The sequence below is a fragment of the Rattus norvegicus genome, chromosome 18 (genome assembly GCF_036323735.1).
Source record: "Rattus norvegicus strain BN/NHsdMcwi chromosome 18, GRCr8, whole genome shotgun sequence".
NCBI lineage: Eukaryota > Metazoa > Chordata > Mammalia > Rodentia > Muridae > Rattus > Rattus norvegicus.
This window is the reverse complement of record NC_086036.1, coordinates 30,230,551-30,300,971: the sequence shown is the minus strand read 5'-3', so window position 1 is coordinate 30,300,971 and position 70,421 is coordinate 30,230,551. Positions and strand designations below refer to the sequence as shown.

Here is a 70,421-nt window from a genome sequence, read left to right as displayed (position 1 = left end):
CTCCTTGTCTGGCCGATTCTTAGTCATTCTTCAGGTCTGGTCCTGTTTGTGCCTCCCTGGTCGGGGAGGGCAAGTTGTCCCATTGTCCACTCTCAATATTCTCTGTCCTGCCCCCTGGATGAAGCCATTATAATTGTGATTAAATAAATGGTTGTGTGGCTCTAATTTGTTGTAGCTCTTATTCATGTGCCTTGACTAGGTCAGGGGCTGTCTAGCATAATGCTTGCTACAGGGTAGACATTCAATAAACCTAGATGAGGTTGGAGGAGTTGGGAAAAGGAGAATAGAGAAAGAGAGGGGACACGAAAGGTCTGAGGTGGTGACTCTAAACTGTGCTGATCTTACACCTCCTACTATCACATACACACACCTCTCCTCACTACCAGGATGTTGCCATGCCATCCTCCACAGGACAGGCTAAAAGCACAGGGGACTGAACTAGGGATAAAAAAAGAAGACTATTCAGAGAGAGGAAACAGGCTCCAAGAAGCGTCCTCACCTGGCCTGGGTCCCGACTTTTCCAGAAAGTGAGTAAGCATGCACAGAATAAACCTCAGATAAAGAATGTCCTTCTGCAGGTGTTTCCCAGTGATTAATAGAAGAGTTGTTTGTTAGCCATTGCACACAATACTAGCAGACACTCTATCAAAAGTTCAGTATGTGTCAGGGACTGGCCAAGTGTTTTGTATCTGTCACATATCGTTATCCAGCCAATCCCCTTAACCACCTTGTGAGATAAGGACACAATTATGCCCATTTTATAGGTGGAAGAATAAGCCCAGAGAGAAAAAAATAATTGGCCTAAGGTCATACAATGAAGAAATGACAGAGCCGTTACAGCAGAACCGTGAAGCCAGGCATTTTGTTTTGTTTTATTTTTTGAGACAGTATTTCTCTGTGTAGCCCTGGCTGTCCTGGAACTCACTCTGTAGACCAGGCTGGCCTCAAGCTCAGAGAGATCCTCTTGCCTCTGCCTCCTGAGTGCTGGGATTAAAGGCGTGTGTTATTACCACCCAACTAGACCAAACTTTTAGTCCCAGCATATGCTGTCTGCCTTAAGCTCCTTAGGAGCCGGACAGCCAGGCCACCCCTTGTCCTTACTTTCTCATATTCATTCAACAGACACACTCATACGGATGCCATTTAATGGACTCATGACATATTTGGAATGTCTGCAGATGCCATTGTTTCCTTACAACCCCAAGGTCCTGAATCCTGATTCTTGGACTTGAGTGATGCCCAAACATCTGTTACATCAGAAGGAACCAGATGCCAACAGCAGGGAGGCATTAGCTCCATGGTGTTTTCCAGCAAAACATCCCTAGACCCCCCAGCCTTCCTGCTTGAAAGATGAGACTTTGAAAGCACTTTGGGTTTTTTCCTTTACACCTCTCTGGGCAATCCTGGGCCTTGTTTCAAAAGAATGGTCATGAAGTAGGTGGCAAGTGGACTGCAGAGAGCCACACAGACTCACAGCAGTGTGAGAGAGAAGTTGTCTCTCTTCCCTGGGGTCTGTGCTCAGGCCTGAGATTGTTGTATACAACTAGCTCCTTGTGGGGGGTAAGATGGTCATACCTTTGACTTTTAAGGCCACAGTCTTGTCTGTTCCTTTCTCTCCCCAGGACACCGGCTTTTGCTTCAATTTCCCAGACATTCTCAGAGCCTGATCTCTTTAGCTTCAAGTTAGAACTGGGGCCAGTTTGAGATGATTACAGTTCTAGATTTGTGCAGTTGAAACTTGGTCTAAGAGAGATACTTTCTTTCACCTTGCCCCTGTCCTCATCCTAAGACTTCCTTCTCTGGAGTGTGTGTGTGTGTGTGTGTGTGTGTGTGTGTGTGTGTGTGTGTAGATTAAGCTTGGTGTCTTAAGCAAAAATAACAACACCGAAATAGGTCCCCAGATTTCTTTCTACTAAAACATAGAAGACAAATTTGGGACTGGTCTTGAACTCACTCAGGCAAACCTGAATCTCAGAGTCCTTCAACTTAAGCATCCGAGTCACTGAAATCACACACAGGCTCCTGCCTCTGTGCTATGCTCCTGATGTTTTTTCCAATTCGAAGCTTAGAGATCTGGTCTACCTTCCTCTGACCTCTTTAACAGTGGTACACTTCTGTCATCAGATGGCAGGGAGACAGAAGTCTTTCTGTCATCTCCGGCTCTCTGTTTTCACTACACGTCAGTTATTTATGGTATGGGCATACACGCAGGCCACCATGTGAGTTCTGAAAATCAAACTTACACCATCCACATGCTCTTACCCACTGAGCCGTCTCCCTGGCTCTTCACTGATAAGTAGAACCCTAGAGATGCAGCATTCTCTTGTAAGAGCTATTCTAGCTTGTGAATCTCTACTTCCTAATTCCTGGGAAGCAAGTTTCTGATAAAGTGTTTTTTAAATCAATAGTTCCACGGCCGTGGCCTTTTGATTTCTTACCTTGCCAGTCATGGCAAACATACTAGCTCTCCCAGTGCAGCTTCTGGGAGTCCATTCTACAAGTGCTTTCGATTATTTTGGAATCATTAGTTCCCTAAATTAACTCCCTCCAGTTTAAAATACCTAGACTGGTTTCCATTTCCTTGCTGAACTCAACCCTCACATTGTTATAAAGTGAGACAAACGGAAATAAAACAAACAACATTCAGTGTTGGAGAAGAAATGTCTTTTAAATCCATTGCTTAGGCCTATGACTCAGATTGCTATAACTAAAGAGGGAGGGACTGACAGAGGAAAACCATACATAGTTACTTAGTGATTCATCGAACACAGGAGCCTTCATGTGGAGATAAAGACCCAAAGGAACAGGGAAACCAGGCTGGAGAGATGGCTCAGCTGTTAAGAGCAGTCACTGCTGATCCAGAGGTCCTGATTTCAATTCCCAGCAACCACATGGTGGCTCACAACCATCTGTAATGGGATCTGATGCCCTCTTCTGGTGTGTCTGAAGACAGCTACAGTGTACTCCTATAAACAAAATAAATAAATCTTAAAACAAAAAAGAAACAGGGAAACCTGTTTAACAAAATTAAATTTAAATAATTTAAATGTACATTTTATTAGGGCTGGCCATGTAGCTCAGTGAAACTAACTTTAACTCAAACAAACTGTGGCCTACAAAACCAAAAACGGCTCCCATAAACAGCTTCTCCTACTAACATAGTGTAAGCTTTCATGGTCAGAGAAAACTAAGACAACTGAACTCAAATTATATGAACTAAATGTATGCAGTTTGGGCCAGAAAAATGGCTCAGTGGGTAAACGTGCCTGCTGCCAAATTTGATGATTTGAGTTTATTCTCTCAGAACCCACATAGTGGAAGGAAAGAACTGATTCTCCCAAGTTGTCCTCTGACTTCCATATGTACCCCGCGTGTGTGCTCACGCGCACACACACACACACAGACACACACACACACACACACACACCATATACACACAGAGACACAGAGATACAGAGACACAGAGACAAAGAGACAGAGACAGAGAAAGAAAGACAGAGAGAGAAAGGATAGAACAGAATACATTTTTTAAAGAAGTTTTAAGCTGGCCACAGTGGCACATGCTTTTAATCCCAGCACTCAGAAGGCAGAGGTACTCAGCCTGGGCTACAGAGGGAGTTTCAGGACAAAGAAATCCTATCTAGACAAAAAACTAACTAACTAAATATGAGCATTTTAATCTCCGTTATATCTCAATAAAGGTGATTAATATGAGAACAATATGTTCCTAGAAGACAGAGGCAGGGAAAGAGAAGATAGGCAGGTAGCCAAAGAAACATACACATTTCAGAGATTTATGACTCCTATAGGAGATATGCAGACAAATAAGCTTACAGTTCAGATGTTAGCAGCTAAAAGTCTACTATACATTTGCTGTTGAATATATAATACAATACAGACACATACATATACAGACGAACCATGACTTAGAGTTCTCTCTATTCCTTTGAAAATTCAACCTCTACCCCTCTACCCCCTTTTACTTTGATGGCCTCAGTGACTGGAGGAATGGCAGAGAAGACAAAAGAGACATGCATGTTAAGAATCCAGGTGACAGGGGTTGGGGATTTAGCTCAGTGGTAGAGCACTTGCCTAGCAAGCACAAGGCCCTGGGTTCAGTCCCCAGCTCCGAAAAAAAAGAGGGAAAAAAAAAAAAAGAATCCAGGTGACAGTTGAATGTAAACCCAGCAGACAGGCATGCAGATTTCTAAGTTCAAGACTAGCCTGCTTTACGTAGTGAGTTCTAGGACAGCTAGGGCTACACGGAGAAAGCCTGTCTTGAAAAGAAAGAAAGAAAGAAAGAAAGAAAGAAAGAAAGAAAGAAAGAAAGAAAGAGAAAAGAAAAAAGAATCCAGATAACATTAAGAGAAATCGAGAAGGAAGGATAGAATGGGAATCATGATGTCATGGCAGGAAGTAGACAGGATGCAATGGGAGTCAGGACACCACGGGAGTGACATTAAGCCAAAATGAGGCAAGGAGGAGGATAAAGAGGTATTTAAGGGACAGATAGATTGCTTCATGTCTGTTGCATAGTGTCTGGAAAATAGAAGGCATTTTGTAAACACTTACTGAACCAAAGCACAAGCTCAGGGAGTCTCCAAGAGCAGGTGACACAATGTGAGGTATACCATCAACATTTATGGGATTTTGCCATAAGTCAAACATTCTGCCAAACATTTTAAATCTTCACCAACATTCCATGAGTCCATTTAATAGATGAAGAAACTGAGGCTCAGACAGGTTAAGTAACTTAATTACATGGGCAGTAAGTGACAGAGACCAGTTAAGTTCTTACTGGTTCACTGTATGACCCTTTAGAGTCAAAGGTCAGCCTATGCTTCTCACTTCCCTTAGTGCCTTAAACACCCCAAAGTCTAGAGGGGTCCTCAAAAGTCATGGTCCTGAAAAAGGGATTAAGAGAAGAGATGGGGTGCCTTCCCCTACTGAGGACCATATTAAAGCTTCTTCTTCAACAACAGAAAGAAAAACAATTTGAAACTTAATCATCTCCCAGAATTATGATCCCTCCCCTCAGCGGGGAGCACATTAACAGAACTGAGAAATGATAATTCAGCAGCCCCCCACCCAGCAGGGATGGAAAGAGGAGGGGAAGGAGGAGAGAGGGAGGAAAGCAGGCACAGACAGAAAGATGGGGGAGGGGAGGCAAGGCCTGAGCTCGGAGGGTCTTTTTCCTGCTCCGGTCTGAAACAGGGTTTGGGGGAGCAGTCTAGTAACACTCAATTCTTCGAATGTGCTCAGATTGAGTAGAGGGTATGTTGCTTCCCGAGTCAGTTCTAAGTACCGAGGGATCCCCACACCCAAAGCATCCAAGCCAACCTAGGAGAGATGTAGTCTGCGGTCTTAGCTTAGTCTAGGAAGACCTCCTGAGCTACCAGGGCTTGCTCTGGGCGCCCTTGTCTAATGGCACCTAAGCGAATTAGCAGCCTTTCAAACCTGAAGTGCTGGACAGCTCCCGACTTGTGCACTGATTTCCCCGAGTACAGAGAGGTGGGGCCAGACTCCTCCCGCCCCTTCTCTGACACTGCAGTAGTTCCCACCCTCAAGGGATGCGCGAAGGCTTCTGGGAACTACTGGGGACCCAACTTGGGGTCACGAAAGGGTCCGGACTGAGATCTGGTGGGGACCTTGAGACTGGAGCTACCCTGCCCCCCCCGCGGGGGGTGGAGTGGGGGTGGTACGGGCAACTTCTCCAGACGCATTCCTGAGGGAATGACCCCCTCAGTCCCCATACAACATCCCCCTCCCGCGGGAGTGGGGGTGGGGGACAATGGTGCCTTCAGCCCCCAGACATGAATGGGGCCTTTGAGAGCTGCACGCCATGGGGTCAGCAGAGGCCACCGGGTCCCCCCGGGCGGCCCAGCCTTCTGATTCCGGGAGTCACTAGGGTAGAGAGGGTGAGGAGCTGTTGGGGGAGCGAAGGTGTCCCATGGTTCCTGGATTAGACAGGTCCTGGGAAGAAAGTCATTCTTAATCAGGGAGTTTCTGGTAAACAAGGACTTTAAAGAGGTAAAGGGGGATTCCCCTTTCTTTATGCCTGGAGAAGACAGTTTCTGTGGTCCCATTTCAGGAGGCAGCAAGGCAAACTACATACAAGTAGAATCTAGCAGGCATTTCCCACCCCTTCTCTCCCCTCCCAAATCAAGGTACCACTCTAGATGGAGCAGAACCCCATCTTCTCTCAGTTCCCATCCTTCATCTGGGCTGCCCTTGAGACTTGGTCCCTCTTTCCTTCTGTCTCCCCTCCCACTCCTGCGCTGCACAACCTACCAGGTTTCTATGGAAACGGGCTAGGAAGGCTCTGCCAGGAGGCCAAGGCCACCACTGCTCTTGAAGGGAGGGGAGAAAAGAAATTGAAAGTGCAGATCGGGAGACAAGTTCTAACCGTTCCCAGAGGGAATGCAGATGTGTGAGGAGTGAGGCTTTCTGGGGAGGAGGTGGGGGGAACGGGAACAGACAGAGATGTAACTGAATGATTGAGGGGTTCCTTCTTATTCCCCCAGTTCCCAGTGCTCCAGACATTTAGACAAGCTTCCTCAGAGGGAACATTAATGGGCAATAAAGGAAGGGAGGCCCATAATACCAGGAGTTCTGACCCTTCCTCTCTTGCATGAGGCTCTCTTCCTTTTAGAACATGCCCATCTGAGGGGACATCTCCAGGGAGCTACGAAATGGGAGAGGAAATAAGAGTAGACTGAGAATATCTGGAATGTTCACGAGCCTCCTCCCCAAGGCAGGCCATGGTAGAGACCCAGGACTGCCAGGTTCTTTTATGGCCTCCTAACTGACTCAGGCAACTTGCTGAGGAGGTGGGGGTGGGAGGGCTAGTTTGGAGGAAGCAGTTTTCTCTCCTCAGTCCATCCCATCAGGATGAGAGTGGAAAGGAAAAGGGAGATGGCCAAGGGGAGCTAGGAGCAGAAGAGGAGGAATAATTCTAAGACTGGCGAGGGGAGAGGTAGGCAAGGGGAGGGGTGGGATAGGGGAGGGGTAGGTCGAGGTTCTTAGAACTTTCTCCTCATGAAAAATTTGTCTCTTGACCATGGACTACTGAAAAAAAAATCTCAGAGTCCTAGGAAAGTATGCTGTAAGATAGATCTCTTGGGAAGCAGGCTCCCAGGTTACCAGAAGATTCATAAAGCTTCTCTAGAGAAGAGGGGGAGTGGAAGGGCTCCTCTGGGAACCCAGGATTTCCAGGATTTACCTATCAACTCTTCCTTGGCCGTAGCCCCATGTATAGCCATCCTGGTGTTTGCTTATTTTGGTTATTTTTTGATCAGATATTTTGGCACTATGCACACTGCCTCCTGTTGCCATGGCAGCCATGACAGGGGCTGAGGCACCGTGAGAAAAATACCAAAATTAATGAGTGAGCGAAAGTGCAGTGGGGAGAAAAACAAGGTTAAAAAAAGAGTTAAAACAGTAATGAAAACAGGCTTCTGGGCTCCACAGCAGAGCAGCTGCTGAGGCCTCCCCAGAACAGCTGGAACAGCCCGACCCTAGGGTCCTGGCATCTCCCAGACCTCTGGACAGGACTCACCTTCCCTCTCCTGCCCAGCCCATCACAGACCCAGCAATAGCCACGGGAGAACCATTCCGAGCAGATCAGTTCCCATCTTCAGTAGCGAGCTGTATCCCAGAACAGCAACTCAGGGAACACCTTCCCATCTCCTAGGCAACAGAGTCTTAGCTACAGCCCCCACACAACAGTGGTCCAGCTATATTACCAAGAAATGGCGTCCTAGCTACACGGGAGCTTTAGCTGCAGTTGTAACAGCATCCCCGTGAAAGCCTTGCACACAAGAACAGTCCAGCCTCAATCCCAGGCAATAGCATCCTAGCCAATCCTCAATATGCTGTCATCAACGGCTATAGCTTCAGGACCAATAGCATGCTAGCTACAATCCTATATACAACAGTAGCTCTGCTCTCATCCTAGGTAACAGCCTGCTTCTCAGGTACAGGCTCCTAGCAACAGCTCTTTATCTCCTTTAAGACCTACACAGTAGATTCAGCAACAGCCCTAACTACATCAAATTAATACAGAACTGCTCAGCTATATCCAGTCTCAAGTGTACCAGCCACACATCTTCAGCTTCCAGAACAATGGTTTTCAGTTATAGCACTCTTTCAATGCGCGCGCGCGCGCGCGCACACACACACACACACACACACACAACTTCACAATAGGTTCTTGGGTCATCTGATCAACTGGCGACAGTCTAGGCACACTAGCATCACAGCAACCTGAGTCAACAGCCTTTCTATTAGTTTTAGGTTCTACTGCATCCCAGTCCTCTAAGCTACAGCCCATCCCAGGTAAACACACACCAGCCAGCATTGCAGCCATTTTCATACCCAGCATCACCCAGGCTCCATTCTCTGGACACAGTCCCAGATGGACTCTCAGTCACTGTCAGTTTGAGGAGCCTCCCCCAATGCTTCACTTGCCAACCGGTCCTCCTCCCAGTTTGGTACAGAGCCAAGAGCCTGGCTTCTCTTCTTCAGATGCTACCCCCTCTACTCCCCGACTATCCTCCTCGAAGTCTCAGCTCTCTTGCCTGCCTTCCTGGGGCGGGGTGTGGGGGTGTGGAGCAAGCCCCAATACTCATACCTACATTGTCCCAACCCAGGTCCCCACAGAGACAGCCTGGCAGCTGGAGTAGGAAGGGATACAGCAAGGAAGAATAATAAGCATACCCTACTATTGCTGCCTTGGCCCAGTTCTATTCCAACCAGTTGGTGCAGGATTTTGGGTTGATGGTGGTGGAGCAGGGAGGATGGAGGGGAACATCTGGGAGATTAGCATTTCCTGTCCAGCTCTGCGGCTGCTGGTCCTGCTCAGCCCTGAGCAAAGGAGGAGAACAGAGGAGCCTTTGAATGGCTCCCAGCAAGCAGCCTGGGAGGGTTTGCTGCAGTGGGCAACAGGCACATGCTGGGGGCAGGGAAGCTGGGGCAGCTCCTCTGTGGAAGATTTCCTCTCTCCGGCCCACTGATTTGCTTTTTGGTACTGTGTTCAGTGGTGAGGCAGTGTGAGCTTTGCAAGAAGCAGGGAGAAGCCACTTAAAGGACAGGCCCTTTCTGCATCTCCTGTTGAGCGCCCCAATTGGGTTCCTGGGGCTGAGGGGGAGCAGAAGGTCCAGATCAGAAAGTGGGTGAGTGGGGGTGGGGGTGCACTGGAAGATCTCTGACAGTTCTCCGTTTCTCCTTCAGCAAGTTACAGATCTCACTCGTACCTTGAAGAATATCCCATATAAAAAGGCCCAGAGGCTAGGAAGAGGAGAAAGCAAAAGAAAGAAACAGAGATAGAAGAAAGGTGGAGATGGGAAAATGAGGGAGGGACAGGGGTGTGGGTGTGCAGAGGTAATGGCAGAGACCTAGAGAACAATCGTCTCACACGCAGACACTTTCCGTACACAGAACCTGGCCTTGCTACAGCTAACCTTCCTCATTCGTCTGACCTGAAACATGGAGCCTTGGCTTATAAAGCGGAACTAGGCAGGAGGTCCTACTGAATTGGGGCACTTGGCAGCCTGGGTACCAAAACCTGAGCGAGAGGGAGTGCCCACGCTGCTCAAGCACCTCAAGATGGCGCCAGAGAGCCAGAGCTGAGCGCAAGAAACCAAGTATTGGAGTGTGAGACACTGCCTGTGACACGGTGTGTGACTCGCCGAGTGTGTGGCAGGGAGCTTGTGGCACGGTGAGGGCGTGTGACACAGTCGTGACACTGAGCGGCTTCACGGGGTAGATATCCATTTGACTATATGAAGTGTGTTAAGTCACTGCCTGAAGCGCGTGGCAGAAGCTCTACACTGCCCAGAGGGCAGGTGATCAGGGGACTTCAACAGACTGACATTAGGAGCGTCATTTCATCCTCGCACTTGATTTTCTTCCTAGTCCTCACTGTAGAGCTCCAAGATCCCATCCCCTAGTCCTTTCCACAGTTCCTTTTACAATCTCACCCATATTACAGCTCCGGCCGGAGGGGGATGGGCGGACTTCCCCGGGGCGCAAAGAGAAGGGAGGGCCACTCGGGAGAGCAGACTCCGGAGTCTGAGTGGGAAGAGGGTGGGCCTGGAGGGGCAGCTCCGCTGAGAAGATGCTGGAAAGGAAAGAACCAGAAGAGACATTTCCCGTGCTTTGACTTCCCGGGCGGCAGAGTAGGGGACAGGTGTTTAAGGCAGGAGAGAGCAATTCCGAAGGGTCCTAGATGGATCCAGGCTTGGGTGGGATGAGTATAAGGTGAAGAGCGGCAAAGGAAGCCAGTGCAGTCGGCCTTAGGCAAGTGGCCGGGTTGGGGGGGAGGGCGTAAGAGGGGGGGGTGCTGTTTTGGGGGCGCGGTGGTCAGGGTCCCCTCCCAGCGGGACCAGAGCGATCCGGGCTCCACCTCTCGGCCGAAAGGGGGGTGGCGGGAGGAGGGCGGGCAGGCCGGGAGGGAGGGGGAGGGAGGGGGCGGGCCGGCTGTGCGCTCCGCTCTCTGCTGGCTCCGCCGCCGTCGCCGCCGCCGCTGCCGCCTCACACACTAGCGGAGCGGGAGCGCGGTGAGGACGCGAAGCCGCCGGGCTGCTACGCCCACAGCCAGCCGGAGCCGGAGCCTGAACCGCAGCGCCAGCCCCAGCCGTGCAGAGCCGCAGCCCGCGCCGGGGCCGGCGGCGGCTCACGGACAGCGGGGCGGGCGACCGGTGCTGCCCCGAGGCGGGTAAGGAGCTGGCGGCGGCGGCTCGGGGCCCAGAGCGGCCATGGCCGGCAGGAGCTGAGGGAGGGGCGCTCGGTGGAGCGAGGAGACCGGGGCCCAGTCGATGCCCAGCTCACCGGGACTGAGGCGGAGGCCGCTGGGACACCGAGTGGGGGGTTGCGGCCGGGGCTCCCTAGCCTCCAAGGTCCACTGCAAGAAGCGGAGAGAAGGGAGGGGGTGCCGAGTTGGACCCCGGCCCCGGCGTCCGCACTCGGGCGCGCTCCAAGCCGCGGGGATGAGAGACTCCTGGAGCGCGCGGAATGGAGAAGGTTTCGGGGAAGCGCAAGGCCCTCAGCTCAGCCGGGGGCTGCCGGAGGACTAGGGAAGCTAGGAACATTATCCACGACACACACTTGTTGGGCGATTTGCTCAGCTCACTCAGGCGCTTCCAGCTCGTCGCGGACACCTGGAAGAGCCACATCACAGACACATACACACATACATTGATCCGTACATATGTGAGCACAGACATACCTCCCGCACACCAGCGCCCACTGGGGCACAGTCACCAGCTCAGAATCTGCTTCAGCGCCTGCACGATCAGCAGCGGGGACACACAACCCGTGGCCATAGATAGCTACAGCACAATCGGGTATGATATTGAGCAATGCCGGACACACAAACACAACCTCGTGCCTTCCTGTACGAATATAACTGCCTCGGTTCGCCAGATGAACGCTGAACCTAGTTCCCTACACATACCGCTGAAGGAACACACCCTAACACAAATGGGTGCCCACTCCTTGGCCAGGATATAGGTATACAGCACAGGTCTTGCTTGCCCCTCTACTGCACCCACACATACACAACCCAGTGTCTCATAACACGCTTAGATAGCACACTCCTTAGCAGAGAGGTACCTACAGCAGCGCCTCACAAGCAGAATTCACTGCTTCAAGCATCTTAACACTGGTTGTCACACACACCTTACACCAACAGTGTCACATTACACTCTGCAGCGCGCGCGCACACGCACACACACACACATATACACACGCGCGCGCACACACACACACACACCACACCACACTCCACTCTCCCTGGCCAGATTCCCTCGGGAGAAGCCTCCAGGCTCTCCTAGAGAGCACCCAGAGCCCTGTCACCTCAATCGGGACTTTGTTATTGTAAATATCGGCACAACCGGAGCCCCCGGGCCGGCCAGACCGGCTTCTCGGCGACACCTCCCCCCCACTTCCACTCCGGGGCCTGACCAGCTGGGTATTCCGGGAACAAGCTGAACCTGACAGGCCGCGCCGGGCCGCCACCCTGGAGCTGTGTGGCCCTAGATCCCTTTGCACAATACTAGAGGTGTTTGAAACCTTTTTCGGGCCGTTTAGCTGCTTTCTCCGAGCTACCTGGGTCCCTAGCACACCTAGGTCCCGCACACCTGCGTGCCCCTCTACTGGGGCCCGGTCGCAGGCCAGTTCGGTGTACCGACAAAGCCTCGGGGCCAGAATGGAGACCGCAGCATGCGCAGAAGAAAAACTGGTAGGCGAATAGGACTCTCGTTCCTTCCTCCGGCCACTCTCCGGTAGTTGAGGCTTCTAGCCTCAGTTTCCCCAACAGTGAGGGTAACTATTCCTTCAGCAGGAAAAACGAGTGACGCTGAGGCCATCGAGGACTGAGTGCAGGGCAAGTACCCCGTTTCTGCCGCCTTGAGAGGATCGGTTTTATGAGAATGTCCCCGCCCGGCCAGGCTCGCGGCTTTGTGATTCCGGCGCCGGCTTCCTCCCTGCCCCCCTCCCGGCGCCCGCTGCGCTGCTCCCGCCGGCGCCGGCTTGTGGGGGACCTAGGCGGAGGCCGGAGATGCGGGAGAGGAGGGATTCCCCGCGGCGGTCCTGAAGGCGAGGGACGCAAGTGACCGCCTGGCCTAAGAGTTCTTACTATACTGCGCCTCACCTAGTCTCACCTTGGGTTCCAGGAGGCCAGGCGTCACCCTGGTGGGGGCGGGGATGGCGACCAAAGCCTTAGGAGCGGCCGCCGTCCCCCACTACACACAAACACACACGCACACACTAGGCGTCCTCTGGGAGGAGGCGCTCAGGCGTGCTTGGGTGTGTACGGAGAGCGGTCACTGACCGAGAAGGTAAGGACTAGGGCTGCTCCTGCTGGTTAAACCCAGGACTTAGAGCTGGAAGGTGCCGTGCTTCTTCCAGCACCTGCTCTCGGTCGCCTGGACTTGTACAACCCAGAAGGTATTTGTGGCAGCCTTAGAGGTCTAATGTGTGAGAGCGCCTGGGTGCTACTTGCTTGAGTAGGGGCTCCGCGGCGGTGTTGGAACCTGTAATAACCAGACTAGGGTAGAGGATGCGTTCCAGGAGAGAATCTATGAAACCTCAGAAAGGACGAAAAACAGGGATGGGGGAACAGGCCGGGGCTCTGGAACAGCCTCATCTAGTCGTCTCCTTTTCTTCTCCAGCCTCTAGTTCCATATTAGAAAGCACTGGCTGGAAAGGAGTATTTCGCAGTTCTGGGTACTTCTGCAGAGAGCTGGGCAAGAGACCCTGTGTGCAATGGGGCCTGCATGGGTGGGGAGGAGCTAAGAGGGATTGGGGTTCCGGTTCTGATGTGGGGTGAGAGGTGGCCCTGGCAGGAACAAAGGTAGCTGGTGTTGCAGAGATGGATTTTGTGAAACAATGTATTGAGCAGATACTGTTTCCCAGTGCCCACTGTGGGTGCAGTAGTAGAACACACATTATCTATTCTTTCATAGGCTAGCATATTCGTTCATTGATTCATTGAGCCTGAGAGCACCTACTATGTGCCCGGTGGTGGAGTGAAATGCTCTGTCACAGGGTTGGAAGACTTAAATACCGAATCCGTCTTGCAGTGTATCTGATCTCATTTAGTTCTCCCAAATAACTTCAAGAGGCAGATTTTTTTTAATGTATTACATTTATTTATCTAGTTTGTCTGTGTGCACACATACATTTGGAGGTCAGAAAATGACTTTCAGTGGTCAGTTTTCTCCTTCTACTCTGTAGGTCTCGTGAATTAAACTGCCGTCATTAAAAGGGCTTGGGGACAAGCCCTTTTATCCACTGAGCCATCCTGCTTGCCCAAGAGGCAGGATCTCCCTCCCCCCCACAACACCCCATTTTATAATATGGAAATAAGGACACACAACTGGGAAGTGTTGGGGTGAGGGTTTGAACTCAGCAATCTGGTTCAAGAATGCAGGTGCCTGGAAGCCTGCAGAGGCTAATAGCTGGTTCTGGAAGATAGGGAAGAAGAACAGTACTGCTCGCTGTGGGAAGCCCCTGAGCAGCTCCACCCCATGCAGCTCGCCTTGCTTACCCTCCCACCCAGGCTCTCAGATGGTCCCTTTGTACTTTGGTGTTTTGAGCTCGCAGTACCAGAGACTGTTGTGTAATGGTGCTGGAGCAGGTGTGGGGGTCAGGGGCTTCAGAGCTGACCTACTCACTGAACAGAGAAAGCTCTTCACATCCAGCAAGAACTGAACCTTGGTCCCAAAGTGGTGTGGAAATGAAGGTTCCAAGTGAACCCTCATCTGTCCTCATACCTCATGTGTCTCAGATGTTGACATAAGATGGGGTTTCCTTCTACCTTTCAGGACTCTTGTCCCCTTGTCCCTCACTCCCACACTTCTGATGGTTTTTTGGTCTCCTCGATCCTGATTCCTTTCTCTACTTAGGGCCTGTCTTGTCAGTGTCTTGGGCACCTCTGTCACTAGGTGGAGAGGCACCCTCGCCTAGGAAGGCAGCTCAGGCAGATAAGGTACTAATCGCTTCAAAGGCCACCGCCTGAGACTAATGACTCCCTACACTAACCGCCTGGGACAAAGTTCAGTAGTGTTGGGGGTAGGGATGTGGAAAGGCCTCTTTACTGCTTCTCCCAGCCCTTCCTGGCAGGCCACATGACTCTACACCTGCTAGTGGCTGGGAGCTTGGGTTCCTTCCTGGTCAGGCCAGGTTGGCAAGCCAGGGTTGAGTGAGCGGTAATCAATGTAGGGAATGCCATACTTCAGCTTTAGCTTTCTGTCGAGTCTTTCCAGATGCAGTCTTTAAGATGGGAAGAGATGTTCTTTCATAGATCTCGTCCTTTCATACCATTTTCGACCTAGAGTGTTTAACATAGTTTTGTGTCTGGATGGCGCATGGTGGGCACTCCATTTGAATAGAGGAAGGGTTCACCATAGTTGAGGGGTTTTGGGGGGCTAGGGGGTGTGTGAGAGACCAATGACCAGGACTGTACTGACAGGTCTGATAAGATGGGCAGATGGACAGCCTCAGAACAGGGTGATGAAAGAGGAGCTCAGGAGACAGAGGCAGAGGCAGATGAATCTCTGAGTTAGGGATAGCCTGATCTACAGATTGAGTTCCAGGACAACCAGGGCTACACAGAGAAACCTTATCTTGAAAAACAGAAAAAAAAAGATTTGGAGACGTGCTATAATAATAAATAATATCAATTTCAAATGACTGAGAGAATTCACTAAAATGTTTAGCAGTGCACCAGTAGAACCTTAATTTGTTGGTGGTGACGGATGTGATGATCTATAGTTTGCATAGCTAAGGCTGTTTTTCAACTAGTGTCTCTCACCGTTGTTTTCCCAGACCTTTGTATTACAATTGCCTAGGGGTTCTCCAGATCCCACCTTCCAATCAAAATTCCTAAGGGTAGGGCCAGATAATCCTTATTTTGGAAGAATTCCCCAAGTACTTCAAGGACCTAAACCGTCCTTAACCCTTGTCCCCATTCTGGGCAACCCTCTCTTTCCACTCCATCCCCAGAACTTCCTTAGAGTGTGCCTTACCCAGTGAAAAGCCTCACTGGAGGCAAAGTAAGGTCTTAAAAGGGAAGTGGGCCTGGGAGGACTGAAGGTTTTGTGAGGGTTGCGATTCCAAGATAGGAAGAGAGCTTCAAGTGAGAGACATGGTGCTTAGCTATCAAGTTGGCCAAAAATCAAATCACCTGGCTTTGTCAGACCACTGACCCTTCAATTTGCCCCCAGATTTTGTGAACAGACATGTTCCTAGAAAAATCTTGCTTGATGATGTTGTGTAGTTCTCCAAGGCAATGTGGCCTCCGAAACACAAACTCTTCTTGATCAGGGGGTAGGGAACATAAAAGAGGAAGGTTTTAGACAGTCCTCTGGAGATACATTGAAAGATCGTGATATTCCTCCGTCTTTAAAGAGAGTGAACCGTGGCTGAGAAGAGGCATGAACACTTCTTGTCTGGTGAAGGTCTCACAGGTTCAGAAAGGGGTTTACATTTGTGGAAAGCTCCCCAAGGAAGGCAAGGTGCTTGAGTTGTGTAGGGAATCTGTACATTTGGTGAAGGTTTGCTGAACATTTACTACAGAGTTGACTCTGAATGGAGATTTGCATTTTAATCCCAATAGATTCCTAGGGAATTGGCAAGTAGGCAAGTGAGAGAGCTGTTGACCAAGGCCATCGAGATCTAAATCCAGGCAACTAAAATAATCCTCACTACGCAAGAATGGTTTACTTCAGGCCTACTGTGTGTCAGGTCCAATGATAGATGACACAGTAAACAATTAGATGGTTATAATTGTAATCTCAGCTCTCAAGAGACATCAGTTTAAGGCCAGCCTAGACTGCATGTCCTGAATTCCAGGAAAGCCTGGGTTACAGTGTATGAGACCCTGCCTCAGGAGATGCTCTCCCCTCATAGTCCTGTAGGAAAGATTAACATTCGCCAATTTTCCAAATAATCCAGTAACTACAAATGTGCTAAGTGCTTTGAAAGGAAAGACCATTTGTTGAGTGTTTACGTTGTTACAAACATTTAGCCCACATGAATTCAAACCCACTGGGAAATATATGGTATCGTCTCCATTTGACAGAAGGAAAAAACTGAGGCTTTGAATTGTTTGCTCCAGGAAGTAGGCATCTGGGGCTGAAGTCACACACCCAGCTGGAGTTGAAGTCACACCCCAAGTTCTCTGTCTTACATGTGCCAAATGGGTACACAGAGGTAACCCAGCAAACTGACAGTAACTGAGCTAGAACCGGTGTTACAGCAGATGGCCCAACTTCAGTGCTGTGCTCCAGTGTTCAGGACACAGCCTGGCACATTTTAAGTGACCACTATGGTTTGCTGAGTAGGCGCGTGAGAACCTAGCATATACCTAGTTTTACCAAGCACCGAGGCAGTGAGAGCGCGGGATGAGTGAGTCTGTGAACTCTTGCCCTTTGGAAGGAATGTCTGGTGTCTTCCTGGGGAGACAGAAAACACAAGAATAGGTGCCCAATACTGTAGCTGAACAAACAGGGCCGGGCGGTGTCCGGGGCAGCCCAGTGATTCATTGCCTTAGGATCGGAATAGACAATAAGTGGCTGTGAGTTGGAGGAGGAGAGGTCACTGTGGGGTGGAGAGGCTTAGGAAGGCATTGTAGGGTTGCAGGAGGAGGCAGAACCTGTCTTCAGTGGGGTGGGCATGAACAGTGTCAGGCCTGGGATAGAAATTAGAGGGGAGGGGACAAATGGAACATGAGGCCTCCTCCCTCCCTACAGAAATGCTAGGCAGAGACTTGGGATTTGAATAGAGGAAGGGTTCACCATGGTTGAGGGCTTTTTTGGGGGTGTGGGGGTGTGTGACAGACCAATGACCGGGACTGTACTGACAGGTCTGATAACATGGGCAGATGGACAGCCTCAGAACAGGGTGATGAAAGAGAAGCTATTGTAATGGTGGTGCAACTTGTAGGCTAGAGCGTTCACAGCACAGCCCTTCCTGGAAGGCTCTGAGGGTGGCAGAGGAGGGTGTGACATACACTGGACTAGTTAGCGGCGGGGAAGGAGAAGGTTCTGGATGTCTGCAGGGGTAAGGGTCAAGCTGGAGCTAAAGCGAGGTGTGACACTGCACATCTGTAATCCCAGCATTCCGAAAGCCGAGTCAGGAGTTCAAGGATAGCCTAGGATACCTAGTGAGACTGTCTAAAAAAAGACAAGGTCTGAGCATGTGGCTCAGTGGTAGACCATTTGTCGAGCATGCGCAGTACCCTGTGCTCAATTCTCAGTGCTGGGGGAAAAAAATAAAATAAACCAGGAGGCAGATGATCATCTGGAGAGCAGAGGGGGTGGACCAGGGAGGCTCTGATGGTGTCATTGAAGCTCTGGCCCAGTTAGGCCTGCTGAGCACTCTGTTGCTGAGGACGGACTAGGGCAGCTCCCAATGCCAATTTGAGGGTCAGTCACTCCTAACCCCAATCTTGACCTCCATACCTTCCACACACCTGCCCATTGGCAGCAGGCAGCAACGAGTGCTGGGAACTCTCCGTGTGTGTGTGTGTGTGTGTGTGTGTGTGTGTGTGTGAGAGAGAGAGAGAGAGAGAGAGAGAGAGAGAGAGAGAGAGAGAGAGAGAGAGAGAGACATTTGTGGGGAAGTCAGGGAGGACTAACACCTATTCAACTGTAGTATTTTCTTTTTTAACAATTCTTTTTATTATATTTATTTGTGGTGGGGGAGTGCATGTCACAGAAAACATTTGGGGGAGGGGTCAGAGGATAATTTACAGGAGCCAGTTCTCTCCTGATGTGGGTCCTAGGGACTGAACACAGGTCTTCAGACTTGGTGGCAGGTACCATTACCACTGGAGTCTCACCATCTCCCTGGCCCTGCTGCTAGCCATTTTCACAAGATATTGGCATTCCATTGTGGACTGGGGGGACACTGGGTATTGTGGATGCTTTTTGTCAAAAACGGAGAATTTGGGATATAATACCTCATACACAAGAAAGAGAGATGCAATAATCTTCCTCAGCCACCATGGGTGGGAAGTACGAACAAGTAGTCAGGGGCTAGGCTTCCAGTGAGGGTGCTGGGGGGCTGTCTCTCAGGGTCCAGGGTGTCTGAGAGGTGAATGTTGCTGCTTTTGTACTACAGATGTGGGGTGGAGTGCCCCAACAGGAGATGTCCCAGGCCTAACCCTTCCACTTGCTTTTGCTCCTTGTCTCAGTATCAGGGTAATTACCATGGGTGACTAAGGCAAGATGCTGGTGAGAAGGAGGCGTTGTGCAAAGCTGAGAGCTGAAAGCGGATGGGGGGCGGTACCCAGGGAACGTCAGCTGGGTAAAGGCGTGCCATGGGCAGGAGCTGCTGTAGACCTGCCTGTCGCGTTATCAGCTTCTCCAGCTGGTTCATACACAGCTGCTGCACCCCACTGTGGGTGAGGCACTGGGCTCTGGAATTACAGTTCTGGGCTAGGATTGACTCTCCTTATGGGAGAATGGTGTATCGGTCCGAGAGGGAGAGTGGGGGGTGGCTCTGGCAGCCTGCGGAGTCAGTCTCTTCCTCGTAGCTGATGGTCTCTCTACTTTGTGTCCTCTTGTAGTTCTCCTGATTCTGGAGCCTGCCAGGATGGGGCCTCTGAGGCCCAGCCCAGGGCCTGGGGGGCAGCGGTTGCTGCTGCCCCCCTTACTGCTGGCACTGCTGCTCCTATTGGCTCCATCTGCCAGCCATACCACCCAGGTAGTATACAAGGTGCCAGAGGAACAGCCGCCCAACACACTCATTGGGAGCCTTGCCGCTGACTACGGTTTGCCAGACGTGGGTCATCTGTACAAACTAGAGGTAGGTGCTCCATATCTTCGAGTGGATGGCAAGACTGGAGACATTTTCACCACAGAGACCTCCATTGATCGAGAGGGGCTTCGTGAATGCCAGAACCAGATCTCCGGGAGTCCCTGTATCCTGGAGTTTGAGGTGTCAATCACGGACCTTGTGCAGAACGGCAGCCCCCGACTGCTAGAGGGCCAGATAGAGGTGCAAGACATCAATGACAACACGCCGAACTTTGCCTCACCAGTCATCACCCTGGCTATCCCGGAGAACACCAACATCGGCTCACTCTTCCCCATCCCACTGGCCACAGACCGTGACGCTGGCCCCAATGGCGTAGCATCCTATGAGCTGCAGGCTGGGCCTGAGGCCCAGGAGCTATTTGGACTGCAGGTGGCTGAGGACCAGGAGGAGAAGCAGCCACAGCTCATTGTCATGGGCAACCTGGACCGCGAACGGTGGGACTCCTACGACCTCACCATCAAGGTACAGGATGGTGGCAGTCCTCCACGTGCCAGCAGCGCCCTGCTTCGTGTCACTGTGCTTGATACAAATGACAACGCTCCCAAGTTTGAACGGCCAACCTACGAAGCCGAGCTGTCTGAGAACAGTCCCATTGGCCACTCGGTCATCCAGGTGAGAGGCCCACTCCATTACCTGTCGGGGTGAGCCACCTTTAGAGATGGGATTCCCCAAAGGCAGGTAGAAGGTTCCTTTGCTTTGGGAAAAAACAAAACAGAACGCTGTGGGGCTTGCCTTTCCTTCTCCCCAGCCCCAGCCAAAGCAGAATTTCTCACCAGCTTCCTCTCCTCCACTTCAACAAGTGGTATTTTGTTCCACTGTCAAGCTAGGTAGATGACAGTGACAGAGCATTTCAAGAGCCTCATACCTCCCGTCAGTCACAACTTAGGGGAACTTCTGGGAAGTGAAATTTGCTCCAAGCTCAGGGAGTGCTTTCTCCTTAGCTCAGACTGGATCACGGAGCGGAGTGCATCTTTGACCCAGTAGATCCTCTCCTGAGAGTAGCCATCCTCCTATCCAGTGGCAGGTCCCCTTTTGCTTCAGCTGAAGGTACCTCATGGTGCCCCTGCCCAACAAAGTCCTGAGATTGTGTCAGCCAGGAGGCTCCTTACTTTTGACAAATCTCATAGACTGTTTGTACACTTGCCTCCTTCCCCAGCAATGGGGTGTCATTGGTATGTGGTGTTTAAGATGGTTAGAAGGGCCAGTAACACTCTGAAAGTTCTCAGCACCCTTCTTCATGGGAACTGCCCCAGGGGTTGGGCAGCAGCTCGGTGGGGCTGCGGCCTGGGAGGGAGCAGAGAAGCAGCGTCCCTGCAGACAGGTGGGTGTATCTCCCGCTGTCATCTCAGCCCTTGGCCTCCTGCCAGCCCCGTCTTCTTTCTCCTTCCCCATGGGCTGAAGCTATCTCTGTCCATGAAGTGAGCAAACCAAAGAGAGTTCAGCCGGCCTGGACACCGTTACCCAACCCGAGAGACCCTTCATTCTGGGTGCAGGAGCCAAAGTGAGTGGGTGGCAGTTTTTATCTTTTTTAGAGGATGGTGGACGAGAATATAGAAACGAGGCTGAGAAAGGATAGATAGATAGCCATTCAGAATGGTGATTAATAATAGCTTAGGAGCCAGGCGCTGTTCTAAATGCACTATGTGTATTATATAATCTAATCCCTATAGTACAAGGTAAGTGAGCATTATCCCCATTTTATAGACAGGAAGCTGAGCCCATGGAGATTTCTAAACATGTCTGAGGTCAGAGCCCACCTTAACCCATGCCCAATAGTCTGTCCTATAACCTCTCTGTGAGATGACACAGGAAGTAGAGTCTTTGAGGTTGGCAGTACTGAGGGGTGGATAGGCAGTGGAAAGAGGCAGAGTTAGAATGCAGCCAGAGTGGAAAGTTAGGGGTCACAGACAAGCAAAGGAGGGGGAAGAAGGTAGCTAAGAACTGAGGTGACAAGTCTAGAGACAGGGAGGCCAAGGGAGAGCTGTCCATTACTGCCAGGAACTGCCTACCCAGTGGGCTTGGGTAGGGAAAAAGCTGGAGGTTTGCCTTCAAAGGTGGCTCGCACCTTCAATCCCAGCACGTGGGAGGCAGAGGCAGGAGGATCTCTGAGTTTGAGGCCAGCCTGCTCTACAGAGTGAGTTCCAGGACAGCCAGAGCCACAGAGAGAAACCCTGTTTGGGGTTTGGGAAGGTTCAGAGGGACACCAGGGTGGCTGGGAGCCCTTGACCAGGAGCCTCCTCTGAAGAAAAGCCTTGACAGGAATGGAGGGAGTTCCCTTCCTAAGGAGAAGGACAGAAGTCCAACACTCGCACGAGGGCCTCTGGGTATAGTGCTCAGTACTGTAATTGGATCTCTTAAAAACAGATGCCTGGGTAAATAAATGAATGGAGGATTGACAGATCAAAAGAAAAGAGGAATTACTTAAGATCACACCATGGTCTAGGAAGTATTAGGTATTTCTTTATTATCCCATTTAACCTTCATCATAATCTTATGAAACGTGTTCTATTATTCTTCCCCATTATATATATTTGTAGAGTGAGGCTTGGGAAGATTAAATAATTGGCTCAAAGCCATGTAATTAATTGGAAAGTAATAGAGCTGGGATTTGAACTCAAGGCTTTCATTTTGCTCCTTAGAGGCTCTGCCAAGTTATGCTTACTCTTCCTTCGCACCCTCTCCCCCTGACACACACACACACACACACACACACACACACACACACATTCATTGCATTCTGCATTCTGTTTGGATGTCAATACTCAACTCCTCACCGGTGGTACCTCATGGCCATTCCCACCTGGCTGCTGTTGCCCCATCACCACCCATGTTTGTATAGACTTGGTCCCAGTGCAGGGTGGCATTGGTGTGGGAGGGTGTGCCCACTGCAAAGGGACAAGCAGTTCATTGTTTGGTGCTGGAAGCCCAGCCCGCTGCCAGCAGGCTCTGTGGCCTGCACCAACCCCTCCCTTCTGGCCTCAGGCTCAGGCCGGATTCCTCCACTGGTGCCTTGCCAGCAGCAGACAACAGTTAAGGAGCTGCAGAAACAGGTTTCCCCAGTTTGACAGCAGTGGCTGGGTTGGGCCTGCTGGGCTCTTTCTGACCCGTATCTCTACCTGGCTGCTTTCAATAGAAATCCCCTCACCTGGGGCCTGTAGCTGTGCATGGGGGGTCTTCATCGATGCACTCACACACATGAACAAACACACCTTCTGGAACTCAAATAAACTCTCACAGCTTACGGTCACATGCCTGTGTGTATGTATGTATGTCACGTGCCTGCATACAAGGTATGCACATAAGTCCATGGGTGCTCTCCATCTCCACTGCTCAAACCCTTATCCTTTCTGTGGGGGAGGGACAGTTCATTTATCTGAAGTGCTTGTGAGCTCCTCACCTCTGTGCTTCTTAGGTGGACTGTTCAAATGAAGAGTAGAATATAATTCTGCCCAGCCCTGGTGATACAGCGTCACTAAGAAGGATTTGCAAGCTGCATCTGGGCTCTTAAGGAAAATAGGTTACCAGTGTCTACCGTAGTGCAAGCCTAGGGGAAGGACTGTACTGAGTGCCGCTTATGGAAAGGGTGCTAAGTTCGCATCACTGATGTGCTTGTGGGGAGGACATTAGCAGCACGTGCACCTTAGCTTACTGACCCGGCCCTGTTTCCCGTAGGTGAAAGCTAATGACTCGGACCAAGGTGCCAATGCGGAGATTGACTACACGTTCCACCAGGCACCCGAGGTTGTCAGGCGTCTTTTGCGACTAGACAGAAACACTGGACTTATCACCGTCCAGGGCCCTGTGGATCGTGAGGATCTAAGCACTCTGCGTTTCTCAGTGCTCGCCAAGGACCGAGGTGCCAACCCCAAGAGTGCCCGTGCCCAGGTAGTTGTGACTGTGAAAGACATGAATGACAATGCCCCGACCATTGAGATCCGAGGCATAGGGCTGGTGACTCATCAAGATGGGATGGCTAACATATCAGAGGATGTGGCAGAGGAGACCGCGGTGGCCTTGGTACAGGTGTCTGATCGAGATGAGGGAGAGAATGCAGCTGTCACCTGTGTAGTAGCAGGTGATGTGCCCTTCCAGCTACGCCAGGCCAGCGAGACAGGCAGCGACAGCAAGAAAAAGTATTTCCTGCAGACCACCACCCCTCTCGACTATGAGAAAGTCAAAGACTACACCATTGAGATCGTGGCGGTGGACTCCGGCAACCCTCCGCTCTCTAGCACCAACTCCCTCAGGGTGCAGGTGGTAGACGTCAATGACAATGCCCCCGTCTTCACCCAGAGCATCACTGAAGTTGCCTTCCCAGAAAACAACAAGCCTGGTGAAGTGGTAGCCGAGGTCACGGCCAGCGACGCCGACTCTGGCTCTAACGCAGAGCTGGTGTATTCTCTGGAACCTGAGCCAGCTGCCCAGGGGCTGTTCACTATCTCACCCGAGAACGGAGAGGTCAGGGTAAAGACATCGCTGGATCGGGAACAGAGAGACAGCTATGAGCTGAAGGTGGTGGCAGCCGACAGGGGCAGTCCCAGCCTTCAGGGCACAGCCACGGTCCTTGTCAACGTGCTTGACTGTAATGACAATGACCCCAAATTTATGCTGAGTGGCTACAACTTCTCAGTGATGGAGAACATGCCAGCGCTGAGTCCAGTGGGTATGGTGACTGTCATCGACGGAGACAAGGGGGAGAATGCCCGGGTGCAGCTCTCAGTCGAGCAGGACAATGGTGACTTTGTTATCCAGAATGGCACAGGCACCATCTTATCCAGTTTGAGCTTTGATCGGGAACAACAGAGTACCTACACCTTCCAACTGAAGGCCGTGGATGGTGGTGTCCCACCTCGTTCGGCGTACGTCGGTGTCACCATCAATGTGTTGGATGAGAATGACAATGCGCCCTTTATCACCGCCCCCTCCAACACGTCTCACCGGCTGCTGACCCCGCAGACACGTCTCGGCGAGACAGTCAGCCAGGTGACAGCGGAGGACATTGACTCTGGTATCAATGCCGAGCTGACCTATAGCATCGCTGGCGGCAACCCTTACGGACTCTTCCAGATTGGATCACATTCAGGTGCCATCACGCTGGAGAAGGAGATTGAACGGCGCCACCACGGGTTACACCGCCTTGTGGTGAAGGTCAGCGACCGTGGCAAGCCCCCTCGCTATGGTACAGCCTTGGTCCACCTTTACGTCAACGAGACCTTAGCCAACCGCACGCTGCTAGAGACCCTCCTTGTCCATAGCCTGGACACGCCCCTGGATATTGACATTGCCGGGGATCCAGAATATGAGCGTTCCAAGCAACGTGGCAACATTCTCTTTGGTGTTGTAGCCGGCGTGGTGGCCGTCGCCTTACTCATCGCCCTGGCAGTACTCGTGCGCTACTGCCGGCAGCGGGAGGCCAAGAGTGGCTACCAGGCGGGTAAGAAGGAGACTAAGGACCTATACGCCCCCAAGCCTAGCGGCAAAGCTGCTAAGGGAAGCAAGAGCAAGGGGAAGAAAAGCAAGTCGCCGAAACCTGTGAAGCCCGTGGAGGATGAGGATGACACTGGGCTACAAAAGTCTCTCAAGTTCAACCTTATGAGTGATGCCCCCGGGGACAGTCCCCGAATCCACCTACCCCTCAACTACCCGCCCGGCAGCCCCGACTTAGGCCGCCATTACCGCTCCAATTCCCCACTGCCTTCCATCCAGCTGCAACCCCAGTCACCCTCGGCCTCCAAGAAGCACCAGGTGGTGCAGGACCTGCCGCCCGCAAACACATTTGTGGGCACTGGGGACACCACGTCCACGGGCTCCGAGCAGTACTCCGACTACAGCTATCGCACCAACCCCCCCAAATACCCCAGCAAGCAGGTAGGCCAGCCCTTTCGGCTTAGCACGCCGCAGCCCCCACCCCACCCCTACCATGGGGCCATCTGGACCGAGGTGTGGGAGTGATAGAACAGGTGTGCCTTGCCTGCTATGATCAACTCGATCATGTGGGAGCATCCTGAGCTAACTGTGGGAGGTGGGAACACTGATCTCGGGGTACTGAGGCCTCAACTAAGGACCCTTCTGCCTTGCCCGGATATGGAAGGTTAGGCTGAGTGGAAACTGATAGGGGGCTTCGATGTGTCTTCCCTGCCCCTCCCCACAAGGGGGAAGTGTATGACTTGTCAGATCCCAGTATGCCGAACCAGCTACTGGATCTTTCAGGTGGAGCTGATGGGCAGGTTTATAGGTTTGGAGACAGAAGGGCAGAGGCAGATATGGGAGAAGACGACTCCAAACCTGGGTCTCTATTAGAGATCAGCTGTATAGGTGCTTCTTTGGAGGGGACACGGAAGACCTAGAATCTGGGTGGGGACTCTGCTGGGGAGGGGGGAACCTCCCCACTTGTGCCTTCTATATGTACTGTGTATTAACTTTTTCCTCATCCCCAGGCCTCGGGGGCTGGCCCCACATCCCCTACCCCAGCCCTTTTCATGTGGCCCCACAATAAAGTTCTCTATTTTTGGAGTTTTGGTTTCTTATTTTCTTGGAACTGAGAGAAGCAGCGAGAGAGACTGAAAGTAGCTTTGTTCTCAAACCCTGCCTTGATTTCACCGTGTCTACCCTTTATCCCTCCCTGCTCCCTAGGCCTACCCATTTTATTCGAGCCCTATCTCAGCATATCATCTCCTGCCTACCCCAACACCCATTTCCATGTCTGGAGAAAGTTTCAGCCCATGTTTATGAGAGGCTGTCTCCCTCGTCTGAAAACAGTTTTTTTTCCCCATCTGCCTACATAGAGTAACTTCTGAGAGGTACCAGAGCACCTGTGTGGGGTGGCAGTCAGCCTTCCTGCCCCAGGTGAAGCCAGAGAACCTTTTCATTACACCATCTACCTTCCCTCAGGGCAAGATCTTCCCCCAAGTCCCTTTCCCAGCCTTTATCACACAGACAACTCAGCAATTAGCTGGCCCTGCCCCTATCTCATGATCACCAGCCTGGGCTCCAGAGAGGGCTGGCCCTGGGACAGACAGGTGCTTCTCCAACACTGCAGAGACCCACTTTGTACCCTCATGCTTGGTGAGCCACTGTCATAGGATGAGGTGTCCCAGCCCTGTCTCCTGTTCAAGGCAACCTTCTTTTACCTCCTTACTGTAGCCAGGACTGCCAGCTAGCTCTCTCTCTCCCTCCGTCTCTCACTTCTTGCTCTCCTGGGTCTTCCCTGTCTCTGGTTGTGCCTGAGGGAAGTTAAGTTGTGGGTGAGGGGCCTCCTGCCTTGGGGGAGTCTCTGAGGCCAGAGGCAACTTATCTCCATGGTGACAGAAGAGGCTTGAGACACTCCCAGGAGGACCAAGGTGCCAGCTTCCTTTCTGGTTCCATCTATAAACTCCCAAAAGCCCTGGGGTACCCTCAAAGTGAAAAGACAGTGGAAGAGTTTGGAGGAGCAAAGTGTGAAGAGGTCTTTTTTTTTTTTTCCTTTTCTTTTTTTTCCGGAGCTGGGGACCAAACCCAGGGCCTTGCTCTTGCTAGGCAAGTGCTCTACCGCTGAGCTAAATCCCCAACCCTGTGTGGAGAGGTCTTATCTAGTTATGACTTCTTTCTCCTGAGAAGTCAGACTCTGTCAGGTGACCTCCAGGAACTCCCAACCTTGCACTCTTTCTTCCATTTCTGCCTGGCAACTGTTGCTTCTTCCTTTCCTTCTCATTCGCTGATCCCTTTACTCCTTCAAAGTCTAAAGGCTTGTCCCTCACTGGGCTCCAACTCAACCCTTCCATGGGACCATACCGAATGCCTCCTCCCGACATTTGAATATTACCAAACCACACTACCTGTTGTCATTGTCAGAGCATAGAAAACAAGTTTCTACTGCATGCTCTGCATGGTAACCCGGCTTTGATAGAAAATGCTTCCAAGTGAAATGTATCTTAAGTGCCAAGTAAGAAGGTCTATAAGAAAAAAAATTTTTTTGAGACTGGGTGTTATTATGTATCCTTGAATAGCCTGGAGCTTGCTGTGTAGACCTGGCTGGCCTCGAACTCAGGTCCACTGCCTTTGCCTTCTTAGTGCTGGAATTACTCATGTGCCACCACAGTCAATCATTCGATTCTGTGGAACTTGTATTACTGCTACTCTTTCCCATTTCAGGAAGCCTTGATAGGTGCAGGGTACCATGTGAATTCACTCAGCGCTCATAACTTTGTGACACGGGCCGGTTTATTATAGTTATTTCACATAAGTGAAAACCAGCCATTGATGGAGTCAGAATTTAAGCACATAGCATCAGGGAGTCTGATTTCCAGAGTCTGCCATCATCTACTGTACAATTAAAAGATGATTTCATGATTAAGTTAGCAAGAGACTAGCTATCACATTAGCCTATAAAAGGTTCTGCAAAGCCCTGTAACAAAGGGTGAACTTGTTAAACGTGTATAACTGAGTTTCCCACGTTTGTTTGACTTTCATGCCTCCTCCCACTTTTAGGATATAATATGGGGAAATAGGAATGGGCTTCTGGGAGAATAGGAACCCAGAGCCAGCTTGTCACTGATGGGTAGGATTTGGGCAGAAGGACTCCCATGCCTAGGGTCACTGTGTGCGCAGCTCTTGAAGCAGGGATAAGTATGAACAGGTTGGAAGCAAGAAGAGGGTGGAAGGGGACTATTATGGTTGGAGTGGACGGTGTAGGGGAAAGTGAACTTGGACACCTTGCTAAATGTCACTCAAGAGGGAAAGTCCCTTACATCTGTTTCCCAGAGGAACTGAAGTTTAGAAAGAGCACTTGCCCTGCTTAGCCTGTGTTAAGCCCTAGCTCAGGTCCCATTTGTATTGGGGGGGGTGGGGGATGGGGTGAAGGGGAAGCAGTGGACCACTACTGATGGCAGGGAGGATGACGGGTGGATTGATTTGACTGAATTTAGGGAGAAAGGGCCAGTAATAGCCAAGATTAAGGTTGACAGGGAGTGAGGTTGGGAATGAGGGAGACACTCCTAGGATTCCCAGGTGGGTATCAGCTTTCTGCGTGTGGGTGACGGGGTAGTAATGAGCTCACTGCCTGTGTGAAAGACAATCGATGGGAAATAATTTCATTTCAGATGTGTTGGATCGGGAGGGTTGGTAGAGGTAGGTAGCCCATGACATGCTTAGCAAGGTCTCAGGATCCTCAGGACTGGAGACTGAGTGATTTGGAACCTGGTCTTTTAAGATTTGATAGAATCGCCCAAGCAGTTAGAGTTGGGAATAACCACCCAGCTTCTCAGTGGAAAAAAAAATAAAGCAAAAAAGAAACAAACAAAACCCTGGGGAAAAGCTCAAGGGACTTGCCCACACGCACGCAGGACTGAAGGATTTGATTACCAGGTTCTTCAGAGAAGGTTGCTCTGTGCCTTTGAGGACCATCCTTGAGCCCACATATCCCAATATCAGGTGGACCTTGCTCCTGTAGAAGCTGCTAGCCTCAAAGGTACAGGTCAGCTTTAGAGACCTTGTTCCTCGTTTGGGATTGAATAAGTTCTTAAAAATGTTAGGAGGTACAGTGGGCTACCTTCCTACGACTGTGCAGCTCCTTGACCTGATAGATACCACAACCCTGACCCCAAACCCCAGATATTAATAGGGGGTTTGGGGAGTGAGAGTGTGGGCTTACAAACTTGAGATCCTCTCTTTTGGGTATTTCCTTGACCTCTTATGAAAGGGCCACAAAGCTGAGACAAGGCGTTCCTATCCTGGATGATTAGTCTGTTGCCTCATCAACAGGACCTGGGCCTCGTTACTCTTCTGGCCTCCAGGGGCCCAGAATCTGTACCCTCCCCAACTCCTAATTTCTGGTTGGCAGGAAAACCAGTGGAGGTCCCAGATGGGTGGCTTGATGGCTATGCCAAGTGCCAGGCTGAGGTTGCCAGGTTCCTGGTCTGATCATTAACCCGTGGCAGGCAAACAGGGCTGACTACCAGGAAACAGCCTGTCACTATTCTGTTCTCCTAATGCCAGCACCCAGTCCACACTCCTCTGATTCCACCAAGCAGGAGGTCCTCCCTAGATCTTTTCATTTCCTAGAGGGGTCTCCACGGAGAAGAGCCTTCCCAATCCTTGATGGGTGCCGCATGTTCTACCAGGCAGAGTCTTGCCCTCCAAAGCCCCTTTCCTGACACGGAGCATTGAGAGGTTCCAATTATGTCCTCCGACACCACAGCTCTGACTTCTTACCAGGCTCCCTGTCCTCTCCCCATCTGCTCCCAAACCCAGACCTCTGTGAAGGGATTTGTAGGGGGGCTGAGGTCTCAGTAGGATGGGGCTCTTTGAGGCCTCAGCACTACAGCCTTGGTCTGAGGAACAGGATGCAAGAGGTTGGTACCTTCTGGATGGAAGCAGTGGCAAGTTTCAGAGAGGTGACACAGGTGAGGCACTCACGCCCAGAAGCTTCACGTAGATCCTTCTGCCAGAGGAGCTGTGGGGGAATTAGGAGTCCTCTGCTTTCAGGAAGCTGTTTGAGAAGCTTGAGGCCTGTGCTGTGTTTAGAGGCCAGGCTGGCATTTGGAGTTGGCTGACAGTATGCTGTTCTTCTCTTGGGCTCTACTCTTTTACTGGTGCTTCTTCTGTTCGGAATGGCAAGGGAGGCCAGGCCTGTATTGGGAAGCTGGGATAGGGCTGGAAGGGCCGTGCTGGAATGACGTAGTGCTGGGTTAGAGTTGGGATGGCCGTCTGGGGACTGTGATAACAGTGGGACCTATGCTACGTTGAGCCTTTCAGTGTCTGGACTTGGCTGTACTGGGAGCTAGCCTCAAATCATGAGGCATCTCTGCTAGAGGTTGTGCTTTCTGGGGCCTGCGCTATACTAAGGGGCTGGGTCTCTTCTCGGCTGCCGCTGAGGCTGGGGAGGGTCTTATTGGGCTTCGGGACTAGTGTGGTGCTGGGCCCCATGGAGGAGGCTAGCCAGCCAGGAGTAACACTCTCTCTCCCCCCACAGTTACCTCACCGCCGTGTCACCTTCTCGGCCACCAGTCAGGCCCAGGAGCTGCAGGATCCATCACAGCACAGTTATTATGACAGTGGCCTGGAAGAGTCTGAAACGCCATCTAGCAAGTCATCCTCAGGCCCCCGACTTGGTCCCCTGGCCCTCCCGGAGGACCACTATGAGCGCACCACCCCTGACGGCAGCATAGGTGAAATGGAACACCCTGAGAACGGTGAGGAGCGTCAGCAGGCTGAGGCAGCCCAGGAATGAGCAAAGTCCAAGAGGGTGTTGATGCTTTCAAACGATCCTCCGTGTCTTGAGCTCTGTCTCTATGTACTGCAGTAGGCGCCATACTTTAAGATATGTCTACTCATTTACTCCTCACCTGAGAACTCTGTGATACTCATCACAGGTCGGTTGGGGAGACAGTCTTGGGGAAGGGTGGGGGTTTTTGCAACTTGCCCAAAGTTACACATCTGGAAAGTGATAAACCTGTAATGGATTTATATCTAAGTCTGACTCCAGGGCCTTTGGGTTCAGCAACGCCTTACACTGCCTTCCTGGCCACAGGGATCCTGGGAATGGTGACCAGGAGGTTCAGATAATGGCGAGGAAGCTGGAAGGGGGATGGTGGTCCCCAAATAAGTGAGAGGATTTGAGATGAGAGCATGATGTTCTCACAATAGCACCCAGATGCTCTGAGGAACTAGGGAAGGATAAACTCTCCCCTTTCCCCAGAAGGAGAGCGGAAGAAGGTTTGCTTAAGGAAGAGCCAGGGGAGGAAATCTGGGAGGGTGGGCCTGTCTAGGGGGGTTTGAAGGGAGGAGCTGGAGGAGAGCTGAGTGTGGGATCGGATGGTGAGGCATATTGTGAGTGTGCCGGTGCTGCACATGTGTGTGTGTGAGAAGGCAGCCGTGGCAGCCTGTGGAGGGGAATCTAAATAATCCAGCCCTTGGGATAGAAAGACTGACTTAGAGCTGTCCTTGGGTCTCAGACCTCTCTCAGTCCAAAGTCTCCCTCCTCTCACAAGATAAGGAGTCCCAGGCTTCACCCTGAGTCATAGGGCTCTGTCTAACCTCCCAGGCCCTGGGCCCAGAGCACCCTCTGCCCCCTCTCCTGCCACTCCATGCGTGACCTCATACCAGTCTCGTCCTTTTTGTGCCCGCGCAGAGCCGGCTGGCCGGAGCAGGCCCTGAGGCAGAGTGCCAGGTAGGTGGGAGCTGCTCTGGGGTCTGGGGTCTATGGGACTCGCCCCAGCACCCAGCCCCGCCCACCCAGTGCTCTGTGCCATACTGGGAGCCCCAACCCTGAACTACAGAGCTTTGGCACTTTGAGGGTTAACAACAAGAGGATCCCCTCCTCACCTTACACTGGCAGGAGGCCAAGCTAGGGTGGGTGTTGCTGGGGGAGCCCCTGCCCCAGGCAGAGCTTCTCAGTCATGTCCCTGAGGGGGGTCACCGCCTGGTGCTGTCCCTGAGTGAGGGTGGCACAGGGGCAGCTGTGACAGGAAGTGCTCACGGCCCAGCCGTTCCCATGGAGACTCTCGCTGCCCAGCAACCACACTGGCTACTGCTGATGTCAGGCGGCCAACTCCTGTTCCCGTGGGTGTTCTGGGCAGGGAGCTGGGGGCAAGGCCAGGGTGGTGGCTGGTGAGGGGCTGGTGTGAGGTGGGCAGGGGCTGCATGTGTATGCTTGTTGTGTGTGTGTGCGTGTGCGTTTGAGTGTGCTTAAGTGTGAACAACCCACATAGAAGCTCGTCTCCTCCCCTTCTCCCCTTGGCTTTAAAGTAAAACATTGCTCTGCTAGGGTGGGGCGGGGTTCTAAGGAAGCTGGGGGCATGTAAGACTTGAGGGGACTTGGAAGGTATGTGCAGTCTTTGTCTGGGGATAGAGGTGTCTGATGGAGTAGATTTGTATAACCATGACTCTGTATGTGTGTGTGGGGTGAGGCTCTAAATTACAATGGGGTTTCCTTAATCCTGTCTGAAAGTGGAATTCCATGACTGAACCTGTCTGGAGACAGGTGAGGCTTTGCAGATGAGCTGTTTGTGCACCTGTCTGAAGGCAGATTTGGTGTGTGTGGTGTGAGAGAAGAGTGCTGGAGAGTAGGTAAGGCTGAAAGAATAGCACCTGCTTAAGGCGGGTGGGAGGACTGACCTAGAGCAGAATAGTGACAGCGGGCCACAGGTGGCTAAGGAACGCTGTGCTTGCCTGAGGGGTGTGTGCTTCTGAGCTCGTTGGGCAGGAGCAACCGCACTTCAGTTCAGAAGTAGAATGTGTATGATAATGAGAGGCCACGGAGCTGAGCTTTTTGAGGTTGCTATCCCTAATGGCTGCTCTTGCTCTCCTGCAGACCTCCGCCCTTTGCCCGACGTCGCCATGACGGGCACATGTACCCGGGAGTGCAGCGAGTTTGGTCACTCTGACACATGCTGGATGCCTGGCCAGTCGTCTCCCAGCCGCCGGACCAAGAGCAGCGCCCTCAAACTCTCCACCTTCGTGCCTTACCAGGACCGAGGAGGGCAGGAGCCTGCGGGCGCCGGAAGCCCCAGCCCCCCGGAAGACCGGAACACCAAAACGGCCCCCGTGCGCCTCCTGCCCTCCTACAGTGCCTTCTCCCACAGTAGCCATGACTCCTGCAAGGACTCGGCCACCTTGGAGGAAATTCCCTTGACCCAGACCTCGGACTTCCCACCCACAGCCACACCGGCATCTGCCCAGACATCCGCCAAGCGTGAGATCTACCTGTGAGCCCCCTTCTGGCCGGCGGCCACCCCTCCCCCAGTCGCCGGCCAGCTCCCAACTGGGTCTATTCCAGGGCCCCACTCCTTCCCTCCAGCGTGGACTCTGTGGCCAGGGCCCGATCTGTGGGAGTACTGGCTTCAAGACCACGTTGGCCCTTGCCCCCATGCAGGGTCCAAGTCCTTTCCCCCATTCCTACCCCTTAGCCCCGAGGAGCCCCTTCTTCCCCCCACTATGGGGCTCCACCCAGTGGATGCCCTTGAGGGCTCCTCTGCAATGACTGGGCTCCCTTCCATCTACTTCTGGGGAGCACCCCCTTGCTTTGGGCAGACGGTGGAGTCAAGAGTGGGCAGCACACTTTAAATCATTGTTTCCTGTATGGCTGACCAGGGCAGTGTAGCCTTGCAGCTGGGTAAACCTGGGGACTTACTCCCCGGGAATGCTCAAAGGAAACTTTCCACCACCGGGGCTCTCTGAAGGGCTGTTGTTACCAAAGGTGGGGGTGGGGATTTGGGTGAGAGTGCTGTGAAGGCCTCTTCCAGTACTGCTCCTGGGCTGGCCCACCTGCCTGTCATAGGCTCATGCCTGATCCCACCTGGGCACCCCCTTCCCTGCTGGTCTTGCGGTGTCTGTATATAAGGACCTTGGAATGATGTCCCCCACTTCTGCCTGATTTGCAACTTTTCTTGTTGATGTTGTGTTGTCTTGGGGGGGCCCCTCTGGGGGGGCCTGCCCTGTGCCCCTCCTCCCTGCCCCAGTGCCCCCCCAGGCCTCTATTGTTCCATGTTGTAAATACCCCTGGGGCTGTGGAAGGATGGGGTGCAGGCCAAGGAAACAAAGGGTGGGTGGGGGTGGGGACGGGGGTAACATTCGCCTATCAGCAGAGCTGGGCTTTTATTTAATTTTTTTTTTTAAAAATACAAATCTCTATTTTTTTGGAACTGTTGCGCTGTGCCCTGGGGGGGGGATCCCCGCTCAGACTGGCCTCCCACACCCAGATGAGCATCACAAGAGGGGCCCTGAGGCTGTGGGGGGTGCAGCTGGACAGGGATGGGATGACTGTGCCTCTGGCCTGGTTGGGTGAGTTGGGAGCAGGAAAGTTTGCTCAGGAGGTGGCTGGCTGCTGCCTCCTATATGGGGGACCTTGCCTCCCCCCTGCCCTCCAACCCCCAGCCCCTGCCATGACTGACCCGTCAGCCTGTAAAACCACCATTGCCTTGATCTCAGGGGGTGGGAAGGGCTGCCTCAGGGCACCCTGGGCTCCAGGCCCCTTCTTCCAGTTGGGCTTCCCTTTTACCAGGGTCAGGGGTCCCAGGGGGAGGGGGTGGGGAGGTTAGGGGGCAGAGAAGCCCAGTCAGCCATGATGAGGTGGGGGTGTTTCTTCACCTCGGGGGGCCAAGGTGTGAGGGGTATCCTGCAGAGCCCCCCGTCTCCCACTGTGGCCATCTCATAGCCTCTCTTCCTTCCAGAAGCCCCCACTGCCTTGGCCCCTACCTCTCCAGCTCTCCAAGGGCCTAGGCTGGGAGGCTGGAGACTCAGGTATGGTTCCCACTTGACTTAGTCTAAGCTTGGGGACGGTGGCCCATTGTGGAAGGGGTGGACAGGCTGCTGGGTTGTCTGGTGCCTTTGGGAGCTGTGCTGCTGGAGTCTTGACTCCTGTAACCCCAGAGACCCTACTCCCATCCCCAGAAAAGCCAGGGACTGTAGAATCACCCTATTATCTGCCTCCTCCTTTCCCCCCACTTGTGTTTGGGGTAACAGTGCTGGAATGCACTGTTAGGGTGGTGGCCCTGGCATCTACAGCCCTTCTATGGAGGGCAGTGGGGTAGGGTGGCTAAGGTGACAACAGCCAGGTCTAGGGGTTGGCCAAAGGCTCCCATCCCTGGGGGAGGCCCAGAAAGTGGGCCAGGGGCTTGTTAAAGACACAATCCCTTTCCCCTGCACAAATGGGGCAGGTGCAATAGTGGCAGAGCTGGTAGCATTGAGGTGCCCGGCTAGTGGGGCAGTGGCCTGGGGGGGCTGTCCTGGGTCCTAAAGGTTAGGATCAGGACAAAAAGATTGTATGAGGCCCGTCTGCTCAGTGGGGAGGGGAATCCAGCCAAGAGGCGTCCCTGGGGTCAGTAGGACTCCCACTGGAAGCCCCTGGTAGCTTGGGTACCCTGACCTGGCCTTGGAGACTCCTGAGCACTGAGCGGGAGGGCAGAGGAACATTTTGCACAATGGAGAAGCCAGAAGGAAGGGGGTAGCCTAGATGGCTGGGAGGGCTCAGAAGCACAGAGCAGAAGTCCTTCCACAGGCAAGGCAGGGCCCTGACCCCCTGGTTGGGGTAAGGGTACTGAGTCTGTCACCACCTGGGCACTCAAGAGGTGAAACCAAAGGTGGGCAGGGGGTGGGTGACAGCACTAGAGACTAGCTTTGTTGGTCCTAGGTCTGTGAGATCCCTCCCCAATGCCTTGTGTCGCGTACAGTTTTATGTACCAATAGGCGACATTTGGCCAGAGGAGACCCCCCTCAAACCCAGCCTGACCCAGTCAGTGTCTTCCTAGAGGGGACCAAGTTGGTCCCCATCTCTCTACTTCAGAGCATGTCTGTTAGTAGGGGAAGGGTATGTGGGGACACATTTCCTAGGGTCCCCGAAGAAGCATCTCTCACATCAGGAGGGGAGCTGTTTCTAGGCATCCTGAACCTGGGGGCTCCCTACTCCTTATATCTCCCCTTGGGAGTCTCTGGGGACATGGTTTCCCACCGGGGGCCACGGGAACATGTCTCCCTTCCCTACCCAGGCTCTCTGGGGAGCCTGTTTGCCTCCCAGGGTTCCTGGGAGTACCTAAGACAAGTCAGTCTTGGGCCGGCTCTCTTTCCAGGCAAGAGCTGTCTCTGAAGCTCCCTGGAAGAGAAGTCTCTGACCTCCATCTCTCAGATGGGAGTGTCTGCCCTGCAGCACTAGGAATGAGGCCGAGCATCTCTGAATTGTCTTTTCTCCTAGGGGCTCTAGGATACCACTCTCTCCAGAGCGCGGCCCCCTGGAGCCATTTCTTCCCTGGGTGGGGGCTGTCTCCGGTGTTGGGAGGGCTTGTGTTGACCAAGAGAAAGTCTCTTAGGGGAGTATCTCCTTGTGAGACTTCTCTGGGAGGGGGGGGGGCGTCTCGCCGAAGGGGATTCCAGGGCGGGTATGTCTGCCCATGGGGAGGGGAGACTGTGTCTCCTCGGGTTATCTGAGTGGGGAGGGGGGCCGTGTCTCTCTCGTGTGTCGGGTGGGAGGGTTGGGGAGGGGGGGTTTGGGCGCGTCAGTTGCCCACTTCGGGGTCGTGTTTCTCTGGGTTCGTGCCACTTCCCACCGCCTCGCTCCTCCCGGGAAGGGCCCCGCCCCCACACCATCCCCACCCCCGGCGCTGCGAGCACAATCCCGTTGATTTGTAATGATTTCTGTCTTTTCTGTCTTTCTCTTTCTCTGACCTCCCTCCCCTCGCCGCGAGCATGCGCAGGCACCGCCCCTACCCCCTCCGGTTCGGTTCGTTTCCGGTTTGTTTGCTGAGCTGTCAATGAAAGACCCGTGTAATTATTCCCGAGCTTTACAATAAAAGTGTGAAAACCGGACCCCACTCCGCTTCTTCCAGTCCCTCGGGTGAATAGCCGTGGGAGAATAGAGCTATTCTTGGGTAGATGCCTTGAGCTAGGGGGACGAGTGAGAGAGACCCACACTGGGATCAATGACGCCCTCAGGGGTTGTAGGCGGGGGGGGGGGGGGAATTCAAGCGAGTAAAACACCTGGTTCGTGCACCTCAAAGTGACATCTATCTGCTCTCTGTGCACCCCATCCGCCCTGAGCTCAGGTGTAGGTCAGGGACGGAGGGCCTCTCTGGGAGGACGGTGCTCTATTACCTTCTTCAGTGGGGAAACCCTACAGGGATTTGAGGGTGGGAGCTGGGGCCCTTGTGTCGTTCCCTGGTGTATCACTTCCCGCTCCTTTGGCAATGAGTAGGGATTGCGGAACTGGATGGGGGGGTGAGGGGCGGGAAGCATCTGTGTGTCTGGCGCTTCCTCCCACGCTCAAGAACGAGGGTTGGAAGTTGATTTTGGGGAAGGGGACAGACAAGGTCTCTGTCCTGGGCTCCGACTGCGTTCTCCTCCCCTTTCCGTAATACTGGAGCGGCCTGGCCTCCTCTGTCCAGCTCCCAGCTAAACTGGCTGGAGAGAGGTCGAGGAACTGATACAGGATCGGCCTGTTCCCAGCCCCGCCTTCGCGGACGCGCCTCCTCGCCTATCCCGGCTCGTTTCCGCTCCGCCTACGCGCTCCCTGCGGGGCCTGCGCTTTCAGGGCCTCGGACTCTGGGTCCACCCAGCCACCGGGATTAGTTGAGCACAGGGACTAATCCTGGATGAGCCACGGTGTAAACCCGGATTGACTAGGGGACGGGGACGCTGGCGGGGGCCGGGGGTTGGGGGAGGGCCTTGGTCTCTGGTTCCCCTTCATCCATTCCTACAGGCACAGCATGATGGGGTCTAGAGTCTCACTCCAAGTCTCTGGTACTTTTGAAATGACCTGTAGCTAGCTGTATGTTGAAAGGTGAGAATGGATGGGGGAAGTAAGAGAGGATGTCATGAAGACACAGCTGGATCATGCACTCCGAAATGTGGCACATTGGTAGGAGTGGGAATGGAGATGAGGGAGGCAAAGTTCTTGGCAGCCTTGAGTCCACAGGATTAGGTCAGCTCCCTGGCCGAGTCTGCAAGCCAGTCAACCCCCCTGTACCCCAGCTACAGACTCATAAGCCCTCCCCTCTACCAGTGGCCGTGGTTATGGTTCCTCCACGATGAGGAGGCAGTGTGGAAGGTAGTTAAGACCAAGGGGGGAGCATGCCAAGGAAAGGTCAAGGAAGTTGAAGAAGATGGGGTGTGGCCAGCTGGGTACCCGAATCCTGACCCTGGTTCACTTACTAATTCTACAAACATTTCCTGAGCCTCTCCCTCTTACCAGTCAAGAACTAGATACTGGGACACCGGGGCTGGGGATTTAGCTCAGTGGTAGAGCGCTTACCTAGAAAGCGCAAAGCCCTGGGTTCGGCCCCCAGCTCAAAAAAAAAAAAAACAAAACAAAACTCTAGATACTGGGACACCCCAAGAATGACACATGATCTCTGTGAAAAGTAAAGACAGGTAAACAATGAACACATCTTGTGTTCAGCCGAGACTTGAGCCTGAAATTCTGGCTCAAGAACCAAAGGGGTTGCCTCCTCCAGAGGCAAGAAGGCTTTCTTGAACGGTTGGTAAAATAATGACTGAAAGCTCACAGGGGCAGGGGTGGGGATGGGAGGGTTGGGCCTGTGCAGTGCAGGCACAGCAAGTCCTGTATGTGAGTGCCTGGGGTGGAGTAGATAGGGTGGTCTGGAAAATCAAGAGCGGTGGAGCAGAAATACAAGCCAGGACTAGAAGGACCTGCTCCTCCATCTCAGAGCTGGGGGGAGGAGAGGGCCATAGAAGGAGTCCTCGCCTCTGAGAGAAAAGGTCAGATTTACATTTTCATGGGTTCTGGATTCCTTCCTTCCATACCCCAACTTTCTCTGGGGATGTCTGGGCTGGGAGTAAAGTCACACAGGCAGAAAGACAGGAAGAGGAACCTGGTTTATTTCAGGTTGGTTAAGATAGTCCTTCTGTCACTTGTGAACATCATAGTAGCAGAAAGTTGCCTGTACAACTCCAGGTGACCTGGCTTGGGGCAGGTGACGGCCTCAGTTTCTTCATCTATAAAATGGGGCTGGTAACAGAGTGATCATAAGGGTCAGTGAAGTCTTTGTCTGCTTTTATTTTATAGCCTGTGGAAGGCTGGGCGCCAGGTGCTTACTGGCAACATCCTTACTCTCTCCTCTGGAGCTTCCATTCCAACTGAGAAGACAGACGACAAACAAACAAACAAACAAACAAATGAGATAATTATAGATTGTGCTTAAGTGCTGGGAAGGAAGCAGCGGGGACAGGAAGAAAGACCGCTGGAGGTGGCATAGGGGTAGGGCCTGCTTTATTCAGTGTAGCCTGGAAGCTTTGTTGTGGTGGTGGTGGTTGAGAAATTCCAAACTCCGCCCCTTAGGGAGAACATTCAGGTGCTAGGAGCTGCTGCTTGCAAAGGGTCTGAAGTGGGAGGTCACCTTCCTCATGAATTCCAGGAAGATGCTAAGCTTCATGAAGACCTCTCTAAATACAGGGGAAATGAATAGAAGAGAACAGTGTCCCCAGTGTCCAGCTTGCTGACACCCTCCTCTGCCATTCACTGGAATGGTATTGGGGAACTTGTTTTTTGTTTTTTTTTTCAGTCAGCCCATCTGCTCAGCTGTTATACAACTGCCTCCCCCAATTCTAGGGGGAGTTAACGCTAGATCAGTTGAGCTTGGTCCACTGCTAATCTTTTCCTGGTCTTCTCCTTAGGCTACAGGGGCAGCTTTGGTCCCTCCAGAGTCAGCCTGTCCAATGCCTAGACTAGATAGATAGACTTGAGTATCTGACCTGGGGGACAGTGTTCCCAGAGGAGAATATCTATTGTTTAAAGGTTTAGGCCCTCCAGAGTGTCCCCCTAGTACAGTCACACTTCAGGGAGATGACCTGGATCCCTGTCTAATTTCCCCTTGAAGAATGTTTCCTACACACTGATGCATTTCCCACAGAGCCACCCTCCCCTCCTGCAAAGTGCATACAGCTCCTCGCACACACACACCATCCAGCTGCACACTGCGTCTCCATAGCAACTGGGAGGCCTGGTCCATGGATGTTAGAAATAAGTGCCAGAGGAAGAAGAGAGAAGGTGTGGGAAGAGAATGAGAAGAGAAACGTCAGGAGGAAAAAAAGATTTTGGAAGATGGCCTTTCGGAGAGACCCCTACCCTTGCTTTGTATCCATTTGCCAGGAAGACTGAGAGGATTCGGGTCCTGAGAAAGAGGGGTTGGGTTAGAAGACTGAGCGTGGGCTTGGGAGCAGGGGTGGGGGGCAGGTAGTGTTGCTCCTGGGCACTGAAAGAAGGAGCATAAATGAGGGAACTTGAATGACAGCGTGGAGTCTTGGGATGAGACCATTCCTTCTGGGTAAATGGCAGATAAGGCGGGTAGGTTGGGGTGAAAGACTTGGGGGAGCTATTTCTCCTTATTCCTGACCTAATTGGCTGTTCAGGCTGAAACCACCTCTTAGTCACTTAGTCTAATTAGAATTGTTCTACAGAAGATGTTGGGGGAGGGGAAGGAAATAATGGGGAGAGGGTGGGTGGAGTCAGAAGGGGTGGGGATGGGACTTCTGGATGAGATCCTCTATCAGTCCAGGTTGGGAGTCACCCACCTCTATCCTTCCGGCTGTCATAGCGCACCCTCTTCCTGCTTCCTTCTCCACCCTGTGCTTCCCTCCCATCTCCATCTCCTTGTGTCTCTATTCTCTTCATTCTTTCTGGGTCTGTCTTAGGTCCCTGAGCCTATCCCTTTCCCTCTTTTCCTTCCTCAAGATCTCTTGCCTTTGTCTCCCCATTATAAGTTTTATTTAGTGAACAGATAAAGTACTGGGGAATCATAAGTGGGAGGTGGTCTACTGGGACATGGAGAAGGAGAGGGATCTTGAGGGGACAGAGCAGAAGCTGGCTTGACAGAATACTCCAAGCTGGCAGGAACAACAGATAGAAGGACCAAGACTTTCCCCTTTCTAAGCCTTCTCACCTCTAGGGAGGTTATCAAGGAGAATAGACCTGTGAGTATTCAACCTGGTACTGGACTGTCTGTCTGATTGCCTTGGGGGAGTTACTTAACCTCTGTGAGTATCGGTTTCCCTAGCCAAAATGGGGATCATAAAGCAGAGATTTGTCTTGTGGATTTAAGGTGCTGGTGCATACAATCTGCTAAGTAAAGGCTCAGTGAGAGCTTGAGAAGTGGTAGCTTTAGGCTGGACCTGGTGAAACCCTTGGGAGGCTGAGGCAGGAGGATTGACATTAAGTTCAGAACAACCACAGGGCTGCATAGTGATTTCAAGACTAGTCTGGGTAAGAGAGTAAGATGGTGTCTCAAAAAAATTAAATAGATAGCCAGGCATAATGGTTCACACCTTTAGTTCTGTCACTTGGAAAGCAGAGGGAGGCAGATCTCTTGTGAGTTTGAGGCCAGTCTGGTCTGCATAGTAAGTTTTAAGACAGCCAGAGTCACGTAGGAACACCCAGTCTCAAATACATACACACATACATACATATACACTATACATACATATATACATACACGCATGTGTACATACATACATAGATAACATACATATACACACACATATGTATATAGATAACATACATATACACACATTCTACACACATACATAGATAACATATATACATACACATGCATACACAGAAAGAGCATACACACATACTATACACATACATAGATAACATATATACATACAGATGCATACACAGAAAGAGCATACACACACACACATATGCATGCATACATATGTGAATAAGTGGCAAGTTTTATGGTCAGTCCAGACTCTTTTTCTCTAGAGTCCTTCAGGAACATCATTCTTCTCTTGAAGCTTCTTCATCCATGGGAAGCAAAATGACCCCATCCTAATCCCAGATGTGTCTCCTCTGGCTCCTAAGGCCATTCAGACTCTATCCTCTTTCAGAGGCCATAGCTGTGTGAGATGGGGTTTGGACTGTGCCTCCTACCCGCAGGACCAGAAAGACTTCTCTAGCTTCAGGTCCACTTTCCCCTGCCTTGCCTGCCTCTGAGGGGAGGGAAGGGGACAACTATAAATGATGAAAAGGAAGACGTATTCTTGCTGAGGGGGACAATAAGGATGAGCAGTATCCAGAAGCCTGAATATTTCATGGTGCTGCAGCACTGGGAAGGGCAAAGTCCCCGGGCTGTGTTTGCCAGTGTGCATGTGACTCTTCCACTTGGCTTGGACCTACTCCACTTGCCCAGTGCCCTCTGTACTCCCAACCCTCAAAAACATGTACCCACAGAAAGCTGCCCCCATGAGCCCTTTCCTGCCCAGGATCCTTCTAAAGTCCTCCCCAAGCATGCATATTTTATTTGCAGCAGTAGGAATTTGTGTAGCAGGGAGGCTGTGTTAAAACACTTTACCCGCGGGCTGCAGGGCTGGCTCAGCGGTTCAGAGCACTTGCTGCTCTTGCAGAGGACTTTAGTTCTGTTCCCAGCACCTGTGACTCCAGCATTTGGGGAGTCCAGCACCCTCCCCTGGCCTCTGAGAGTACTGCACCCATGTGTACAGACACACAAAAAAGGTAAAGCTGGGTGTAGTGGCGCTCCCCTTTAGCCCCAGCACTCAGGAAGCAGAGGCAGGTGGATCTTTGTGAGTTTGAGTCCATTCTGACTCACACAGCGAGTTCTAGGACAGCCAGAACTACATAGTGAGACCCTGGTCTCAATAAAACCAAAAACACAGAAAAATAAATAAGTTCCCTAGGAGTTGGCACCTTTGCCCTTCATTCCCTGAGCATTGTGAATTAAAAGCTGGAAACATGGTGGGTAGAGGTGCAGACCGTTGGGAGGAGACCACCCTGATTTGACACCTTGCCATGGTTCACTGAGCAGCTGGTAGCGGAGGATAGCAACAGGGTAAGTGATGGGACAGACTGTGCCAAGTGTCCACTTCCTCTCCGGTGCCCTAGGGAACTGCTTATCGCCCTCCCCCTACTTTGTATCCATCTAAGTTGAAGGTGCCCCTTTTTACTTGGGTCCCAGGCCTCCTTTTGTCCTGTGTCTTTATCTGCCATTACTTTGTCACGTGTTTAAGTTCTGTCTCTGCCTACTCTAATAAAAGCTTACCGATGGCAAGAACCTTGTTTATGTTATTTTCCACTCCCACCACCAAAGTTATTTAAGGAAGGAAGAAAGGAAGGAAAAGGAAGGCAATCTACCTTGGGATTGTATAGCTAAAGCAAGAAAGTGGGGTCCAGATTTGGGGGTGAATGTGATTTGGAGGAACACTGAGGGAGCCAGCAGAGGGGGGAGTGACTGGAGGTCTGTAAAAAGAGAACTGTGGAGGGAGAAGGAAGACAACTGGGGTTGGGGTGGAGGTCTGTAAAAAGAGAACTGTGGAGGGAGAAGGAAGAAGATGGGTGGGGTGGGGGCTTGAGAGAGACACTCAGGGAGAAGATGGAAATGAGGAAGGACTTGGGTTGAAAGCATTTGGAAGCAGAAGCTGGACTTTGGTTGTCCAGATTTCCAGAGGTTTAGAAGCCAGAGTTTCGGTGAGGAGGATGGCAGATAGGATCTATCCTCACCAAGGCTAAGCCTGAGGTTGGGATCTGGAGCCACAGCAGGGAGAATGAGGGGGTTGATCAGGAGTAGCCAAGCCTTAGGGATTTCCCAGGGCCTGCTGGCTCCCTCAGTGCCCCTCCAAATCACATTCACCCCCAAATCTGGACTGGATGTTCAACCCAAATCTCCTTCTCTTACCCTTCTAAGAAGCGGCCTAAGCATAACTGGCCAATATTTCCCTGGGAGAAAAGGCCAGGGGTTTTCCTACAGCCAGGAAGGTACTAGAAGCCAGCAGGAAGACAGAAGGGATAGTGCAGGCTAGGTGTTGGGCAATTCTTATCATAAAGGTGTTCTTTCCCCCCAGAATTGGCTAGTATGGCTGTTGGGATGGGGATCCTCTGGGGAGGGAGCAGAAGATATTGAAGGTGAACACCTGCAATAGTTGTCATGGTAACTTGACTGGATCCCAAGAGGGTGGCTTCTTCCCCAAAGCTCTATGAAGTCTGGTACAGGAGAACTTGTGTGTGTGTGTGTGTGTGTGTGTGTGTGTGTGTGTGTGTGTGTGTATGCACAGACAGACTGAGGTTGGACACTTCTTCAAGTGAAATAGACCAAGTAAGGGGTTATAGAGAAGGATGGAGTAGAGAAGGATAGCCCTTCACAAAGGGAGGTGAGAGTGGCACCCATGTGCATTGTGCCTGGGGTGGTGGCCCAGTGTGTGAAGGGTGTGAAGGATAACTGTCCTGTGTGTGTGTGTGTGTGTGTGTGTGTGTGTGTGTGTGTGTATAACATATATATGTATATGTGTGTGTGTGTATATATATATATCAGGGCACCCACTTATGTCCTGCAGCCAGACCACACAGCAGAGGGTTTTAGAAGGCAGATGATTATTAACAGACAAAAACAATCACAGTTAACCTTAATTGAGTGCTTATTAAATCCAACCATGTATGTGGTTATGCTAAACATTTTACAGGCATTGTCCCATTTGACTCTCAGAACAGCAATACGAGGTAGGAATTATGAACCCCACATACACATGAGAAAACATGCTAAGAGGTTAAATACCTTGCTCCAGGTCAATGAGCTGGAAAGAGATAGGCAAGACCCCTGCAGGAAAAGAGGAGAAGGAGAACACGGTGACAGCCCCAGGTCCTCTGCCCTGTCTCTAGGTCACATGGTCACTCATGCTCAAGTGGCTTTGTGTTACTTGACAGGGCTAGGTGAGAGGCAGGGCCTGGGAGCCTCAGCTCCTGGTGTCTGCCTGGGCTGAGCTGGGGCAGCTGAGGGCACCTGTGGGGGTGTGGGGTACTCTGAGCAGCGGGCATCGTGATTGGCACGAGCCAGGGGAGCGGCTGGCAGCCTTGTTCCTGGTAAACACGAGGAGAGGTTACTTCACAAGGAAACAGTAATTAACTTTAATTAGCACCTTGCATCTCAGAATATTATTAACATCTCAATTTCTCTAATCAAGGCAGCAGGAGAGGGGCGGCATCTGCTTTGCCGACTCTTTCCTGGCCGTGCTTCCCAGCTTGGCATGGCTCCTGAGCGGCCCCCACCCCTGGATGGTACCCAGGAGTACGTCCTCAGGGACTGGTTGCCAAGGGGAGGCAGCCAGTGAGGAGAGAGGGGTTTGGGCTGGCAGGCCAGAGAGCAGGTATAAGCCAAGGTTTCAAAGCCAAGGGACAGAAGTTCAGGGCTCTGGGTTTGGCCACCTCATCTTTTCCGATAACCTGTAAGCTTCCAGGCAGAACGTGCTTATGCTCTGTGATTCCGAAGACAGAAATGGTCATCTTCCGTTCTTCCCTCCTTCCTTCCTTCCTTCCCCTCCCTTCTTTCCCTCCTTTCCTCCCTTCCTTCTTCCTTTCTCTGTCCCTCCCTCCTCCCTCTCCTCCTTCTCTTAGAAGCTACCCTCTTCTCTGTTACTCTCTCCTTTCTATTTTTCTATTTTCTCTTTTTCTCATTCTCTGTCAACCTCTCCATACCGGAATTCTCTGAAGGGTCATGTGATCCATGACCTGCACTCTTTCAGTGAAGCTTCTGCCTCTGTGGGTACAAAATGGGCAGAAGATAAATCTGCCTTGGGGTGTAGAAGCTTTGGGTTTAAGGGGAAAATAAGTCGTTGATAAACAGAGCGTCATAAGGTAACTGGGCATAGGAGTTATGGGGCTCCAGGAGAAAGATAGGAACAGGAGAGGTCACAATCCTACCTGGGACACCAGGCCAGAGACCATTTGAGGCACTAGTAAGGCCACAGTTCCCAGGGACCCTAACTTAGCCATGGCACATGGGTGCTGATCTGCCCTGTTCAGAAGGCCATCTCAGAAGGAAGTCCCCAAGGGTACAGGAAGTGATTCTCTTTTTATTATCCCTACCCTCAATGACTGTTAACCCTGCCACGAGTCCAATATTAACAAGTGACTGCCCTCCTTGGTCTAATTACAGCAGCTAGCTGCTTGTACAAGTTGGCATTTCTTAGACAGCCTTCAGGTATGGCTCTCTGGTTCCTCCAATCTGGGTCTTTTATTTTGTTTTGGTTTTTTACTTACTGAGCAGTTACTAAGTGTCAAAGGCTTGGTCTGCCCTGGAGTTAGTATTGAATCTCTATATATAAAGGGACTGGAGGAGCCAAAAGGAAGTGGCTTACAGGCCTGGGTGTTTTAGCAAGAGCCTGGTAGTGTAGGCACAGAGTTCCCAGGAATGAGGTCGTGTCCACATCTTTCTGATTAGCAGTCCTCACCTGCTGCTGAATTTGTGCCTGCAGCATCACCCTGCACCTTTGGGGGTTTTTTTGTAATCCGAAGGACAGAATCAGAGGATGGAGTTAGAAGTCAGGACAGGCATCCAAGGGCAGAGAGGTTAATGGAGACCCAACTTGAGCCCACCCAGTTGGAGGCACATACCATTTGATTGCCTCATTTTCCTTGCCACGGGGAAGGGACTTATCAAACTGCAGGTGCAAAGGGGAGCAGCTATGTGTCTGAGCTTACAGGGCCACAGAGAAGCCAGCACCTGCCTTTACTTTGCTATCAGTATGGCCATCACTTAGGGCTAACTGACGTTGAGGCCTTAAGTCTCACTGTACCCTGGAGAGGCAGGAATTATCAGGTCTCAGTTGAGGACTGACGTAAGACCACAGTGAAGTCACCTTGCTGGGAAGAAAGTGAAAACAAGAAGGGACAAGCACTTCTGCCATCGTGCCCTTCACTATGTCTGCCCACTTTACTGGGAGCCCTCCTGACCTGAGCTTGGCCTTTGGCTCAAGGAGAACTTGAAGAAGGCCACTAGCTTGTTAGGAAACAGCCTGTCAGCTCACTTTCTCTCCTCTCCTCTCTCTCTCTCTCTCTCTCTCTCTCTCTCTCTCTCTTCCTGTCTCACTCTTCTCTCTTTTCTTTTCTTTTTTTTTTTTTTTTTTTTTTTCGGAGCTGGGGACCGAACTCAGGGCCTTGCGCTTGCTAGGCAAGTGCTCTACCACTGAGCTAAATCCCCAACCCCTCTTCTCTCTTTTCTGTCTCTCTTCTCTCTTTTCTGTCTCTCCTCTCTCTTTCTGTCTCTCTCTCCGTCTCTGCCTTTCTCTGTCTCCGTCTGTCTGTGTCTTGTCTCTGTCTCTGTCTCTCTCTGTTACCCTCCTTCCCTCCCTCCTTCCTCCCCTCTCCCCCTTCCCACCCCTTCCCCAGTTCCAGCACCCTGAGGGCCAGGGGCTGGGCCTCCGTAATTGAAGAGTAGTCTGCACAGGGCGGGGAAGAATCTGACGTTTCCAAAGGCCGTTTTGATGTTGATGATGCTTGCCTAGATAAGGCTGTCTTTCTACCCAGGCCCAGGCCTTTCTTTGTTTTTCGCTCTAACAGCTCAGTGCTCTGAGGACTGCCTCTTAGGTGGATCAACACTGCTTCTCTTTGGAAAGGGAAGGGACATAGTTGGTCAGAGTGAAACCTGGGGAAATAGCCCACCCTCCTCTTGCTGGGTACTGGGGTACAATGACAAGATCATTAGCATAACATTTGCATAAGAAACAATTGAGGAGATTGGAGTCCTGCCTCAGAGGAAGCACCTGCAAGCTGCTGTGAATGAAAGCATTTCCACCTCCACCCCAGACCCCTCTGCCCAGCCCCCAGGATCCCAGGAACCTGGCTGGAACCCAGTTTGATTAATGGTGGTGGAGGTGATCAGTTACCACGCACAGAGCGCCTACTAAGCACCAAGCACAGCTGTGCGCGCTGTTCCTTTTGATCTTCACAAATGACTCCCCTGAGGTGGTAAATTTTATAATCCCATTTTACAGAGGAGGAGACTGAGAATCATCTACACTTTCCATCTTTATGCCTTCAGGCTAGATGGGCTGTTAGCGGGTCCCGTCGGCTTTGAGCGAAGGGTCATGTGATCCGTGACCTGCACTCTTTCAGTGAAGCTGGGTGCTCTGGGTTCCTCTGAAGCATGCAGATTAAGGCCCACGGGTTATAGGATCCCTAGAGGCTTAGATAAGAGCTCAGAGACAGGCTCCTAGACAGATACACATGCTCACACACTCACATGCACGGCTCTGCCCCCTCCCCCACTCCGGCTTCTTGAGGCTGAGGAGCCCGCTGACTCGGTCCATAACCAGGTTAGCCAAGATCCAATTAACTAGTTAGCACAGGCAGGGCTGGGGGCAGGGAGGGCGTGCAGGAGAGCGGATGGATGGGTCGGATAATATGTAGAGACAGCCAGAGACATCGGCTCCAAGCTAACTTGATAAGGAGCTCTCAGTTTCTACTCTCCCTGCCTAGCGGGATGAGAGACCCGACCCCAGCAGCTGAAAGGAAGAGGGAGCATTGGCCTCTGACCTTCTTCTGCCCTCCTCCGGTGAATTCCCAGCACCCTCAGCCTATGGCTTTCTCTCACAGCAACCCACTCTTCCGTCTCCTTTAAGATGCCGTGAAGCCCCAGCTTCAGGAAGATATATTTTCATCCCAGTGAGGCCAGAGTAAGGACCTGGGCATATCTGTTATCCTCAGGGAAGGTAGCAGGAGGGAGAGCAGGGTAGGGAGCTGCCGGAGGTGGTGGGGGGAGGTGAAGGCAACAATAGCCGCTATTAATGGAGCTCACCAAACACTAGGCACTGTATAACCAACCATCCAAGGGTACTATCTCATTTGCACTCCCAACAGCCCTTGCAGTAGGTGTTAGCAGAGCCTCATTTTGCAGGTGAGGAAATGGAGACCCACAGAACTTACCCAAGGTCACGCTGCCAAGCTGTCTCTGTCTTAGAAAGACCATGCTGCATCCAACCTCTGGACCAGGTCCAACTGACAGAAATGACATGGCTCTCTACCCCTGTGGGTTGACAAAGGTGATCTGGGTCTGTCATAGGCAGGTGCTTTTATTTCTGATCTCCAATATGCAGTTAAGTGAAAGTGAGGCCCGGAGGAGCCACGGAGTTTGTTCAAAGCCTTCACCACTATATCGGTCAGAACTCGAATCCAGGCCAGTTCTGACTTCTAATCTAATACTCCTTGGGAGGCTCCATGGAAGGGAAGAGACAGTCTATGCTGAAGTTAAGGTAGGCCTCCCAGGTATTTTAGTGTACGTCTTTATCTCTGGCTTATTGACAACCCAGGGTGTGTGAGGTGTTGCACACACTGAGCTTACCTATTGAGGGGTGGAAGAAGCAAGCTGCTTCTTGCCTTTTGTAGAGGCAGCTGGAGAGGGGAGCACTGAAGTTCAGTATCTGAGGTCTTGGGGCACGGAGAAGCAACAGGTATTCTCCCTCTGCTCCTCTAAGCGCCAACATCTCTGCCTTGTGTCCCTCCTGCTTTCCCAAGGCTGCATCCAAAGGGCCAAGTTGAGGAACTCTGCAAGGTCACAACCCCAGTTGCAGACAGAAACACAAACCATGTTTCCTTTCTGACTTTAAAGGTAATTTCTTCTCAGCCTGGGCTCCTCGTTCCTTTGGGGTGGGGGCTCTCTAACCCTAAAAAGCTCTGGGTTTGAATGATGTCCTCTTACCCCACCTCAGAGTGAAAGAGCAGTGAGTACAGTGGGCTTCTCTGATACCAGCACCAGAAGAGTTAAGACATCCTCAGCAGAAGGGACAGAAAAGTTGTCCATACAGGAAGCTATTCTCCAGTCCCAAAAGCCTCTGGGGAAGGGGGAAGGGAGCCACTTTTTTTTCCAGCCTGTTTCTCAGGCTCCTCAGCCTCCCTAGGGATCTAGCTACATGCCAGAGACTGACCCTTGACCTGGGCCCTTCCATTCAACCTCCCCAGCCGGATAGACTGATTCCACTCAGGGCCCCCAGGGTACTGGGAGAATGGGACTCCCCCCCCCCCCCCCCCGCTTCCTCACCTCTCTTTCTCCCTACCATCCTGACTGTTCCCCATCCTGACTGTTCCCCCAACCTGGTTTATTCTTTCCCCGTTCCCCACGGTGCCTCATTCTACTCCTGTACCACAGTCAACATATTCAGATCCTCCTCCACTCTAACTCTGGGTCCCTAGTCCTCTCTTCCCAGCCCCCGCCTTCATAATCTTCTAAAAATAAAAGCTGTGATTCAAATTGGCAACTCCGGAAACACACAATCCAGCCCAGGCATCCGCCGGGTAGGGGACAAGGAAGGACCCACAAACAGAGAAATACCCAGACGAAACAACCCAGGTAAACACAGGAACACAGGCTGTTCCTGAGGAGAAAGAAGGCTGTAAGTAGAGTCTGGAAGGGGCCAGGAAGGAAGAGAGCATTGCTGGGGGAAGGAGGAGGCCTGAGGTAAGGTCTCTGAGAAAGAGTGTGTGGGGTCTCCCAAGGCTTCCGTCTGTTGTCATGAGTGTGTTCAACTTTCTAAACATTAACTCCATCCCCAAAGGCAGGCCTTGACTGAACTAAAACCCAGGGAAATTCCCTTCCTACAGTCAGGTTTGAGTCCATTCCCTCAGGGAGGGGAGGAAGGTCACCTATTCTTGGCCTGCTGCGGCCTCTTCCTGGGCCCTAGCCAGGACAAAGGTCAAAAGGACTCTAGGCCTTGGTCCTTCTGAGATTGCCTTTGCTCCCAGAAGTACCACCAGGTGGTCATGGGAAAAGGCCTGAAAGGACTTTCCTCCATGGCAGTCTAGACCAGTAGCAGAAGGACCAGACCACATCACAGTTTACTTGAGCGGGATTCTCTCCTGTACTGAACTCTTCAGCATTCTGGACTGGAATTTATTTAAGTTTTTTTGTTTCTTTTTTCTTTCTTTCTTTCTCCTTTTTTGAAAGCTGTTGCTTAGGTCCTGGCTAACACCCATCTTTTTTTTTAATATGATTTATTTAATGTATATGAGTACACTGTAGCTATCTTCAGACACCAGAATAGGGTACCAGACTCCATTACAGATGGTTGTGAGCCACCATGTGGTTGCTGGGAATTGAACTCAGGACCTCTGGAAGAGTAGTCAGTGCTCTTAACCGCTGAGCCATCTCTCCAGCCCTTATTATTTAAATCCTGATCATAGTACATTTGAGGAGGTGTAGCAATTAATTAGAGGGAAAAATGGCTAATATCTTTCAAGTACTTCCTATGCTCCACACCTGGGATAAAATACTACAAGCTTTTTAATATATGTGGATAATCTTGTTGTGAATTCATTTTTATTGTTCCTAGTTTATGGGTGAAGCAGATGCAGATTGCTTCCAGAGCTGATTCAAGGGTCCCAAGAGTAAATGGCCAAGTTGGAATTTGAACTCAGATACTCCATAGCCCTTTCCTTCAGTCTCTGTGCCTTAGCCTGACAGTGGTGTGGTATATCTCTCAACTAAAATCTGGAAAGCAAGTGTGTCTATGTGCTTTGGGACCAGATGTCCGGGTAGAGAGAGACAGTAGCTTTCTGGGAAGCTGGGTCTCCCTCTGTACTGGCCGGGCTCCCACACTCTCCCAAGTGGCAGATCCCATGGGCACAAGTGACCCCAGGACCTTTTATTCTTTAGTCATCATTAGTCAGAGCTTCTGAGCACCACAGAGACAAGACGCTGGGTGCAGGGATTTAGGAAAGTGCCCAGCAGCCTCATCCCTTATTTCCGGGGTGGTCAGCCAGGCCTGCAAAACAGCAGCAGTCTGGACCCAAGCAGGCCACCTCTAGTCGGTGGTGGCCTCCTAGGAGCACCAGACATTGTGTTTGCTTTTCTGTTTCCTTGATTGGGTGGAGGATAGGCCAGGCAACTTGGACAGGCTGGGCAGCCCACACCTCAGTATAAGACTGGTCTAAAGACCTGACCATCTATCTGTCTTGTCAGTGTGTGTGAGCCATTCTCAGCCCTCTGTCCGTCCAGTCATCGCTGTGCTCTTCTACCAAATATGGCCTCTGCGTGCTCAACAACAACTGGCCCCTTTGTTATGGCTTTGCAGATGCCGCCCAGCTCCTCCTATACCACGAGCAGGCAGTTTGGGATCTAAGCCTTTTGTTTACACAAAAACTACAAATCACATGGGAGTTGGATGGTGTGTGCCAGAGATACGTGTATCTGTCTAAGCCACAAGGCTTGGGTATGCTAGGCAAACACCAGCCCTGAGTTGTCTCCCCAGCTCCTCTGCCCATTCTTGGTAGTTTTTGAAACAGCATTTCCGTGTAGCTTAGGGTGACCCTCAGATTTCAAATTTCATATGAAGTTGGGGGTGACCTTGAACCCTCTACTTCAAAGAGCTAGGAGCCGTTAGACCTGGTGACATATTTTTGGTAGTTAGGGAGTTTGAACTCAGAGCCTTACATATTGCACTACTGAGCTATAGCCTCAGCTCCCTTAAGTTTTTACTTTGAGACAAGATCTTGCTAGGTTGTCCACAGGCTGTCTTTGTTCTAGCTGTGCAAGCTGGCAACTTGGGATCCTCCTGCCTCAGTCTTCCAAGTAGCTCAGGTTCCAGGTTTATACCACCTTTCATGACTCCAACATACACTCTTAGTTTTTCTTGATGGATTCATGTAGGATGGTGCACATTGAGGTGGGGGAAGTGCGTGTACATATTCACATTGTAGAGGTCAGAGGACAACTGTAGGTGTCAGCCTCAGAACCACTGTCCCCTCTTTGAGATGTATCTACCTTTGGCTCACCAGTTAGATTAACTGATTGGCCAGTGGGCTCTAGGGATTCACCTGTCTGCTTCCTTGAAGCTGGGATTATAACACACACCATACCCAGCATTTTTACTTGACTTCTGTCTTAGTTAGGATTTTACTGCTGTGAACAGACACCATGACCAAGGCAACTCTTTTTTTTTTTGTTATTGTTGTTTAAGATTTATTTATTTTTGTTTATATGAGTACACTGTAGCTGTCTTTAGACACGCACTAGAAGAGTGCATTGGATTCCCATTACAGATGGTTGTGAGCCACCCTGTGGTTGCTGGGAATTGAACTCAGGACCTTGGAAGAGCAGTCTCTCCTGCTCAAGGCAACTCTTTTTTTTTTTTTCTTTTCTTTTTTTCGGAGCTAGGGACTGAACCCAGGGCCTTGCGCTTGCTAGGCAAGCGCTCTACCACTGAGCTAAATCCCCAACCCCCCTAAGGCAACTCTTATAAGGACAACATTTCATTGGAGCTGGCTTACAGGTTCAGAGAGGTTCAGTCCATTATCATCAAGGCAGGAACATGGCAGCATCCAGACAGGCATGGTGCAGGAGGAACTGAGAGTTCTACATCTTCATCTGAAAGCTGCTAGGGTGAGGGTCTTAAAGCCTACTCCCACTGTGACTCATCTAGCCCAACCAGGCCACACCTACTTCAACAGGGCCACTCCTTCTAATAGTGCCACTCCCGGGGCAGAGCATATACAGACCATCCCAGGTTCTATGGATTAAATTCAGATGAATACTTTATTAACAACTATGGTCACCCTCATACATATTTTTTATTTATTTCTTACTTAAAAGACAACTCTTAGGGGCTGGGGATTTAGCTCAGTGGTAGAGCGCTTACCTAGGAAGCGCAAGGCCCTGGGTTCGGTCCCCAGCTCCGAAAAAAAAAAAAAAAAAAAAAGAACAAAAAAAAAAAAAAGACAACTCTTAGGGGTGGGTGATATTCATCTCCGTTTTGCAAGTAAGGACACTGAAGCCAGAGTCTTACAATTAGAAAATAGATGATCTGGGATTTGAACCCTCAGATCATGGTCACTCCTCTTCAGACCCATTGGCCTTTGTGCACACCCCACAGCACACATACCCCTCAGAAAAAAATTGGTATTACTTCCTGGATGTCTAAAACTGCTGTAGGTAGTTCTTATGGATGAGCCGTGACCAGTAACCTAGGTAAGGCTCTTTGATAAGCCTCTAATTGGCTGCTGGCCAGCACCTCCCGTCCTGGTACAAGCTCTTCTGATCAGTTACTTTTGGATGCCGTCACACCTATAAAGCCCTGTTGAGTTCATCTCATTATGGCAACTCTTCATAGCTCCCCGCTACCAAAACCCCCCCAGTCCTTTCATGTTTGTCATGAAATCCTAATTTATATATTCCTTTTGTCCTTTGTGGTTTTAGGTCCTGCCTGATCCTCCCTCCCACTGTGACCTTAGGAGTTCCAGGACAAATTTCATATAGATCCCCCTCCCCATTCCTATCCAGACAACCTTGATACATAAATTTAACACTGGCCCCTGCTTTGCCCATTCTGTTCTCTGGAAACATTTCTGTGGACTCATCCCTTCTGCCCTCCTGTGACCGCCTCCGGGGTCTCGGCCAATGTCTGCGCCACTCGGAGTTGGTGCCACAGAGCAGCTCAGTACATGTAACTTACAAGAAGCCTGAGGTTGTGCGACAGTAGGCAGAACCTTGGAGACCCAGACAGTGAGAATGGTTTGTGTGGACTCAGAGGCAGAACTCAGTAACACAGCAAGGTGAAAGAGAGTGAGGGATGGGAAGGATCACACAGACGACGGGACCTGTGCAGTGGTGGTGGATGCCATTAATCCCAGCACTTGGGAGGCAGATAGGCGGATCTTTGTGAATTCAAGGCCAGGCTGGTCTACAGAGCAAGGTCCAAGACAGCTGAGAAGGAAATCCTGTCACAACAACAATAACCAACCAACCAACCAACAAACAGAACTGAATAGAATGGAGAGGGGGAGGGGAAAGGGGAAGTGGAGATGAGGGAGTAGGAATCATTCCTTTAGGTCAAAACAATCCTTAGCTCTCAGCTTGGGAATAGCCTTCAGAGATCAGCCAGTCCAGGAGTGGCAAAGCACTCACAAGCTCTTATGCACCCTGAGAAGAGGATGCTAGTGTTGATTGGTAATGTCTGCTCTGGGCACTGAATTGGAAACGGTGGTGCATGTGCTAGAATTTCATGTATTTGCTTCAGCTGCTACCTTTCCAAAGTAGAACAAGGGTAGGGTGTCTGTCTAAGGTTTCAACCCCACTCTGTCCTATTTCAAGAGGGACTTGTGTAGCTGAGGCTGCCCTTGAACTCCTGATTCTCCTACCTCCACTTTCCAGGTGGTTAGGATTACAGACTTTTGACACTGCACCCAGCTAGAATATCCAATTTAACACAGACAAGGGATATGGGAAATGTGGCGGATTTGGGTACCGAGTTTGTGATAATGGTGAGAGAGCAGGCAGTCCACAGCTGTGGGGAAAGTTGTGGCATGTCACAGACTGGACATGGGGTAAATGTTTCCACTGAGTGCTAACTCGCGGGACCTGCCTAGCATCTGCCTCTACCTCTGCCTCTTTTATTTCACTTCTGATCTTCCCATCTTGGTCTCCCCATAGAAGAATGGGAGGCTCTTTGGAGCAAAGGTTTTTCTGTAGACTGAGTCAAAAATACAGTTGGGAGGCAAGAAGCGGGTGGGGCTAGGCTTGCACAGGGATGGCACCCATGTGCAGAGGCCCTGGCAGTGTGGCAGTGAAAAGACCCCCGAATGCAGGCAGCCATGGAGGAGCAGAAAGCTGGGAGGAGAAGAGCAGGAACCACTAAGCCAGAGTGTACCAACCGCCCTGGCTGGAGGCTGGAAGGGCCAGGCGCTCAGGATTGGCTCACCTTTAAAGTTCGCTCACGAGGCTCTGCCTTCTTCCACTCCTGCATCTGCTATCTTCCTCTCCAGTCCATCTTTGTCTTCTCCATGTCCCTGTCCCCATCCATACCAGAGTGTCTCCTGGGTATATGGTGAGAGTGGCCCTATCAGAGTTAAGCCAAGTTGCTGCTTGAATCTAGGGTCTGAGGCTAGACAAAGAAAGTCGGCTTCGAGAATGCTTCAGAGCATCTCAGCACTCCACCAGCTTTCCCTAAGAGAAACCCAGAGAGGAACGGCTGCCCCGGTGTCAGTGTCGAGGTTTAACAGTCACTGTGATTTGCCCGCTGACTCTCATCTTCCTGTTGGGGAGCACTCCCAGGTCCTGCCCACAGAACTGCCCTGCTTTATGTCTTGTTAGAAAGGCCTCTTCGACCTTACCCCTGGATAGATACAGGACTGATCTGGCCAGTCTGTGTCATCCACCCATGAACCACAAGCCACTCAATAGAAACAGACCCAGTGCCATCAACTGAGGGCCTGTTGCCGCTCTCTCGGGGGTGGGCTGTGTGTTTTGTTTTCTGCAGAGTTTGCTACTGTGGGAAATGTAAGTATGAGCTGCTTAGAGCATTTTGGGGTTTGACTACCCAGAGAGTAAAGCTAACACAAATGAGAACAGACCTGAATCAAAGAGACAGATGCCCAGTGACACTGAGTGGCCTGATCCAGATATGCCTGAAGCTGCTCTCTGAGGTTTTTTCAGTTATGTGAGGAAAAGCTTAAGCTGTCCTGATTTGGATTTCTGTCTCTATGTCTGTCTCTGTCTGTCTCTCTTTCTCCACCCCACTTCTCTGCACCACCGCCCCAGGCTGACATGTAACCAAAGCTGGTCTTAGACCCTCTACATAGCTGAGGGTGATCTGAGGCCCTGCTCCTCCTGCCTCTACCTCCCGAATCACGAATGGCACAGTTTCATGCGATGCTGTGGCAGGCAAGCGCTGCCCCGACTAAGCTACTACGTCCTCACCCTCTTCACTCGGATTCCTGATCGTTTACATGCAAGAAGCCGTAGATCAGTCTAGAGAAACAGGTATAGAGAACCCAAAGAGAGAAACAACAGCAAGCCAAGAACCAAGTCTGAAGAGACCGCAGAGGTATGTGTTTGGGTGGGCAGGGGTGTGTGTGTTTCTGGGGTGAGACAGGGGTGTGTGTGTTTCTGGTGGGGGGTGGTCCCTATTTGGACCACTGAGCTGACATTCCTGAAGCAGAGGGATGAGAGCTTATTAAAAAGAACACAGGGTTGGGGATTTAGCTCAGCGGTAGAGCGCTTGCCTAGCGAGCGCAAGGCCCTGGGTTCGGTCCCCAGCTCCAAAAAAAAAAGAAAAAAGAAAAAAGAAAAAAAAAGAGAAAAAAAGAACACAGCACCAAAGAGGGTTTTTCAGAGAGGCCCATCCATGTGGTGACGGCTGTCCATTCGAGCCCCAAACCTATACAGATGGTAGGACAATATAGAACAAGAGGAAGAGAAGGTCAGCTGGAGGGTTATTTGGTCAGTCAGCACTCGGTTGCAAAGGATGTCCTTCCTACTAACCAGTTTCTAAAGATGAAAGAAAGAAAACATTCAACAAATTCCTGCACGCTTCATCCTCAGAATGCCCTGTTCCTTATCAGACGCATCTGGATTTCTTCCGATGTACAGTATACAAAACTCAGTGATAAACAACGGAGGCCTTGGAAGAACTAAGTGGCCCGGGTTGCCTTGCTCATGAGGTGTCCCAGGGAGGTGACCTCAGCACTCCTCCCTGTAATGGCAAAACCTCCATTGATTATGAACCTAATGAAGTGAACCCTGGAGCCCCCCGACCAGGGGCATAGTCTGCTGAGACTGCTTCTGGAGATGCCAGGCCAGGATGGGGATGGGGGGAGGAAATAGTGCCCAGCACTGATAAGCCACTCCCTTCCTTTGTCCCAGGCAATGTCTGCTATGTCTTTGCACTGGGAATCCTCAAGGGAGAGACAGACAGGGTGGAGGGGCTGCTTCCTGGTGCCAGGGAGCCTCTTTACCCTTCCCCACCTTTCCTCACTTCCTCTCACTGGGGAGCCATCAACACCGTATAAAGAAACCTCAGCTATAACAATAAAATGCATATATTAGTAGATGTGCACATAGATAATGTGTGTAGATGTAGCCAGTAGCTGATGTATTGTTTCCTCCTTTGGTTTTCAGTCTGGCCTGTGTCTTCTCGAAGCCACATAGTATTATACTATCCTTCCCTTGTTGATAGCACTGAGGTTGTTCCTGAGTTTTTGGTATTGCGAACAAGAACGTCTAGACACTGTGCGCATGTGTGAATGTTTCTTGAGGATTCATTCCTAGAGAAGAGATTGCTGGCTCAAAATGCCTATGAATTTTTCATTTTGAAAGATTGTGCCAAGTTAGAGTGGAGACCTTTTCCCTGTGAAGGAGCTCTCTGGGTCTCAACCAGAGATGAAAGATACCTGGGCCAGAAAGAGCACAGGGTTTCCATTAGACGAGGGCATGTTCAAGTCCTGCTTCCGCCACCTTCCTATGTGACTTTGACTAAACCACTTAATCTCTGTCTATCTGTGTCCTCTTCTCTCCCTCTGTCCCTCCCTCCCTGTGTGTGTGTGTGTGTGTGTGTGTGTGTGTGTGTGTGTGTGTGTGATATGTGTGTAAGGCATTCACGTATGTTGCACATATGTGGAGTTCAGAGGAAAACCTAGATTGGTTCTTTGAAGCAGGGCTTCTTCATTGTTCACCATTGCATATACGAGGCTTAGCTATCCCAGCACACAACAGGCTTCTGAGCAGTGAACGCTCTATTTCCCTGTCTGAATCTCCATGGAATGTTCAGCTCTGCCACTGCTTCGAAGTCTCTGCAGAGGAGGAAGGGGTCAAGAGTAGGACAGTGGCCGGGTTTGGTGGCAGGGAATGACCAGATGTTGTCTACATCGAGTATGCCCTTCAGACACAGGGCTCGGACACCTCTGAGCTTGAAATGGCCTGAGTGCTTCCTCTTTGAGGATTAGCTCTCGTGGTACCAGATGGTACCATTCAAGCTGTCGAAGGAGAAAAATATCCAGTTCTGACACCCGTGATCAGGACAATAAACAGCCTGGCACTAGGGGTGCAGTAATGGCACACACACCTTAGCAGTAACCAACAGCTCTGTGATTAGACTTAAGACCTGTTCAGCAAGAGAGAAACCATGCCTCATACCAGAAGCCTAGCCAACTATTCAGGGCTAGTGGAGTCATGGAGAACCTAAAATTGCCATTTTATTTAATTAGCATAATCCCCAGCTATATTATAAATAAATGTATCCTCATACCGACAGACAAGTGTGGTCCTCACCCCTCATTAACTGCTAGCTCAGGTGAGATAGTATGTCTAAGGCAAGGGGTTAATGGAAAATATTTTTGCTAAATCCTGACCCAACCTCATGCTAAAACTGGAGTCAGCCTGACCCTTGGGTATACATAGTACATAGGAACCATAACTCACCTGCCGTTGTTCTGCTTCTGTACCTGCAAGGTTTTCTGCTCTGCTCCCCGATCAAATAGTAATATCATCGTAACACAACTATGTCTTATTTTGTTATAAAGTTCATATCCTGTCACAATTGTCAACAGCTACCACATCTGTGTCAATAGAAAGTGCCCAACATATGGGGGTTGTCTTTATAAACTTCCTGCTTTACTGACTTAGGGCCACCCCTTTAGACTTGCAGTCACAAGAGAGTGTGTCTCTGCCTGGGTCTGTGTTGCTCAATAAAAACTCCAAATTCATAAAGAGCTAATCCTGGTCTCTCGAGTGAGAACAGCCTGGCTATAACATCGGCAAGGAAATTTCTCTTTGCAACAGATACAGACCATTAGAAAAAACCACAACCAATCAAAATGCAGTGTCCTGGAGCTCAGTCCCAAGGATACATCTAGGAAAGAACCCTTGCACCTCAAGTTTAGGGATGATTGCACAGAGGGGGCAGAAAGATTATAAGAGCCAGAGAAACAGTGTTTGCTGTGAGATTGTGTCTCTTTGGAATGTCAGAAGCTATCCCTGTGAAGTTGCATCGACAACAGCCTAAACAGGAATTATATAAAGACAATAGAGATGCTAACAGGGCTAGGAGAAAGCCCTGGGAACCTCAACCCTAGACAAAGACCTGCAGGCAGCAAAGGAGTGGAGTGGGTTGGGGTGGTGTGCATAGACTTCCCCAGGGAAGAGCTCACCAATTGTTTATCCAATACCAAATGGTCAGCCCTGAGACATTCATACAAGGAACCTTATACAGACAGGCTGAGCAGGTTGTATGTGTATATTCAGGAATATGGGTGTGTGTGTGTGTGTGTGTGTGTGTGTGTGTGTGTAGCTTGCACGCACATGTGCATGTGGTAACAATTAATTTTTAAAAGGAGGCCATGTTGAATGCCTTTAATTCCAGCATTCATTTGGAAAGCAGAGGCCGGGGGATCTCTGAGTTTAAAGTTAGCCTGGTTTACAGAGAGGGAGTTCCAGGACAACCAGCCTGTATCAAAAACAAACAAAATGGGCTGGAGAGGTGGATCTGTGGTTAAGAGCACTGACTGCTCTTCTAGAGGTCCTGAGTTCAAATCCCAGCAATCACATGGTGACTCACGACCATCTGTAATGAGATCTGATGCCCTCTTCAGGTGTCTGAAGACAGCTACAGTGTACTTATAATAAATAAATAAATAAATAAATAAATAAATAAATAACTCTTTAAAAAAGATACAAGCAAAACAACAACCAAACCAACCAAACAAACGAAAAAACAGAAAAAGAAGAGAAAGAAAGAGAAAGATCAAGGAATGGTATATGGAAGGGTTTGGAGAGACGGAAGAGAATGATGTAATCACACTATTATCTGAAGAAATAAAATTAATAAAAAATTAAAACCTAGAGGAGTCAGCATCAGTCGTGCACTCCTATAAACCCAATACGTGGAAGATAGGGACATGAGGATCAGGAGTGTAAGTCTACACTCTGTTACATCTAGAATTTGAGGCCAGCCTGGCCTTATGTAAGACTGTCTTTAAAAAAAAGAAGGAAGGCGGGGCTGGGGATTTAGCTCAGTGGTAGAGTGCTTGCCTAGCAAGCGCAAGGCCCTGGGTTCGGTCCCCAGCTACGAAAAAAAGAAAAAAGAAAAAAAAAAAGAAGGAAGGAAGGAAGAAATGGAGAAAGAAAGAAAAAGAGAAAGAAAGCTTTTTTTCTCACTGTCTCTGTTAATTGATGTTTTTTCCTGGTGCTGGAAATGGGACTCAGGACCTTGAGTGTTCTGAGCCAGTGTTTTAACACTGAGCTGCACTGCACGCCAATAGCAGGTGCTGTTAATGAGGTGACACTGACAGTGACGTCAAGCCTGGTACGATTACTCATTGCTGTCATTCCAGTACTTAGGAAGCTTAAGCAGTAGGATCAGGAGTTCAAGACTGCTCTCAGCTCTGTAAGTTTGAGACCAGCCTGAGTCACATGGAGGACTAAATAAATACATACATACATAAGTACATAAATAAATGGGTATTCAAGTAGATGGACTTTGAGGAGGTGACAAAGCAGAACTCATCTTCTTTTTCCCTCCAGAGTTATCTGTGTCTCCTGTAGGCTCCCGTTCTCTTCACTGTATTGCTTGGTTCCTGATTCCTGGACACTGGAGTAGCTGAGATTTTCTAGTTCTTGCTTCCATTAGCATCTCACAGTGATGTCCTGGCTTCCTGCCCAGTCCCCACTCATAGGTTCTGGAACTGAACTTGCAGCCCCCAGCACCCTCCAACCCAGCTCAAGACGGGGCCAGCTTGCTCAAGGCAAACCATCAAGGCTTGCATGGAAGCCAAATGTTCTGTCCACCTCCCTGACTGCAGTAGCTGGCAGGCCTGACTCAACCCCAGAAGTGCCTACCTCCCTGAGGTTAGAAGCATGTCAACCCGGTGCCTGTGATGATCAGGAGAAGGGCAGGGTAGATTGGGGAACCTGCCTGGGATGTGTTTTCCCTAAATGGTCCTTGATCCTGGAAAGGAAATGCACCCTGGGGCCACTTAGCTTGGGCTCCTCCCAGCCTCTGCCTCCTCCCTCCCAAGCCTTCCGGGTTCTCCAGCTTGCCACACTCCTAATGCTGAGACCCTTTAATACAGTTTCTCATGTTATGGTGACCCTCCTCCTAACCATCAAATTATTTTTGTTGTTATTTCATAACTGTAATCTTGCTAGAGTTATGAATTGTAAGGTAAATATCAGTGTTTTCCAATGGTCTTAGAACCCTGTGAAAGGGGGCATTCATCTCCCAAAAGGTTGCGCCCCACAGTTTGAAAACCGAAGTTCTAGAGTAAAGTTAGAGCCTGAGGGAGCTCAGTTGGCCTCCTTGGAAAAGGGATGAGGCTAGGCTAGTATTTACAAAAAGCAAGAGGGCAGTGCTCGCCAGTGACCTCTAGTGGGGGAGTATCAGAAGAGAGCTGCCATTCCTGGGGTCTTAGGAACTACATTGCTGTCCCATTCTTAGGAGAGCTGCGCGCAGAGGCTGCTAGCTCCACAGTTCAGTTTAGCAGCCGAGGAAACCGGGGGCCTGAGAGAATCTCACTCATGCTGCTAGGGAGAGGCTGATCTGAAATGGAAACTCAGGACTGCCTGCCTGCCTGCCTGCCTGCCTGCCTGCCTGCCTGCCTGCCTGCCTGCCTGCCTGCTAAGTGGATGTTTTGTGGTCCTTCCCACAGGTCCATATCCTCCACACACAGGCATGACTGTATCTGTGGGATTGAGGCCTTGACTCCATGCCCTAGTCCCTCCCATACACCCCAACACTCCATCTCTCCCAGCTCCTCCAGTCTCCTCACGCTCTTTGCTTCCTTCCCTTCCATTTTGGAAAGCAGCCATGGGTTTTTTCCCCTCCCATCTGAGGGAAAGAAAATGGTTTTAATCCCCTACACCCCCAGTCCTTCCATCTTCTCATCCATCCAAACCCAAGCATCTCTCTCTCTCTCTCCCTCCCCTTCTTCTGTTTATCCATCACTAGAAGCCACCCCCTTCTCTCTTGCCTGTAGGTTCTGTGGCTATAATCAAATCATAACTTTTATTAAATTTAAGATTACTTTTTAATGGAATCAATTTCTTGTGTGGTGCTTCTCTGCCTGCCCGCGGGCCCCGCCGGCTCTGTGCTCAGCATCCCCACCCTCACAATTGTCTCTGCCGCTGGCGTTTCTAGCTAAGCTGCTACCCAAGGAGGGGTAGGTCTGCCATCCCTATACACACCACACAGAAACACACACACACACACACACACACACACACACACACACACACTTGTGCACATACATCAAGCTGCGCCTTCCACAAAGCCCCAAACATACAACCTCCAAGCCCCAGGCGCCCACACTGTAGGGTGGGGGTGGGGAGCCAGCATGGAGGTTGCAGGGCAGGAGGAGGATTGCGCTGCAGAGAGAAAGACTGAGGGTGCCATACAAACACAGATAGAGGAGGCATTTCTCAGCCTGTTAATTTCCTACAGTTCTGTTTCCTAGCCTCAGAAGCAAGCTGGTTTCTGCCAGTGCACGCCTTCCCCTGACTGCATTGTGTATCTGATGGGGAAGGGAAATGGGAGTCCAAAGGATCAGCAAGCCAGGAGACTCTGGGCTTCCTTTGATTTATAAACGCACGTAGATGATACAAGTCACATTTTGCTGGTACTGTGACATCTTCCCCCACCCCCAAACACAAGCTCATCAGACCCATTTGTAGCTGGAGGGCCCCTAAGCCTACATACAGTGTGGGGCTGTGTACTTAGGGAGGGAAAGAGCTTAAGGGTTCTAAAGGGAGGAGAGGGATATAGAGAAGAGGAGACATTTTGATAGATTGGCATAAGCAAGAGGGGTTGCAGAAGAGGGAAAGCCATAGTTGTCTGGAGATTGGGGTGGTGGCTGTCTGTTGACTCAGCAAAGATAGGGGAACTACTGGGATAGATCTGGGCTCATCTCTAGCTTAGGCAGAACCAGGTGGGCAAGAACACATAGTTGGACAGGTGCATTTGAGACTGGGGGATTGCTATCTTGGCTCTCTGTACTGTCTCGGCACATCTGCTTTACTATTAGGAGTGGAAGCTCAGTTCATCCACCAGGTGGGTGGTGCTTAGCTTAGTGAATGGGTGCCCAGTCTTTGCCTCCGGTGCTCTCTGAGTAGCCACTCTGATGTTTTTATCGTAACGACCTTGAACAGGTGACCTGGCGTCTCTGAGACTGATTCTTCTGAATAGGGGGATTTATTTGGAGTGATGCAGGCAGATGAGCTAGCCTAGCACAAGCTGGGAGAGGAAATACTGAGGAGGCTGAGGCAGGAGGATGACTAGAATTCAAGTCTAGTGTGGGTTACACATCGTGATTGCCAGATTAGCCAGAGCTATGTAGTAAGACTATTCTGTCCGACAGGAAGTAGGGCAGGGGCCCGAGAGGTGGCTCAGTGGTTAAGAACACATACTATTTTTGTAGTGGACCTGAGTTTAGATTTCAGCATCTATCTCAGGATCTCATAACTGCTATGACTCCAGCACCAGAAAGATCTGATGCTTCTGGCCTCCGTAGGCTCTACACTCATGCACATACTCACACAGAGACTCACGTATACATAAAATCTGTAAGTTCAAGATCATCCTTGTCTCCTTAGTAAGCTCTAGGGAATGCTGGGCTACATGAGACCCTGTCTTAAATATAAAAGCTAAAAGCTTCAGGCAGGCCTGGGATCCTGAATGAACTTCAGGCTGGGACCAGATAGCGTGTGAATGAGTGGCCCTAGAATTGGACCCGAGGGCATTCCTAGCTCTAATCTGACTTAAGTAAATGGGTGGCTGATGTCTGTGAGGAGCAGAGGGACCCATGAAGGCTCCTGGTGTTGAGTCCCCACCCTGGGCTTTCAGGGAACAAGGAGTTAGACCTGGTCTGGGGCAGGGTCAAGGAAAACATCAGTCCCTTTTCTGCAGCCTCAGCTAGCCCCTGTTGTTTTTGAGATTTTAGATGGCTCTGACATCCTTAGACAAGGTCCAGACGAGGAAAGTCTATAAAGATTTAATCAAACACTGTGCATGGGTGACCCTGGTTGCCCATTCCTGTCTGCCAACTCCAGGGACAAGGAAAAGCTTTATGAAGACTGGAGTAAGGAACAGACATGGCAAAAGCTAACTTCTTAGTGAAGCCCATATTTAGCTAGACTGGGGAGCAAATGCTAGCATGGCCCCAGTCACAGCCTCACCCAGCTCTGTAGCAGGACCCAAGGAGAGGGGCTACTTAGAGCTTGGCTGTTGTTTTAGAGAGAAGGGGCACAGGAGCCTCCTCCTTAAGCCTCTCCACAGCTCCTGGAAGGAGGCTGGTCCAACCTGCTCAGCACCTCCCTCTGCTTGACCCTTGGCACAGGCATGCTGTTCAGTCGGTACCTGAGCCCGCACACCTGCACGGGCCTGTCTGGAGAGAGACATGTCATGGACGTTCCCACGGGCCATGCAGTCACTCCTACAGCTACAGCCCAAGGGGTCTGATGAGCTTCAGACGTCACCTCTCACAATTTTACTCAGGACAGCCCGAAAGGGGGTGGGCAAGAGCCACTCAAACTAAGTGAGGAAGATCTCCTGAGCTTTCTCAAGCAGGTTGCTGTATTCTGTGACCCTTGACCTGGAAGTCATTGTAACCTTGGTCGCACACTCTTACCAAACTCTTCTCTTCTTTTCTCCATTTTTCTTTATAGAGTTTGTTTGTTTGTTTTGAGTTTGGTTTTAATTATTAATTAATTAATTTATTTATTTTGGTGGGGTGAGTTTGCACTTGCCAGGGCATGCGTGCGTAGGTCAGAGGACAGCCTACAAGAGCCTGTTCTTTCATTCCACCACCCGAGTCCCGGAAGTTACTTAATCTGCTGAGCAATCTCTCGGCCGGCTCTCTTTTTAAGAGGCGGTGTTGCTATGTAGACCAGCTAGGCCTGAAATTCACCCTCCCCTCGAGTCTGTCTCGTGAGTGAAGAGAGCTCAGGTGTGCACCGTCACACCCAGCTAGACCAGCCAGACTTTGTTTGAATACCCAGTGATCAAGTCCTGTGGTACAGACAGGAAAGTCGGGGCTCAGAGAAGTTAGGTCAGTGAGTGGTGCTGCTGTTTTCGAAATGGTGCAGAGGCTTGAACCCAGGCATCTTAGACAAGTGCTGAGCCTCCCGGGCACACCATGGGGTGGAACTTGAAACCAAAACACCTGTTCCCAGAGTCCCCGCTGTTCCTCCTTTCTAGAAGCTTCCCTTTATTTCCTGTCTCTTGTCCTTCACTTTCACAGTCTCAGGTTCACCGTTGTCATCATCACCGTCACAATCCATCATCTCCTCGTTTCTCCTTTTAGTTCAAAAGAAATACTCGCTTGAGATTCAGGCTCAGCAGCTGCTCTGGAGGTCCTTCCTCTTCCGTCTTCCTCTTCTTCTTCAACATCACCACACCCACTGCCATCGCACAGTCGCCTTCTGTCAAATATCTAACTGCAATGGTGGCCGTACTCCTCCTTCTGTGGGATCAGAGGAGGTTCAGTTTACACACACAACCTAAGAGTGTGGAAAGCCCTCAGAAAGTGAGGACTGGGGTTGGGTGGGGGTGGGAAGAGAATTTAAAACAGAGTGTCTGTTGAGGGAAATTAATCAACGGCCAAGCAGATTGCTTGTCATCTTTCAATATCTGTAAAAATAACAGGCCTCTAGAGAGAGAGAGAGACAGCCAGAGCGCCAAGGGAACAGAAGACCAGAAGATGCTCTGCCCAGCCCAGGCCTGTGAGAAGATCCAGGAGACGGAGAACCACCCACTTTGGGTATTGGCCAACACTCCGTCTTCCCTAGCCACAGTCGCTCTTGCCACCCCTTGGAAGCTGGCGGCCTCCAGTTACACTGCCCAGGAGTTTGGAAATTGCCTGTCTCTGCTAGTCTGAATCCCACCTGCCTTCTAGCTCACTGAGCTGGTTGCTCCCTGTGAATGTCGGCTGCCAGCCGGGCAGTCAGGATGCATAGGAACTTGAAGAGAGGGCAGCGGCTTCCCGGATCAGAGCCTCCGCCCAGACTTCCAGCCAAGGCCCCAGAACTCCCAGGACCTGGAGGGTTTTTTCTCCTGGTTGTGTTTGGAATTGGCTGGTTTTTCTGGGCATCAGGCCCAGCTCAGTTTAATTTTTGTTTATTTTTATGTACAGATTCTCTTCTGTTTGGGGAAGAGCTTTGTGTAAATTATTATTATTTATATGATAAAGAATAAATCACACCAAATAAAAAAACCCACAATCTCTTTTCTCAATAGAATTACTAAATTAGGGACTGAAAAGAACAGCCGATATGCTGGGGTTTGGTTTCAGAAAGCTTTGGACACGGATTCTCACAAAGTGTCTCAGTCACTGGGCTCTGTCATCTGTATTTGATGCCTTTTGGACAGTCAGCAATGGCACATGGGCTAGGCTAGGAAGACTACAGAGTGGCAGGACCTAAGGGTGTGGGTTTCCTGATCTGCTGTACTCCCATCCCCTGGGAGCTGGCTTGAGCATTTTCATGTGATTTGCTAACAGAATGGGGAAAGAACGGGGTTGGGGGTGGGGGTGGGGGTGGGGCAGGGAGCTGGGGGATTACTGCCAGAAATAAAATCAAAGGGTCTAAATTGGCATGGGGAGGAGTTACTTGAATAGTGGCATTTATTACACGAGGGGAATGAGCCAATCATTTTTTGGGCCTGGTCATTAAATTTGCATATTTCAAATCTATTGGTTAGAATGAAATGAGTCAGGAGGCAGGGATACTGATGGGCAAGGGACCAACTTGGCCTTGAGAGTGTCCCCAAGTGGCCCCCATCCTCAGCCAGAGTAGGGAGACAATTTACCACAAGTACACTGCCCCACTCATTCCTATCCTGTACCCCCGGCCCCTCCACCCTCAGCCCCATCCACTGGTTCATGAAGTTCTGTTTGAGGCTAGAGACACACCCAGGGACTCCACCCTGGAACTCCATCCCAGGGTCAGTATTCTAAAGGCCACGGAGAAGGAAAAGTCAGCAGTTACTGTTGGTGTGTAGATGTTGATTTAGAACCCCAAACTACCCCAAAATTTATAAGAGAAATTAGGGTTAGGAGCGTAGCCAAGAGGTAATACTTGGCAGCAATTCACGAGGCCTCACATTTGATCCACAGTACTGAGAGAATTGCTCAAACTGGGCTCTTCCTGGAATGGTATTCTCCAATCCGCCCAGTCAGGCTTGACTTTTGATTCATGACATGGCTATAGCGAATGGACCTCTGCACCTTGAATTTGAAAAATCCCTTCTTCTGCTAACTACTTAATAATGGAAAATTTAAGCAAATCACTTAACCCTTCCCGAGCCTTTGTGTGCTCATCTGTGAGAGAATGCTAGCAACCACAGAGACCTGTGTACGCACGCCATCTCAGAGTGAGGCTGTAGGAAATCCATGTAGAGTCCTGTGCATTCAGTGCTCTGAACCTACTTAAGTCTACTCCCAAGCCAGCTACTGTACATGAGCCTGGCCATCCTTTGTCAGGATTAGCACTTAGTGGAGCCAGTCAATAGATTAGTAAATAAAATAATAAAATGTTAGGGCCAGGATGTAGCTTAGGGGTAGAATGTTTGCCTTGAATTCTACTCCCTCCCAAATAAATTCTGTCTGTCTGCCTGCCCCCCCTCTTGTGTGTGTGTGTGTGTGTGTGTGTGTGTGTGTGTGTGTGTGAGAGAGAGAGAGAGAGAGAGAGAGTGCATATATGTACATATGGAGCTCAACAGAAAACTTTCAGGAGTTGCTTTTTTCCCATTATCTGGGATCTAGGGATCCAATTCAGGTCCTTAGCCTGGCAGTACACATCTTTACCTGATGAACCCCCACACCAACCTTGCCTAGCATTCTTTTTTAAAATTTTGATTGTATTTTATATGCACAGGTGTTTTGCCCATGTGTCTGTGCACCGTGTGTCTAACTGGTACCAGCGGAGGTCAGAAGAGTACATCGGACCCTTATATAACTGGAGTTATATAGTAGCCACCATATGGGTGTTGGGATCAAGCCTGGGTCCTCTGGAAGGGCAGTCAGTGTTCTTAACCCTAAGCCGTGTTGTAACCACATGCCCCATTGCCTCGTGTTCTTGAGACACTAAGTTTAATCCCTGCTACAGTGAACAAACAAAAATCCTTGTAATCCAGTGTCGCCCAGGGAGTCAAGTCGCAAAGTCCCGGAGATAGCCCACTGAGTTCTACACTCTTTTGCAGCTGGCATTTGATGACTTGCTGTTCCCAGAAGAAAGGGGCTCAGGACAGGGGAAGGGCATAGGTGGTGGGAGGTAGATGGAGCTTGTGAGAGGTCACATGACTTAGCCTCTGCTGCTTTCCTGGTATGGTGCTTAAAATCCGATCTTTAGTAAACTAGCCAACTACACACTGTCTACTTGTCCTGGTCCTCCTTGGACAGCCAGAGGTTGTGGGTATGGCTTAGCTAGACCCAAGCAATGACCTGTGCTGTATGACTGAGCACCCGCACACTTCCTGTTGGTATATCCATTTATATCGATGTATCTGGAGTAAACACTGGTTCTTTTATCTTGGAGTGCATCATTCATTCATTCGTCATTCATTCATTCATCTGTTCATTTGCGGGGAGGTGTTTAGTTTTTGTGAGACAGAGTCTCATAGGATCCAGGCTGACCTCTAACTTACTGTGTAGCTAGGGGTACCCTTGAATTCCTGATCTTCCTATCACCCACTTCCAAATGGTGGGATTACGGGCATTTTCCATGATGCCCAGCTTCATCTCTTATTTATAGAGGCCCTACTATGTGCTGGCTTTGCTGCATGCCATAATGCAGCTGTCATAGGAGACTAAACTTCCTTCTCTGAATGCATCTTTGTTCTACACAGAGCTCTGTGAAAGCTCAGATGATGGAGACAGAGAGTAGAATATTTGAGATGAATTGGTCTTCTCATCTTCTGGGTGGGAATGGTGGCCACTTGAGGACACTCTGCACCATGCTGGCCTTCTGGCTTGCCGCACTCCATTCTCCTGACTCATTTGATTTCAACCAATAGGCTTGAAGCATGCAAATTTAATGACTAGGCAAACTTTTTTTTTTTTAAAGAAAGAAGAAAACAACAGTAAGCAGGCAAAGAAATAAATAATTTAATTTTAGGCCATGTAAATACCATAAAAAGGACCAAAACTATCTAAATAGGTAGCATGGCTGTATGTAGAGAGAGCTGCAGTTTTTGGTTGGGGAGGGAAGAGTAGTTTGTGCAAAGACCTGAGTCAAGGTTCTAACAGCAGAGCATCCTGGGTAAAGGGAAGGGTCTGTGCAAGCACTTGGAGAGCTGCCTTAGGATTCAGGGAGCTCCGGCCTGCCCTTCCTTCCTTCCCTCTTTTGTCCTTCCTTTCCACCTTCCTTTTCTTCCCTAACCTCTTTTCTTTTTCTTCTTTTGTTCTTGAGACAAGGTTCATGTAAGCCCAAGCTGGCCTAGAACTTGCTGTTACTGACATTGAGTTTCTGAGTCTCTTCCCTCTACCACCCACCCATTTGCTTGGGTTACAGGTATGGCCTGCCCCGTCTGATTTATGTGCTGCTGGAAGTTAGACTCAGGGTGCTGTGCATGCTAGGCAAGCAGAGCGACTGAGCTCTGTCCTCAGAGGCATAGGGATGAGGCAAAGTCAAGCAGCCTTGCCGGGTGTGGTGGTAGGCGCTTACGATGCCAGCAGCACTTAGGAGGCAGAGGCAGGAGGATCAGCAGTTCAAGACAACCTTGACTACCTAGTGAGTTCCAGGCCATCTGGGCTACATGAGACCATCTTTCACCAAAGAATCATCAAAGTCCACCAGCCCTTCTTGCAGACATTCAAGTGTCTATTAGTACAGACTCAGATCAGACCCTTACTGTGACCCAAACACTTCATCCCTCAACCCCACTGGCCTCCAATCCCACTGGGCATCCTCATTTCCTCGAACAAAACAACTTCCTCACGGGTTGAGGATTTAGCTCAGCGGTAGAGCGCTTGCCTAGCACGCGCAAGGCCCTGGGTTCGGTCCCCAGCTCCGGTAAATAAATAAATAAATAAATAAATAAATACAACTTCCTCCTGCCTCAGGAGGAAGTTAGTTGGGGGAGGGGGGCACCGGGCTCCCATCAGCTACTAATCAAGAATCCTTGTTAGATGCTTTCCC

General features: G+C 50.8%; 1 protein-coding gene and 2 long non-coding RNA genes across 7 annotated transcripts; 2 read left to right on the top strand and 1 right to left on the bottom strand.

Moving 5' to 3' along the window:
• The first annotated feature begins 10,143 nt into the window (after window positions 1-10,143).
• Window positions 10,144-42,818, top strand: Pcdh1 (protocadherin 1). Of its 5 annotated transcripts, XM_017601102.3 has the most exons (6): window positions 10,921-12,241; window positions 19,076-19,938; window positions 22,999-25,194; window positions 30,275-30,494; window positions 31,433-31,471; window positions 32,615-32,751. In XM_017601102.3, exons 1-5 carry the CDS (start codon window positions 12,223-12,225, stop codon window positions 31,456-31,458), a joined length of 3,324 nt encoding a protein of 1,107 aa, XP_017456591.2. In that variant the 5' UTR covers window positions 10,921-12,222; the 3' UTR covers window positions 31,459-31,471; window positions 32,615-32,751.
• Window positions 42,819-46,791: 3,973 nt separating this feature from the next.
• On the bottom strand, window positions 46,792-49,590 carry LOC134482932 (uncharacterized). Its single transcript, XR_010059677.1, has 2 exons — window positions 48,876-49,590; window positions 46,792-48,560 (listed from the first exon to the last, which is right to left on the bottom strand). It is a non-coding gene; the product is annotated as an uncharacterized LOC134482932 (long non-coding RNA).
• Window positions 49,591-49,888: 298 nt separating this feature from the next.
• On the top strand, window positions 49,889-66,499 carry LOC108348772 (uncharacterized). Its single transcript, XR_005496146.2, has 2 exons — window positions 49,889-56,346; window positions 60,958-66,499. It is a non-coding gene; the product is annotated as an uncharacterized LOC108348772 (long non-coding RNA).
• Window positions 66,500-70,421: the final 3,922 nt, after the last annotated feature.

What these genes read in the sequence shown, in the direction of transcription:
- Pcdh1 (XM_039097353.2), top strand. An exon ending in TTGGCCACTCGGTCATCCAG is followed by an intron (nt 19,939 to 22,998) that starts GTGAGAGGCCCA and finishes TGTTTCCCGTAG; the next exon opens with GTGAAAGCTAATGACTCGGA. An exon ending in CCAAATACCCCAGCAAGCAG is followed by an intron (nt 25,195 to 30,274) that starts GTAGGCCAGCCC and finishes CTCCCCCCACAG; the next exon opens with TTACCTCACCGCCGTGTCAC.